This window comes from Girardinichthys multiradiatus, chromosome 19 (assembly GCF_021462225.1).
Source record: "Girardinichthys multiradiatus isolate DD_20200921_A chromosome 19, DD_fGirMul_XY1, whole genome shotgun sequence".
In the NCBI taxonomy this organism is placed as follows: domain Eukaryota; kingdom Metazoa; phylum Chordata; class Actinopteri; order Cyprinodontiformes; family Goodeidae; genus Girardinichthys; species Girardinichthys multiradiatus.
Window position 1 is genome coordinate 4,022,468 of NC_061811.1, and position 72,089 is coordinate 4,094,556.

The 72,089-nt window shown below is 41.6% G+C and overlaps 1 long non-coding RNA gene across 3 annotated transcripts; it reads right to left on the reverse strand.

The window, feature by feature from the left end:
* Nucleotides 1–27,305: 27,305 nt before the first annotated feature.
* On the reverse strand, nt 27,306–31,198 carry LOC124855431. 3 transcript variants are annotated; one of them, XR_007035081.1, is made up of 4 exons: nt 30,869–31,198; nt 30,665–30,761; nt 30,451–30,526; nt 27,306–27,551 (listed from the first exon to the last, which is right to left on the reverse strand). It is a non-coding gene; the product is annotated as an uncharacterized LOC124855431 (long non-coding RNA). The 3 variants fall into 3 exon arrangements; XR_007035082.1 differs by having other exon boundaries at nt 27,306–30,192; XR_007035080.1 differs by having other exon boundaries at nt 27,306–30,526.
* Between the last annotated feature and the right edge of the window lie 40,891 nt (nt 31,199–72,089).

Here is a 72,089-nt window from a genome sequence, read left to right on the forward strand (position 1 = left end):
CATTATCAGCAGCGGCCCAAGTACTGTTCAAATCCTTAGTATGCATCAAAGCAAGTATGCTTCAAGTACCCAGATGTGTTCTTGCTTTGATCGAGGATGCATCGATTCATCCTTGCCGCAGACTCGATGTGGGACAGTATTCCATAATTCATAGCAGGACACTACTTTCGACAACGGCCGGAGAGAAAGCTCATAACTGTAAGTGTTTTCACGTTGAAATCGCAGATACTTGGAGGTAAATCAATGAATATAATGCAGTTTGTGGTTGTAGATAATTGTGTATACGTTTTCACCTTTGCTGCATTTGTTGTTGTTCTCTTTTTGCAAAATGCAACAGACTCAGTGGAGACAACCAGACGTCCCTCTCCCCAAACACCTTCTCCAGCTCCTCCGGGGGGAGCCCAAGGCATTCCCAGACCAGCTGAGAGACATAGTCCCTTCAGCGTGTCCTGAGCTGTCCCCTGGGCCGGTGGGACGTGCCTGGAACACCTCCTGAGGAAGGCGTCCGGGAGGCACCCGCTATAGATGCCTGAGCCACCTCAACTGGCTCCTCTCGATGTACAGGAGCACCAGCTCTACTCCGAGCCCCTCCCGGATTGCCGAGCTCCTCACCCTATCTCTAAGGGAGTGCCAGCCTATGGAAGAAGCTCATTTCAGCCGCTTGTATCTCGGATCTCGTTCTTTCGGTCTTGACCCAAAGTTCATGTCCATAGGTAAGGGTAGGAACCTAGAGCGACCGGTAAATCGAGAGCTTAGCTTTTCGATTTCCCGCTCCATTCTTCCCTCACTCGTGAACAAGAGCCCAAGATACTTGAACTCCTCCACTAGAGGCAGGAACTCCCCTCCAACCTGAAGAGGACAAGCCACCCTTTTCTGGTCGAGAACCATGGCCTCGGACTTGGACGAGCTGATCTTCATCCTAGCCACTTCACACTTGGCTGCAAACAGCCCCAGCGCATGCTGTAGGTCTTCAGAATCAGAATCAGAATCAGAAAAGCTTTATTGCCAAGTACGTTTTTGGACATACAAGGAATTTGTTTTGGCGTAGTCGGTGCAATACAGTACAAATTAAACAGTATAAACATATCTACAATATAATATAAATATATGTGCACAGTTTTAAGTGAGTGAGAGTAAGTACAGAGCAGTATAAGATGCAAGAGCAATACAACAGTGCAGGTGATCATTGTGCAAGTATGGCAGTGCAAGTAAAGCAGGAGTCCATGCTGAACGTTAATGTAACGCATAGAGTTGCAGGTTACAGGTGTCCTGTCAGCAAAAACAGGGGGTGTGTGGGGGAAAGGGAGAGTGTCAGGGTGGTTTCCGGGCTTTCTTAACCAGGCTGGTGGCAGATGGGAAAAAACTGTTCTTGTGGCGTGAGGTTTTGGTCCGGATGGACCGCAGCCTCCTGCCAGAGGGGAGAGTCTCAAAGAGTCTGTGACCAGGGTGGGAGGGATCAGCCAGAATCTTCCCTGCCCGCTTCAGGGTCCTGGAGGTGTACAGTTCCTGGAGCGACAGTAGACTGCAGCCAGTCACCTTCTCTGCAGACCGAATGACACGCTGCAGCCTGCCCTTATCCTTGGCTGTAGCAGCGGCGTACCAGATGGTGATGGAGGAGGTGAGGATGGACTCAATGATGGCTGTGTAGAAGTGCACCATCATAGTCTTTGGCAGGTTGAATTTCTTCAGCTGCCGCAGGAAGAACATCCTCTGCTGGGCTTTCTTGATGAGGGAGCTGATGTTTGGCTCCCACTTGAGATCCTGGGAGATGATGGTTCCCAGGAAGCGGAGAGATTCCACAGTGTCAATTGTGGAGTCACAGAGGGTGATGGGGGCAGGTGGGGCTGGGTTCTGTCTGAAGTCCACAACCATCTCCACTGTCTTTAGAGCGTTGAGCTCAAGGTTGTTCTGGCTGCACCAGTCCAACAGATGGTCCACCTCCCATCTATACGCGGACTCGTCACCATCAGAGATGAGTCCGATCAGGGTGGTGTCGTCCGCAAACTTCAGATGCTTGACAGACTGGTGACTGGAGGTGCAGCTGTTGGTGTACAGGGAGAAGAGCAGAGGAGAGAGAACACAGCCTTGGGGGGAACCGGTGCTGATGGTCAGGGAGTCAGAGACGTGCTTCCCCAGCCTCACGCGCTGCTTCCTGTCAGACAGGAAGTCAGTGATCCACCTGCAGGTGGAGTCGGGCACACTCAGCTGGGAGAGCTTCTCCTGTAGCAGAACTGGGACGATGGTGTTGACGGCAGAGCTGAAATCCACAAACAGGAGCCTGGCATAGGTTCCTGTGGAGTCCAGGTGCCGGAGGAGGAAGTGAAGGGCTAGGTTGACTGAATCATCTACAGACCTGTTGGCTCTGTAGGCAAACTGCAGGGGGTCCAGGAGGGGGTCGGTGATGTCTTTTAGGTGTGAGAGCACAAGGCGCTCAAAGGACTTCATCACCACAGAGGTCAGGGCGACGGGTCTGAAGTCATTAAGCCCTGTGGTCCTTGGCTTCTTGGGAACAGGGACGATGGTGGAGGACTTGAAGCAGGCCGGCACATGACATGTCTCCAGTGAGGTGTTAAAAATGTCTGTGAAGACTGGAGACAGCTGATCAGCGCAGTGCTTCAGGCTGGCTGGTGAGACAGAATCCGGACCAGCAGCTTTCCGGGTGTTCTGTCTCCTGAAGAGTTTGTTGACGTCCCTCTCCTGGATGGAAAGAGCCGTCCTCGGCGTGGGTAGGGGGCTGGAGGGGGGGAACTTCAGGGTGGGGGTTGGAGGGGCCAAGGCCCCTCTTGAGGTTGGGGAGGTGGGGGTGGTGGATTGTGGCTGCAGCTGTTGGGGGGCGTCATGGGGGATAGTTGCAGGACTGTCCCTTTGTCTTTCAAAGCAGCAGTAGAACTCGTTCAGGTCATTGGCGAGGCGTCGGTCGTTGATGGAGTGGGGGGCTTTCGGCTTGTAGTTGGTGATGTGCTTGAGCCCTTTCCAGATAGACGCAGAGTCGTTGGCTGAGAACTGGTTTTGGAGCTTCTCAGAGTACAGTCGTTTGGCCTCTTTCACTGCCTTGCCAAACTTGTACTTTGCCTCTCTGTATATGTCTTTGTCCCCACTCCTGAAGGCCTCTTCCTTATCCAGTCTTAACCTTCTGAGTTTAGCTGTGAACCAGGGTTTGTCGTTGTAACTCACCCTGGTGCATGATGGTACACAGCTGTCCTCACAGAAGCTGATGTAGGAAGTCACAGCCTCTGTGTACTCGTCCAGACTGTTGGTAGTAGTCCTGAACACATCCCAGTCTGTACAGCCTAAACACGCCTGGAGATTCTCCACAGCCTCACTGCTCCACTTCCTTGTCGTCCTCACAACAGGTTTGCAGAGCTTTAGTTTCTGCCTGTATGCAGGAATCAGGTGGACCATGATGTGGTCGGATTGGACCAGTGCAGCACGTGGGACGGCGTGATAAGCGTCTCTGATGGTGGTGTAACAGTGATCCAGAATGTTGTCCTCTCTGGTCGGACATTTTATAAACTGTCTATATTTGGGGAGTTCGTGGGTGAGATTACCTTTGTTAAAGTCACCAACGACGATTACTAAGGAGTCCGGGTTGGTCTGCTCCACACTCAGTATCTGGTCGGCGAGCATGCGCTGTGCGACCTGCAGGTTAGCTTGCGGCGGGATGTAAACACCGACCAGGATGAACGAAGCGAACTCACGGGGGGAATAGAAAGGCTTACAGTTTACGATGAAGGATTCCAGGTCTGGAGAACAGTGCTGCTGAATCACTGTCACGTCGTTGCACCAACCACTGTTGAGGTAAAAACAGATTCCTCCACCTTTCGCTTTGCTGGAGAGTTCCGTGTCTCTGTCCGCTCTGTAGAGCTGGAATCCTGCCAGCTGCAGCGCAGAGTCCGGTATTAATCCACACAGCCACGTCTCCGTGAAGCACAAAACTGCCGATGAATAAAAGTCCCTGTTTTTCCCCAACAACAGTTGTAGTTCCTCCATTTTGTTGGGAAGTGAGCGCACGTTAGAGAGAAATATTCCAGGTAACGGTGTTCGTAGTCCACGCTGGCGAAGACGTACCAGCACCCCAGCCCGTTTCCCTCTCTTCCGGCGTTTCACCGCGTGAACAAAGGTGAGTGCACCTTTGACCAGAATGTCCAAAGATTCCAGAGCAGTAGGCAGAAAAGTTGGAAATAACTCCTCTGGTGTAGTAGCCCTGATGTTCATGAGTTCTTCTCTGGTGAGAGAGCTCCGGGTACCATCACAGAAGACCGTTTTAAAGCAAAAAACAAAACAAAACAATGCGCACCAACACGCCGAGGCGACCATCTGCGGCGCCATCTTGGATCTTTCTTGGCTAGACGGGGGCCAGCAGGACCACGTTATCTACAAAAAGAAGAGACGAAATCCACTGGTCCCTAAACCAGACCCCCTCCAGCTCTTGGCTTCACCTAAAAATCCTTTCCATAAAAGTTATGAACAGGACCGGTGACAAAGGGCACAGGTAACATGCACAGGTAACAGGTCCGACTTAGTGCTGGCAATACAGACCAAAACTCCTGCTCCGCTTGTACAGAGACCAGATGGCCACTAATAAAGCCCCCCCGACTCCGTACTCCTGGAGCACCCCCACAGGGCACCATAATGGACACAATCGAATGTCTTGTCATGGTCCACAGAACACATGTGAACCGGTTGGTCAAACTCCCATTAACCCTCGAGTATCCTGCAGAGAGTATAGAGCTGTCCCAGTGTTCCACGGCCGGGACAACCACCACGCTTCTCCTGAAGCTGAGGTTCGACTAACGGCCGGACTCTCCTCTCCAATACCCTAGTGTAGACCTTAGCAGGGAGGCTGAGGAGTGCGATTCCCCTATAGTTGGAACACACCCTCTGGTCACCCTTCTTATGAAGAGTTTTGAAGAGGCGTGTCAGCCATGACAGCCCCACAACATCCAGAGACTTGAGGTACTCAGGGCGGATCTCATTCACCCCCGAAGCCCTGCCACCGTGGAGCTTTTTAACCACCTCGGTGACTTCAGCCTAGGTGATGAAAGAGTCCAATCACGAGTCCCCAGCCTTGCTTCCACCGGCAGGATTAAGGAGATCCTCGAAGTACTCCTTCCATCGCCCGATAATGTCCCCGGTTGAGTTCAGCAGCTCCCCACCCTCACTGTAAACAGTGTTGGCGATGCACTGCTTCCCCCTCCTGAGGCGCTGGACAGTGTGCCAGAATCACTTCGAGGCCAACCGGTAGTCCTTCTCCATGGCCTCACCGAACTCCTCCCAGACCTGCGTTTTTGCCTCTGCCACAGCCCGGGCCGTGGCACGCTTGGCCTCACGGTACCCGTCAGCTGCCTCAAGAGTCCCACAAGCCAACCACAGCCAATAGGAGTCCTTCTTCATCTTGACAGCATATTACTGCTGGTGTCCACCACCGGGTTTGGGGATTACCACTGCGACAAGCACTGCAGACCTTACGGCCACAGCTACGGGCAGCAGCATCAACAATAGAGAACATGGTCCACTTGGACTCTATGTCTCCTGCCTCCCCCGGAATCTGGTCAAAGCTCTCCTGGAGGTGGGAGTTGAATACATCCCTGGCCAAGGGCTTCGCCTGACATTCCCAGCAGACCCTCACTATGCGTTTGGGCCTGCCATGTCTGTCCGGCTTTCTCCTCTTCCAGTGGATCCAACTCATAAGCAGGTGGTGATCAGTGGACAGCTCAGCAGGTCTGAAGACACAACAACAAAATCAATCATCAACCTCCTGCCTAGGGTGTCCTGGTGCCCAGTGCACTGATGAACACCCTTATGCTTAAACATGGTGTTCATTATGGACAATCCGTGACTAGCACAGAAGTCCAATAATGAAACACCTCTCGGATTCAGATCGGGGAGGCCATTCTTCCCAATCACGCCTCTCCAGGTGTCACTGTCATTTCCCATGTGGGCGTTGAAGTCCCCCTGCAGAATAATGAGGGTTAGGGTTAGGGTTAGGGCCAGCCCCCGGCCAAGAAGGCCGGGGGATGGCCCGACCCCAGGTCTGGCTCCAGAGTGGGCCCCTGGCTCCGCCGTACCCGGCAACGTCACATGCCTCAATTGTGTGGTCCTCATAAGTGTGTCTTGAACCGCTCTTTGTCTGACCCGTTACCCAGAGCCTGTTTGCCATGGGAGACCCTACCAGGGGCATTTAAGCCCCAGACAACATAGCTCCAGATACAACGATATTTCATAGGGGTCAAAATTAATAATTTACTTAAATGTACTGCACATATTGCCTTATTTTCACCCCTGATTAGATGAATCAGGGGATATTCTTGAGACCCAAGTCTTAGACCTTGAGTCCAAGTTGAGTTTTGACCCTTGAGTTCAGCTTCTTCATCACCACAACATAACTGAGCAACAGCCACATTGCTGAGGAAAGTTTCATGACCTAAGTACACATTTGAATTTTTTTCATACACCAAAAACATCTTTTATTGGCACTAACATTTTACCCCAGACATTAGCCTCGTAAATCTGGTTTAAATCAACATGTGCTTAGATTAGTGTCTATTTCCATTGAATTTTGAAAAGTAATTGTAAATCTCTACTAGTTTCTTTTCCACTCAGGCGTTTAGTACTTCGACCACAGAGCATATACTTATTACTCTTTTACGCTGACTTTACCAGTAGGAGTGTTTTATAAAGTCTGTTCAGAGCTGTCAGTCACAGCAAAGGACAAGTGCAAGGAGTCCTGAAGGTTAATGGCTGAGGAAATGCTGAGCGATTTAAACACCATATGGATAGGCTCATCATCTACAAGCTGTTCAAGGTTGAACCCATCCAGAACACTGTAGGATTGAGATAATAGCCTTCTTTGCCCAACTGTTGTTAAGCTACCAATCTCCCGTCAGCTGCAGGGGAACTGATAAGCACTAGGACCCAAAACCCTGCACAACTTTCTGCTTCTGTCTCTCCTTTTTCAATCTTTGACTCATTTTCTCTCATTCGTCATTCTGTCAGGTACACAATGCAGAGGTGTTGATGTCGCAGTGCGTGTTGATGTCTTTCTTTTCTTCTTTCCTTCACACCAACATCGTCCTCCTTTTCTTCACATTTCTCATCATTCCCGTTTCTCTTCCCTTTCACTCCACAGCCGTACACATCCACCGGAGAGTGGCTCGCCCTCAAAGCCATCTGTTTCCAGGCAGCCTGCAAGTGTTGCTGAAATATGTAAGGCCTAATTAATTCAACCAAATTGTTTTAGAATAGATTAATACAATAATGGCAGCTCATGAAAGGTTATTTCAAGTACACCACTCAGCTAATCTCATCAAAGGGTAGATTTTACTGCTCTGCACTCAGTGAACACCCACTGCCACATAGACCCTCATGTACAAGAAGGCACGGAAAGTTCTCTGTGTAGGAGATAATTAAAATTAAAATGGTAAACAAGGTTTCTCATTGGCACTTTGTTTGAATCCAGGAATAATGGACTCAAACCTATAGAGAGAATGAGCACTTTGAATTAATTGAACTTAATTACCCAGTAAGTTAGGCTGGTTTGTGACACAAATTTGTCTGGTGAGTAAATAAATATGTTGAAACTCCCCACCTCTGAGTTGGAATGATGATGCCACGACTGAGTGTCTTTTGATTTGGTTTCTTTTTAATTTAATGCACGCATGTTTGCAGCAACATCTCTAGCTACATTTGTTTTTGGCTCAATGCACTGTGATGGAGAAACATTTTTTGGATTTTTAGTAGAGATAAGGATGGCCTTTAATAATATATAAAGACAGTATGTTATTGAGGAGAAGCTGTCCCGGTGACCAGAGAAGGTGCACAGAATGTGGTGTGCTTGGTGATCAAGGGCCATTCAGGAAACAACTACACTGCTAACAGCATGGATTATTTATAGCTGCAACCACACATGTAAAGAAACAAGGAAGGGACTGCTGTGTTTTTGTTTTTGACCATCTCAATTGTTATCTCTGAATTAAGCTGGAAGACCTGGCAATGCTTGCAGCTAAAATCCCTTTGTCCAAAAGACACAATGGTGCATCTGCTGCAAAACCTATACCCTGATGCGGTGGTGATTATATGATTTTTAACCTAATGCTGGAATGGTAGTAGAGATTACCACAACCTATCAGGCAGTACAATAGTTGGGTTACCATGGAGAAAATCCCAATTCTTTCACCTGCAGTCACCAGTGTGTGTGTGTGTGTGTGTGTGTGTGTGCATAGTTGTGTTATGGACTGCTGTCTTTCAGAGTGTTACCCACTCACCGCTGGACATCCTAGCAATTCTAGCAGCTAACATTCATTTGTCCAAAAGACAAAATGGTGTGGTCTAAAGCAAAGCATATGAATTTCCTGATCATGTGGTGAATATTTGATTTAAATACCTATGCAGTAAAAGAAACAAGTGAAGTCCACCACCAACCACCAGCCAGTGCAACAGTACGTTACTATGGAGACTAAACGTGGACTAGTGGATGGACATTAAGCTGATCATTGAGTTAAAATGATTTCTTAGCTTACTCCTTCTGCATCGATATATTCCAGCTGCTGCTTACCTACCAAGTGCGGTTTGATCTCTTAAATCTAAAGAAAGACACTAATATCATCCGAATCAGAATCAGCTTTATTGTCTGAACAAAGAAGGACTTTGACTGCGATCTCACACACTCACAGCATACAGTACTATAATTATATAAAGACATCCAGGCAACAGAAACTTTGCTTTATTTCTTTGTATATTTTTGGTACGTAGGAAATGACAATAAATTATTTGGTAGTTATTATTGTGGGATTGCAGGTTTCTGAACCTGCATGATTCTTGTTTTTGACGTCCTCACTAATCCAGATCACACACAGCTCAGAAGATGAATCTGTGATTGTTTCTCGTTTGATAGTTGCTTTGCAGAACAGCTGGCGATGCTTTAAATTTGGTGACCTCCAGGAAGAAAACAATAGTTACTTGAAAGCAATTTGTAAATTATGACAGCATTCTCATTATACACAGTGTCACTTTGAGTCCTCAGTAATCACATTAGACAAGTGTTTCCTTATTATTTTGTTGCTGTTTGTCTGCAGGAAGAAGAAATCTGACCTTCTGAGTGAAACTGTTATCTGATCACTGAATATCATATCCTGCACCTCATCTATGTTCAGATATGGTTAATGTGAATTAAAATAATTCAGTCACGTTCATTACTGTTGCAATGCCCCATCTGACTTTCCCTCTGAATATAGAGGCTCCTCTGACTTTAATGTGAATCAAATGAAAAATGTTGAAAACAGTTTGTATGGCATTTTCAACAACTTATATCTCACTTTAATGCAAAAATCCTCAGATTTTATTCCAATGAGACTGTGCCCGTGTCATCACCCACCTGGTCTAACCTCTGCAGTGAATGGAGCAGATGAGCAGAAGTCTTTATTCTGCTGTTCATCAAGATTAATACCAACCCAGCGCCCTCCCCAGAGAAACCAACTAACAGACTCCCTCCTCCACTTCCAGAGCTGGCTTCTTTAGACAGCTTCGGTTCATTAGCACGAATATTATGGCTCAACCACTTGCAATTAGGAATGTGTTTAAGAGGGTGCCATGCACATCCAAACACATATACATTTACACCAGTGCGATCAGACTGCTACTGCACATTTACCCTTGCACCTACATTATATACACAAACACACAGTCACACTGTGTCAGGAGCATTTTCTTTTTTTTAAAGAGGAGGAATATGATAATGAACCTGGCTTGATAGAGTAATTAACTGGGCTAAATGGAAATCCCACGAGGTTCAGTGATAGTTAGCAGATGTTCTCTGAAATACATTAAAGACCAAACATCTTGTGAAGGGGGAAAGAGTGAGAGAGGGAGTAAAAGAGGGAAAATATTGCCACTGTAGAGAAGTTTTTTCAATGAAGGAAGGAATGTTGGGTTTAACATGTTTGGTGCAAGTCTTTTATTTGGAAACATTGCTTAAGTTGACAGGAAACATCATCAGCTGATCAGAGGGTTGTGGATAGAGAATAATAAAAAAGATAAATAACCTCAAGCTAATTTATAAATTGAAAATTTTTATGATGATGAAAACTCTTTCCTAATAAAAGATTGATTAATTTTTCATATGACTGTGATGTGGAAGTAGCTTGTTTTACATCTTCTTGTTTTATTGTCTCACATGTATTAACTAGTTAATACATGTGAGACAATAAATCTGGCAAAGGAAATGTTTTTGATTCAGTAAAGACGATAACATACAGTGACGATACGCTTTGTTGATAGCTTTTGTTTGTTATTGGCCAGTCTTAAAAAAACTGCACTACCTTAATTTCTCTGTTTCTTATTTGTTTATTGCATCACTTTGATTCGTTCATCATTGTGTAACCCTGTTAAATTAGATGAATGTGCAGTTTCTGTTTTCGCCATCGGCTGGCAGTCTGCTCAGTCGCAGTGGTAGTTGGCGCTCTTTTTTTGTGACTTTTTGACATCCTGATGCTGAACCAGCATGGAAGGAGTAGAAACGGAAGCTAATGATATATCCTTGACGACTTGGAAATACATTGAGTTGCGTTGGAACTTCAGTCTGAGTTTGAAAGTTGAAATCATCCAGGTGAGTCATAACCGCCATTTTGTGTGATTAGCATGAGTGGTCACTGGAAAACGGGTTTAAATGAATAAAGTGTGATATCTGTCTTGTTTAAAAAAACTGTTGGGATTCTTTCTAAACTTACCGTGAAAGTTGTTTAATGTACATTTGGATTGTGTAGACAATTTTTTTAGTGGCATCTTTCAGATCGGATTCCTGGATTTTAACGCTTCACCTTATCACCTTTGGTTGCCCTGGTGCACACCTGCAACAGCCCTGCAATGTTTTCCCTTGATGTCCTGGACATGACTGAATGCACTCAGGGGTATTATTTTGTTGGAATTAGAAGTTTTCTTTTAGTTTCCCTGAGATCTCAGGGGTATTTCGTTTTCTTCAACTTTATGTTGTCAAGTTATAAGCCTGATCTTGCTGATATTTGTAAAAATTATTTTGAATATTTGTGTAGCAATCAACAATTATATACTTTTCATTTAAGTTAATTTGCTGTTCAGTTCCTTATTGCATATCAATTTCATCATCACACAGGTCTATACATGCTTGAGAATGGCTGCAAGTACATCTGCAACAGCTTCTGTTGCTCCAGAAAAACGTCTATTTTTGATAAGATGGGGGTCTTTGGCTCTATCAAGGTGATGATAGCTTTGGACAATATTTGGAAGATAACAAATCTCTTGTTAAGGAGACATTGCATGACCAACTGCTGAGGATATAGTCAAGCTGAGTGAATGAGAATGCACAGTATGCAATGTGTTTGGAAGGGAAGGCTTGGCAGCAGAGCTGGTGGCTGATAACTACTTCACCACTGCTTTCTTCCACCAAAGTTCCTCCCCTAAAAAAGGATGGATTGTTTACAGCTACACACCCAGCATTTAAATCTGCAAGTAGAAGACTGCTGTGATCTTGAGCATCACCACAGCAACAGCTGAATACAGCTGGACATACAGGCGATTCTTGGGCAGCTAACATCTTTCTGTAAATACGGCGAAGCTGCACAGATGTGGCCTGTCTCCTCATGCTGTGGAGCATATCTCAGTGAAAAGCCGATGCAGTCATGGAAATTGTGGAGACTACCACCACTCACCGGCAAGTAAAACAGGTTACCATGGAAACTGAACGCTGACGGGACAAGGGCCCTTGTGAACCATAGTGTCACACAAATTGCTTAGGCAAGTTGCCCTGTTTCTTTGCTGTAAAGACATGTAACAGGTGCTGTTTGATCTTTACCCTGCATCATATCCTATCCTTTGAATGTGCTAGATAGGCCTGCAGGGGTGAAACAATAAGACAGTTTTCATTCTGGATGAATACTGTCAGAAACTGATGGAAGCAATAAGTTCACCATCCAATAACTAACATGTTGGAGCTCTTCTTTTACTTATTTATTTAATGACGTCAAAGGCTAAAGTGGCTCTGTTTGTGGGGAACATATTGCTGTTCTCAGATTATCTATGGTGTGCTGCTACATATATCATCTAGTTTTATATGCAAGGAAGCCATATTAGATTTTGAGGATAATGAGAAACCACTGATTTTTCCAACTGGGATTTCTGACTTCTATCTTTCAATTTTTATTCTTGAAAATTTCAAGTTTCAGTTGTCAGTGTAGCATGTTGAAAATCATATCAGTACTTGATTTTCAAAAATACTTTTGGAATAAACATGTTCTAGCGAGACTCTGGTCTTCAGCAACAATGATAGATTTTTTATGTGGCCACCCATCAATTCCCACCAATGATCTGCTAAATCATTGCTCTTTTGTTGTCATATTTTTCCTACAAATGAATTGACAATACAATTCCATAAAAATGAATTTATAAAGGCACCTTAAAAACAAGGCTGACCAAAGTACTACACTGAAAAACATAGAATTATAGAAAGACAGAGGCTAAGAAATAACCAAAAAAAGCACGCAAGATAAAACTGTGATAAAAAAGTAATAAAGGAATCCAAGAAATAAAAGCAGTAAAATCCCAGTCAAAATCTCCCTCAGTGTTGAAGGTCAGGGTGTAAGAGTATGATTTTAAGTGAGATTTAAAAACAGTGAGTATAAAAGCTTGTCTGATGTGTGCAGGTAAATAAATATAAAATAAATGTCCAATGTCCTTATCCCTGATTGGCTTAATCTATATCTTTGTTATATCTTTGTCACAGCAATATGAGTGGCACCCAAGGAGGCAGAGAACTAAGACTTCATGGCTAGCTAGCTTGCTAAGTACACTGAAAAGAGCCATCTGCTTCCCTGTCTGAACTTTAGAACAAAGACAGCAGACTGTCAAAGTTTCCCTCAAACAGAAAATGCACCCTTACAAGCATACGTACGCACGGGAAATATACATATACACCCTCAACCACACATGCAGACTCTCTTTGGACTTTTTTACCTCTGTTTTGCAGTCAAACGGACGTCCCGTTTTTACTGAATGGCTCATCTTAGTAATGGATGTAATTTAAAATATTTCCTCATTTTGCAAAAATAAGTAGCTTCATACTTTCCTGAACACCAAAATAAAAAGCCCAAATGAGGGATGTAATAAAAACTGTGTAAATAAGCATGTGCATTTATAAGTAGGGAGAAGCACCTGCTATTATGAGTTCGTTGCTGACTTTGTTCCAGTGAGTCCATGTGGTCAGTAGGTGCGAAGCAGCTGCAGGAAGTGAGGAAGTACAATAATGACTTCCCTCTTGCTCACTTGCCTCCACCCACTCATCAGTTACAGCTGGCCATGTGGCCCTGGATGTAGCAGCTTTATCACTGACATAATGTCCTCTGGACATGAAACCTATGACACTCTGAAAAGTCTAAAAGCCAAATGCACACCTACAACACATCACCTTGATTTATTCAGTCTGACTGCACACTCTCTCACTCACTCACTCACAGGGGCCGATTTCATACACATTTTCCTTGGCTGGGGTGAGCTTGAACTTCCAGCGACCTCACACCTTGATCTATTGACTGGTCAGTGCTCCATTAATGCCACCCTTGTTTCCCTCTCATCTTTTCTTCGTTATGTGAAAAACCTTTTAGTGCAACTTCTTTTGACATGCACAATGTGTTCCAGAAGAGCACACTTAAACAGGCTTATATGTTTACATTAAGTGTGACAAATACCTTGGCATGAACCCTAGCATGAAAGGAATAACTAGTAAGGAAAATAATTTTACAAAACATGGCCTTAAGAAATATTGCTCCCACCTCAACATTTGGCTATCTGTAACACCTTAGATGAAAACCAGACAGTTCTGACATGCAGCTGGGGTCATATCTATCTTCAACCAGTGCACTTGTAAGTGCCAAAAACATCTGGCTGCAGGTTTTGCAGCATTGCACTTGCTGTGCAGAGTTTCCCTCTGTGCTGATGTGGAAGCTGATATACAGCACTTCTCTCTGATGGTAAATTCTGTTTGCGTGTACTCTGTGATGACTTGTGGCTAAACACAGAGGGAAGTTCTAAATCATACAAGCAGATCTGGTGTTCTTTAAAACCTGACAGAGATCCAATTAAGATCGAAAGTCTGCCACTGAAGATTCTTATGTAGATTCTGTAGATTTAGATATCAGGAGCACAGAATATCAGGATATACTCTGTGTATCTTGTAAACAGTTCTAAAAGTTAGTGTGAAATGACCTTTGGCCTGCAGGTTTTAACTTATAGTTGCATTTAAGAAAGAATACATGTTTTCTGGATGAACCTTCTTCTCAGTTGAATTACTACATGAAAAACAAACATCTTTTTAGTGATGGCAGACAACAATCTTTGGCGACCCTAACCTGGATTAGGGAAACCAGGGCACTCTGCTTGAGCCAGGCTTGGGAGCAGAGCTTGTTGGTAAGGACCTGGGAGTTCAGCTTTGACTCTTGGGCTTGAATTAGGCCAGCCTTAAAAAGCAAGCAGAAGCCCACTCCACTTTGGGCCCACCACCTCCAGTGAGGGAGGTTATGGGTCGCAGAGGAAGGCAGGAGCCTGGGCTTGCCAGTTCCTGAAGACATGGCCCACCCAGACATAGACAGATCTGGTGTGTTAGGTTAAGTGATACTAGTTAGATGTATCTGGACTCATCTCCTCACACAGTTTAGTTTCTGGAACCCAGCTCCTGGAGAGGGTCCGGACTCTCTCATGCTTTGGAGATGCCCAAAGAGAGAGGCGTAGGGTGAGTGTGGGGGTACTTACAAACCCCTGGCTAAGTGTGCTGGAGTTTTCCCAAATTAGTGAGAAGGTACCTTCCAAGCAGGATTGAGCTGCAAGAGGGAAGGCTCTGACTGCTGTCTTTGCGTATGCCTCAAACAGCAGCTCAGATTACCCATTATTTGTTGCTCTGGAAGAAGTTTACACTTAGAGATTGTGTTGTGCTTCTGGAAGACTTCAAAGCCCATATGTGAAATGATGGGGTTACTTAGAGTAGTGTGATTGCCCTCAGCCTCAATTTGGGCTTTTTAGTTTGTTATTTCTATAAAGAGCATCCTGCTTAAGAATAAGGTGGATAATAAGTGTACTTGGTCCCAGGCCGCCTTGGGCCAACACATTCTGTCACCAGCTCGGGTAAAGAGAAGGAGAGAGCTATCAACTAATTCCTACCTGATGCGTTAAATCTGATGCTGGGGAATACTGTTGGACCAACTTGATTAACTCAAAAGCCTGGTGAAGAACCACATTTAGATCTTCCACTCACCTCTGGTTGTGGTTGTTCTTATGTTCAAGGGAAGGCTGGAAAATGTAATCCGAATAGGTCACGTTTATCTGTTGGTTGAAGGTAGATAGACGGCGGATATCAGAAGAGACCTGTTGCAAGTTGAAATTAAAGACAAAGGCCTTCAGGGCTTGGATGGCTCTGGAATCTCCTGAAAATGCTCACAAAATGTGTTTCAAGATGCTGAAGGCTCTGGACGTTGTGGAGTTGTTGAAGTTGACACGCAAAGAGAAGCAGAGAAGTTACATCATTGAGCTCCAACCACCCTGCAGGTTAGTAAATGCAAGAACAAGAGGCACATTTATTTAAACTGCTGAAGATTCTGTTGGCTAATTTGCTTTAACATAATCAAGATTTTATTCAAGAGGAACATTAAGGTGTAATTAGTGTCCGTTTTTGTCCTAGATAACTTCAACTTGCAGTATTTGGTCTTAATTAAATTTACGGTGGGTTTTCAACCACGCATTAACAGTTTAAAGGTAAAAAACTGTCAAGACATTGCAAATCCAGTTTGCGCTGTCTTGATGGTTATAAGAAGGTAAAATGTCACTGCAGTTAGAAATGTAGTCAAACTTTTCTTTTCTGTTAATGAAACTATTAAAATATGGAAATGAGAGCAGGTGTATTGGTAATTCTGCCTTCATAAAAACTGTTTATGTGAGCAAAGACAACAGGAGATAACAAAACAGATGCAAGGCAATAATCCTCACGCTAATTTGTGAATGACGTCATGACCTATATATATACAGTGGTGTGAAAAAATGTTTGCCCCTTTCCTGATTTCTTATTTGTTTGCATGTTTGTCACAATATGTGTTTCAGATCATCAAACAAATTAAAATATTTGTCAAAGACAACATATGTGGACAAAAAAATTCAGTTTTTAAACAGGTTTTTATTATTAAGGGAGAAAAAACTCTAACCCCTCATGGCCCTGTGTGAAAAAGTGATTGCACCCCCTTGTTACAACATAACTGTGGGTTATCACAACTGAATTCATTTTCTCTAGCCACACCCAGGCCTGATTACTGCCACATCTGTTCTCAATCAAGAAATCACTTAAATAGAACCTGCCTGACAAAGTGAAGTACACCAAAAGAGCTTCAAAAGCTACAGATCATATTTTAAGTTGTTTGATGATCTGAAACACTTAAGTGTGACAAACATGCAGTACAAGTAATCTTTTATGTTCATCCTGACATCAGTTCAAACCTTTTAAAATGTTTCCAAACAAGCCTAAAAAAGCGAGTTTGGTTTTGTTCCTCAGTTTCAGCTCCCTTTGACTCAGTGTTCCACTCATCCAGAACGAAGGTTGCCACAGTTAAATGCTTTGTTGCAATGATTTAAGGAAGACAGAGTTGCTTCATGGTGGTTAGCCATTACCAGACCAGATTAATCATACCAAGCGTTTAGATGACTCTTTGGATGCCTTCCTCCGCCTTCTTGTTTCCTCATGCCACTGGTCTTACTTCATCGCACACTTGTTGAGCTTTGTTGGTTGCACTGTGACACAGAGCCAGTGTTGTAAGAACCCCAGAGCTCCATCTGAACCACAGCTACAAGCTGAAAATAAATGTAGCACTGCTGCTTTTGTTTCACACATGAAGACACACCTAAACTACAGGATAAATACAATTTGCATAAACACAAACAGTGAGACTTTAGTGGGACTTTGTGACATAAACAAATGCAAAGTAATATATAATTGTGAAAGTGGAAAGAAAATCTTATTCATTAGAATTATTGATTAAAATATGTAGTTAATTTACAGTTATTTGTCAAATATTCATGATTGCAATGTATGTTAGATCTATTTATCTTCCAGGAAATATATATAATGTTAATATAATTTATACATTAATTTTGAAAATGGAAAATGCATTGGAAAAGAATGTAATATAGTTTAATTAGTTTTAAAAGTTGTTGCATGTTCTCTCTCTGTCCTGGTACTTCAGCTTCCTCCCACAGTTCAAAAACATGACTGTTCGCTTCATTGCTCTTAATTGCCATCAGGTATGAGTGTGTGTGTGTGCATGGTTGCCTATACTGTGTCTCTGCGTTGATCAGTGATGGACTGGCAACCTATCTAGGGTTTTACCTGCTTCTCACCCAATGACTGCAGGAGATAGGCACCCACCTGCCCCAAAGGATTTTCAATCTTAACTTTCTCAAAAAAAAGATGAAAAAAAACAAATGAAAAATTTGATCAAATTAAATGTTAACCTAAAAATAACCAAGAGCTTATTGTTTCCTGTGCTGTAGAAACTGACCTGGTTGAGTAAAAGATTAAAATACTCGCCTGTCTGTCAACAGATTTAGTTAAAATTGGCAGCTTTATTAAAGTACATCCTACATAGATTAATGTAATCAGATTCAGTTTTAAATGCATTTCACCACCACGATAACACCAAACAAATCTATAAAGATGGCTTTAGCCTGAAACTAAAATAAGCCAAAGTGTCTAATGGAGCCATCAGCCCACTCAGATTATCATCATCTGTTTGGGCTAGCTACCTCTGTGTTACACACTTCTGCTCTCTCTCTCTCTCACACACACACACACACACACACACACACACACACACACACACACACACACACACACACACACATCTCCCTCAGATTCCCAACTACAAGGAGAAAAAAAGTGTCAGGAGATGTTTAATTAAGACAACAGATCAATTAACAGCTCAATTAGCCTGGCTAATTAGGGGCTCAGTTGGAACAAACGCTCTCTCTCCTCTGCTCTCCCTTTCCTTCAGTGTCTCTCCCTCACGGTCATACACATGTACACATACACACTCCCAGTCTCACACCCTCTCCCAGGGTTTGAGCGCAGGACATGGTTGTCACTATAGAGCACATAATCCTACTTAATCGTCAGTCCAGAATTTGGCAGAAAGTTGCCTGGAAGCTAGGATAGGAACAGGAGTTCTCACTCCCTCCTATTTTATCTGTGAGTCCAGGACGATGGTGCTTTTAAAGGACTAATTGAAGTCACTGCAGCCTAGAGGGCTGGCTGTATTTTAGTTAACCTAATAGAAATGTGTAAGTAACAGGATTCATTACATCACTGAAATATGTTCACATATTTATTGTCATGAATGCATGTGAGCATTTAGGTGAATGGTTAGAGAAGATGCAGCTGTGTACGAAGTGTTTTATATGTTGCATTGAGGATGCTCCTCACATTTAAAACATTTTAATCTGCATGGCTACTTGGTACGCAGCTCCTGTGGGGGGCGCCTGCTGAAGATAAACAGAGGCCCTGTTTCTGCTGAATTATTTTTACTACAAACCTCCACAGATAGGTGTGGTCTACTTTCAGGAGGGTCAGACACATAAACACAGCTATTTGTTTATCTTTAGGGGGACTTGAAAACTTATCTTTACAAGTGTTCTCCATCCAGTCTGACTGAGTTTGAGCTGTTTTGCAGAAAATAATGGGCAAAAAATTTTATCTTTACACGAGCAAAGGTGGTAGACAAATAATTGAAGCAGTAACATCAGTGAAAGGTGGTTCTAGGAAAGACTGCCTAATGCTTCCACTTCAAAAGTATGCTCATATAATTGTTTTGTATTGGTCTGTCTCACATAATATCAGTTAAATACAGTAAGATTTTTGGTTGCAACTTAATGTGAAAAATGACTAAGTGGTATGGGCAGGGGGTTCAGTCATGCCAGGCACAGCTAAGATTATTCTAGCTTCAAGATTTTATTTCATGTTAAACAGAATTTAAATAATTATCTCATAAACGTACATATGGTACACATTTAATATTTGCCACTACCATGCCTAGTTCACAGACAACCCTAGAGGTTGTTAGATAGATGTCCTCCCCTGTTTTCCCTGGGTTCTGTGTTTGTGTGTGTGAGCAGGCATTTATGCATTTTCCCGTGTGTGTGTTTATGTGTGTGTTTGTGTGTGTCCTGAGCAGGGATCAGTTGCATGGACACCCCATACATCTCCGACGCAGCGGACAGGTCCGGGGTTCTGTTGCTGCTGCTCTGTCTGCTCTCATTATTGAGCAGGTCCAGGAGCGGGCCCAGGCTCGTACAGGAACACACACAAACAAGGTCCTGGTCGGACAATTAAATGCTACTGGAAACACTGGAAGAATCTGGCTAAGGCGAAAGAGACTGCTGAGAAACTGCCTTGTGTTGATACATCCTTAATTACCTTTAGGTTACTGCAGGACTCATATAAACATGCTCTCTGCAGTCACACAACCACACAGCCACAATGGGACACATTGTCCAAGTCTTGTGACAGGATGACTGACAGAACAACAGGCTGTTGGCACATGACTTCCTCTCTCTTTCTGCACACAAACACACTTCCCTATGTTCCAGTGTTAATAGGTTGTACTGTTCAACAGCATTGCAACTTCCTTCTGCTCTGATATGGTGACAATGTCGTTTATTTGGTCAGTTTCCTAAAGAAAAACTGTTCTGACATCTACACTGGCTTACATTATACAATAATAATATAACAAACACCACAGAAAAATTACAATTTTGAAGAGAAATCTAAATGAAATCAATATTTGGTGTCACCGCACTGTCTCCAAAATTAACATGCATTTTTATAGGCACACTTGCATCCTGTTTTGAGCAAAATCCACTAGATTGTCCTAGAATCCTAATGAACTAACCACAGATCTTCTATCTCTTGATGTTGAGATCAGGGCCCACACAATCACTTCCTTCGTAATGGCATTGGGTCAAATACTGAGGTTGTTGTCCTGCTGCGGAAACAATCCAGGGCAAATCTTTCCTCTTTCCTGGTGGTATTCCATGATAAGTATCCACCAACCCCGTTTGCAGGAAATGCTGACCCATGCTTGCAAGGTACCTCCACCAGGCTTCACTGAAGCCTTAAGATGCTTATTATTTGACACTTCTCAAGGTCTTCAGAGAGCGAACTGCCTACTGCAACAATGAAATATTTCAATATTTTGACTCATCAGACCAAATCAACCATGGATGTTTTTCTGCACTTACACAGCTCATATGTTTCTGTGCATCATTGAGTTGTTTGGACTTGGTTCTACATCAGAGGTATCGGGTTTTTGGCTGCAACTCTGCCATGAAAACCACTTTGGTAAATGGGTGGACTTGGGTAACCTTGGTTTCTGACAGTTATGAGCTGATGGCACTGCTGGACGTTTCCTGAATCAAAGGGCCATAACTGTGATATATTTTTCATCTGCCGCACCAAGTTTTCCTGGCTGATGCCTTTTTCTATGATCCTCTACGTTGGCTGTTTGTCTGACTTTCTTAAAAATAGCCTGAACAGCTCATCTTGAGACCTTGATCAGCTTTGAACTCTTTGTCTGGGACAGACTGCTGATGCTGTATGACTGTGTCTTGTTGTTGTGCTCTGTCTTGCCCTAGAGTCTCATCTGTGACATAAAACTTCCAAAATTATTTGCACTATTCTGTGTATCCCTGCTCTTGTGCACTCATTTTTTTCTCTCAAAGCAAAAGACAGAGTACTTTGACCTATTTTAAAAGATGTGTTGGATACTTTAAATATAGATAAAGACATAGAGAGACCAGAGGCATGGATGTTTTCTGCAGCAGCCGTTCCACAGAAGATTCCAGCAGAGGATAATTGGCCTGAAGCCGTTCCTCTGGCCTGCTGCTCTCTGAATAATGCATGGCGTTTTTAATGAAGGCCTTTTTTGTTGTCTTTTTTGTTCTAAGATGTAGGCTGAAATTAGCATACTCCTGTGTCTGCATCTTAATGAGTGTGTGACTAATGTTTTGTTCAGTGTGGTGCCCTGTTCTTAGTGATCTTAGCTCAAAGGTAAGATATGTACAGCTGTAACAAGAGTTCAACCACCCTGCCTGGTGATGTAGACATTGTGATATCATCAAAGGGTTCTGACAGTGGCAATGAAGAGAAGGCTGCTTTGTATTTTTATACAATAGGGTAGCAGTTTTTTTAGTACCAAATATGATTATATTTTCTCTTCTATAGCCATTGGTGGTAGCATAAAGAACATGGACATTTTAAGAATACGTACTTGAACATTTTAATGAGGCTTACAGTAAAACGTCTCAAAGCTCTCCTGGGTGCAGAGGGTGTCTTTTTGTATTGCAGACATATTGGAGTCTGAAGTGTTAGAGTCTGTACTTTTTAGGGGTGGGAGAACATTCCTTAGTCACTGGGGCATGTACAACACGTCCCTAATCCTACTTTAGAGCCTCTTTCATCTACCAGCTAAAGCTTTGTGAAGCACTGAGCTCCGTCGGTCCAGAGCTGGAGGTAAGGCAACTTCAACTGAACTGTTCAGTTTTTAAACTACTGACAATAGAAGTGTCTGTATTCTTGAATGTAGATCTATTAGTTCTTGAAAGCCACGGCATGCAGTGTTGGATAAGAATGAATAAAGACATTATGCTTACCGGCCACTTCATTAGGTACACCTAATCACAATCACCCAGTCTAGGCATCTAGATGTGGTGAAGATAAATAGCTAAAGTTCAAACTGAGCAACAGAAAGGGGAAGAAAGGGGATTTAACATGACTTTGAACGTAGCATGGTTGTTGGTGCCAAAGGGGCAGGTCTGAGTATTTCCAAAACTACGAAGGTTTTCACACACAACAATTTCTCAAGTTTCTAATGGCCTGGAAAGGAGATGGTTAGAAAGGACTGGTTAGACCTGATAGAAAGGGTACAGTAGTTAAAATAACAATGTATGAAGAGTATCAGCCCTGAATACTCAACTTGTGGTACCTTGAAGCAGATGGGCTACAGCAGCAGAAAACCACACCTGGTGCCGCTGAGGCTGTAAATTACACTGGCTTACTAAAGTGGGACGATAGCAGATGGGAAAACGTTCCCTGGTCCAATGAGGTTCGACTTCAACTGAGCCATTTATATGCGCCAGAATTTGATGTGGACAACATGAAAGCAATGGAAATTGAAAGATTCATAGGTGTGCAGCAAAAGTGTGATGCTATGATATCAACATGGATGAAAATCTTTGAGGAATGTTTCTAACATCTTGTTGAATTTATGCCACAAAGAGTTACTACAGTTCCAAAGGCAAAAATAGATCCCACCCTGTACTAATAAGGTGTACCTAATAAAGTGGCTACTGAGTGTAGAAGCCACATACTGTCTACAAACTGATTTTTGAAACTTAAAATATACATTTCTCGTTTTTCTTATTAAAAGAAAGAGAATTGTAAACAGTACCTGGGTGACATTCGACTGTTGGTTTTATATTCTAAGAGGTTGGTCAACATCTGCCCTCATTGATTCAGGAAATTAAGTCATCAGCCTTGAAAATGTTAGTGGCTTTTTGTTCCTTCCTTATCCACTGATTAACCACAAACCCAGAGGAACTAGACATTAAGAATATTGCAGATGACAACAACTGCACTGGCCTAAGAAACTGTACTTGGCTGTGTTTCTGTTTTCTCCAAACAGAGTTGCCTTGATAATTAACCTGTACATTAACTTCGCGGCTGATGGGAAGCGGCATGTGGATATGAGCTCAGTGAGTCATGGAGATTGATCCTGAATGTGATGGGATGGCAGAGGCAGGAAGCCTCACAGTTTGGCAGATGCTGCCATACCTGTCAATTCTTACATTCTGTTCAGTGTAGCAGGTTCAGAGAGAGTCTCATTTCCTGGGTTTGGCTCATGAAGCAGTCTGGCACAGGAACAAAACTGAAAGTGAAGTTACAAGATGTTGACACCGTGGGACTGCATAGCAGCAAACTTTCTGTCAGCTTGAGCACCTGACTGGTTCTCTGTGATGGACTGAAGTCACACCTGGGTTGCTGTTATTCCTGACAGCATGCAAAATTACCATATTTATTGAAAAGTATTGTGGAACAGTGAAATATGTCATCTTTATGTTGCAAATGTTATCAGTTTTGGTTGTTTGACTCATCAAACAGGTACATCTCAGTAAATTAGACAAATATATAAACGTTATTTTACTTCAGCAATTCAATTCAAAAAGTGAAATTCATACAATTTATGGATTATAGAAGACTGCTGACCTGACAGATGTCCAGGGTAAGCAGCCGAAGGTCATTGCTAAAGAAACTGGCTGTTCAGATTGCTGTGTCAAAGCATATTCATGGAAAGTTGGCACAGGGAAAAAGTCTTGAAGCAAAGCCGTTAGAGATATTAGAAAAGATTTATAAAGTGCAGCTAACGTCAGAGCTTCAAGAGCCACCAGACACACATATCTAGGATATGAGCTACAACTGTTACATTCCATGTGTCAAGCCTCTCCTGAACCAGAAACAATGTCAGAAGAGTTTTACCGAGGCAATGTAGAGAAAAGACTGCAATTTCCTCTTTTCAGATTGAAGTAAATTTTAAATTTCATTTGGGAATCAGAAGGTCAGAGTCTGAAGGAATAAAGGTACAGCATCCAAGCTGCTTGAGGTCCAGCGTGAAGCTTCCACAGTCAGTGATGATTTTGGGAGTCATATCATTTGCTGGCATTGGTCCACCTGTGTTTCATCAAGTGCAATGTCAGAACAGGAAATTTTAGAGTGCTTCGTGCCTCCCTCTGCTGACGAGCTTAATGGAAATGTTGATTTTCCAGCAGAAGTGGGTACTGGCCCAAGCTGCCAAAGGTACCAATACCTGCTTTACCCACCATGGTAACACCAGCAATCTAGCTGGACCTCAACCCCACAGAGAATATATGGGCTGTTGTACAGAGGAAGATGAGAGACACCAGAACCAACATTAAAGGCCAATATTAAAGCAACCTGGGCTTCCTGAACACCTCAGCAGAACCACAGGCTGATCACTTCCATACCATGCTGCATTAATGCAGAAATTCATGCAAAGGGAGCTCTGACCAAGTACTGAGTGCAAATACTGTACAGAATACGGACATACTGTTCAGCAGGACCAAATTTCTGTATTAAACGTTTAATCGGTCTGATGTGATGTTTTAATTTTGTGAGAAACTGAATTTGACTTTTTAATTAGCTGTAAGAAAGAATCATCAAAGAACTTCAACACTCTGTGGGAAATGACTCTACAAGTTTGACTGTTTGAACTGAATTATTGATATAAATTTACTTTTAATTTATTGAGCTGCACCTGTGTGTGATGATTGACAGTAGCTGTTACACTCTATGGAAAACCACCAACAGTTTTTAAATTGAGAGTTTTGAATGTTAGTCTGATTATTGTGATCATTTCTAACAGCTGATGGTGCGCCTGCTTTACTACCTTTAATGCTTGGAACAATCTCTTCCACTGAACCGTACTCCGGGTCAGCCTCTTACTGGGCACTGAGCTCCACATAATGGCAGCAGGCACTGGGCACTGAGCTGAGGCACAACAGCGGTAGACCAGCCCAGGCCGAAATCAGGCCTATTAGTTGTAATCATTGGTGCATGAGGATTTCAGCTGCTTCTTCTCACCTCAGAGGTAAACTGACTCAATGACTGACTGACTCCGAATCCTTAGGAGGTTTTGTTTTTCTCCAAGTTACCTTTGAGCAAAAACGCTGTTAATTTTTTATTTATTTTGCATTATGTTGATATCTTGTAATTCCTCAACAATTTCCTCTAAGGTGTTGTGAAAATTACAAGAATAATTGAAACTAAACTAAGAAGAGTCATTGTTTAAAGGTAGCACATAGAAAAATGGCCAAATAATTACAGTATCCACCGTGGATTCTTTTTAGCTGCACTGTATGCGTTACAAGCAGAAACCATCAAATCTATTGGCATCTCTGGGAATAGCTTGAGAAAACCTTTAAAATGAGTTTGTTTTTTTGAAGCAATATAATCACATACAATATTATTTTTTAAATAAAGTGTTTAATTTGAGTCAATTTGATTAAGCACTAACATACAGACCAGAGAGGACCAGAGAGAGGATTATTTGACCATTCCTATTTGCACAAACTTTCTAGATGGTCCAAAGTCCTGGGTCTTCTCTGATGTGCTCTTCTACTCAGCATAGCCCACAGGTTTTCTACAGGGTTTAGGTCTGCTGACTCAGATTGTTCTAGAAGAAGGTTGATTTAGTGTCTGTTGTAACATTTCTGTGTTTATTTATTTATTATGTGTTTATTATTCTGCTGAAGGACTCCATAAAAACCTATGTGTAGTTTTCTGGCAGAGATTTGTACGTATGATGTCCTGGTTCCACTAAGTAGTAACAATACAATGCATTCAAACAAATTTCTTAAATCCTTTGAAAGAGGGGGCTGCGCTGTGGCGCAGTTGATAGCACTGTTGCTTTGTAGCAAGAAGGTCCTGGGTTCAACTCCCAGCAGGGGATCTTTCTGCATGGAGTTTGCATGTTCTCCTTGTGCGTGGGTTCTCTCCGGGTACACCGGCTTCCTCTATGACCTGACTGTTAGGTTAATTGGTTTCTCTAAATTGCCCTTAGTTGTGAATGGGTGCATGCTTGGTTGTTTGTCCTGTGGGTGTCTGTGTTGCCCTGCGATGGACTGTCGACCTATCCAGGGTGTACCCTGCCCTCCGCCCATAGACTGCTGGAGATAGGCACCAGCTTTCTCACAACCCACTATGAAAGAAGCGGTAGAAAATGACTCACTGACTGAATCAGGAACAGGCCTACGTAAAGTAAAACATTATTCTTCAGCTACATTTCTATTGTAGGGATTTAAAGTGGTGCCAACAGCTGGGTATTGTTTATTTTGTAAAAATAATAATTTCTTAACACTGAATACATTCACAAAAAATTAAATATTGTGTTATTTTCAGATTTGTTCAGTATGAGATTACGCTGCTGCAGCAATAACAGATCTCTACTTTTTGTACATCTTTCCCAGTAGTGCTAGTGTATGTGGCAGATACTGTATAATTTAAATTACGCATAAACCTAAATTTTATATTTTTTCTTGTTTAAACTGAACAATATAGAGAATCTAAAGTCAGTGTTGTGATTATTAATCTGAGAATATTATTTAATATTTAATATTAATATTTTAATATTTTATCAAATAATATTTCAGTCTGTTAAGGGTTGTCCTGTGAATACCAGCCCAGTAAGGCGATGGTATTAGGACAAAATAGAAAGGTGTGAGATGAGCTCTGACATTATTGAACAATATAAACTCTGCACATATATGGAATGAATTCACACAATTTCTTAAAATACAAGAATTTATGAACAAAAATAAGTCAACGCAAAGTCAAACATATTTCAATCAACAAACTCTTTACTATGCTAAAACAATCCAACTAAACTACCAAGCAGAATTAAAGAATAACGAAGACTAATGGGCTATGTACAATATAAACAAGTTGATTAAAGATGATTAGAAATCATGACCAAAAGAGTGATGCAACATTACCATGCAATGTTTATGTTTGAGAACCAAGGATTATCTTGAAGAATCTGGAAATGAAGTTAAGTTAGACTTGGAACTAACTTAGACAATAATCAGCAAATGTTTAGACAACCATTCACAATGCAAGATCAGGTAAAATATTATTTTAATGAAATAATATTTTGAATAATGATCTGCTGAATGAAATTAACCTTCTGGATGGCTAATTCTCAACAGTGTCTCATTAGCTGTCTTTACTTATTGAAATAATATTTGAAGAAATATTATTAAGGGAATATTTTGGAAAGAGACAAATCTTTCTGGAGAAATGGGGCTTAATGATGTTTACTTAGTTATCAGATTTAGTGAAATAATGTTTAGGGACTATTATTCACTAGCTTGAAACTAATAACCTTTCTGTTAAATATTCTTTAGCACCAGAATCAAACACATACCTTTAAAATACCAGGGTTAATAAAAGGGTTAAAATGCATAAGCGCGGACGGCGCGTTATGATCAATCTTCTGTTTAAAATCACCCTTCAAGAAAGTTTGTCTTAACTTTAAAAACATACAAACAAAGAACACAACCTGTGTGCTGCAGATAGCCTGCTAGCACCAAGATAGCTGAGTTCAACACAAACAAAACCAAACTTCATAAAATGAAAAACGTTTAGATCATTTCAATCTAAATCTTTCTATTATTGTTCTGCCCAAAACACTTAATCTCATAAGCTGTGGTGAGGAATGTTGTCCAAGCGACGATGAAGTTTGAAGAAGGTATCCACAGTGAACAAAGGGTTAGCTTCCCGCTAGCCTCCAGCTGTGGAGGAAGAACGTCTCGTTACCATGGTGATGGGGTCTCTGCCGTGTGGAAGAGGGCGGATGTAGCAACAGCTGTGCTTTTATTTGGGTAATGGCATCACAGGAAGTCCGCAGTTATCCCATTTCCTGGCTGTGCTGGAAGAAGGTTAATGCACTTTATTTTGAAAGTTCCAGAAATGTCCGTACCGGAGTTTAATGTTGTATCCATGGCTGTGGGTCCCAACATAAGCAACCAGTTAACAGAGATCAACAGAACTCCCTGTGATTCCTATTCTAAAAGCCAAATCCATTTAATTCAAACTGATTTTTCCCAGGATTATTTCTCGTTAATTATTCAATCTCTTTATGTGGCAAAGTATAATAAAACATAAATCACTCGTATAATGATAATTTTATATGCTTTGCTTAATTTAAATTGCAAAAATGTAGGTCAATAGATTTCAAATAAAACAAGACCATAAATAAAATGTCATGTTTAATCCAAATCCACCAAAAGGTTTTTATGTCCCTTCGGGAGTTTAATGTCAGATTTATGCAAGATAGAAAAACTAGCGTACTCGTTGTTGCAATTTTGTTATAAAGAGTTTAAAGACTTTACTGTATTTGGTTACTGTAACAAGCATGCATTTTGATGTGGCATCTGATCCTTTTGCCTAATTTAATCACAATTAATTTTTAATAAGCACACCTCTTTCATATAAAGGCAGCGAGGAGGAGACCTCCAATCATCAGAGCTGCTTGGAACAACAGCAGTGTAAAATTAACTGTGAAGGCAGCTGCTCTTTCAGCTCAAACCCTTTTGTTGAGTGCTGAAAAACAATGAATTATTCTCTTTGCAGGCAGTATGTGGGTGTAGGGAGCAGGACAGAAGGCAGGACTACAATCCACAGCCCAGATCAAAAGGTAGGCAAAGTTTAAAATGAATCCACAAATGCAGATGAAGGATGAGCGAATATTTGTTTGCAAGATGTGTTGAATAAGGTAGTGCATGCGATCGCAACATGTGTGCCTGTGTTTGACAAAGGAAACAGCTGAAAAATAATATATGCATATAAGTGGATCACAGAATGTTTGGTTATTTAGTTTGCAACAGCTCAGATATATTAGAAAGTTTTAGTGGTTGGTTTTAATGGTTGAAGAAAAAATGTTATAGAAGTTAATTGTTATTTAGGTCTCCTGAGTTGATGCTCTGCAGAGGCGCATTTAGCGGCAGTAACAGCTAAAAGTCTTAAAGTGAAACATTGATTTCAAAGGTTTAACAAATAACAATCTGGAAAGTGTTGCATGCATATGTGTTCAGCTCCCCTGAATCAATACTCTGTAGAAACCATCATCTGCTGCAGTTATAGCTGCAATTTTTGGTGTATGTTTCTACCAGATTTGAATGTCTAGAGACTGAACTTTCTCTCCAGTCCTTTTTGCAGAACAGCTCGAGCTCACTCAGAGTGTCTGTGAACAGCTTTCATGACTTACCACAGATTCTGAATTAGATTAGGTCTGGGCTTTGACCGGGCCATTCTAACATGAATGTGCTTTGATCTAAAGCATTCTGTTGTAGCTCTTCCACATGTAAGCTATATCCCCTACATGAGTAATGACAAATAGGTCTTCTTATGGCTTCCTTTGAACATTGACTTTTTTCCTGCCACTCTTTCACAAAGACCAGACTTATAAAGTGCACAACTTATAGCTTAGATTCTCTCACCTGAGCTGTTAATCTTAGCAACTCCTCCAGAGTTACCATGGGCCACTTGGCTGCATCTCAGATGCTATCCTTGTCAGTTAAGGATGAAAGCAACGTGTAGCTATTATTTAGGGCCATCAGAATAAAAAGGGCTACATACAAATGCATTTCATACTTTTGAGATTTTATTCACAGAACACTTTAAAACCAAATATCCGTTTTCCTTCCAGTGTACTTATTTTATGAATTAATTAACATATTTTACGATGGAAACAACAATAATAATACTAAAATAAATAATAATAATGGTCCTGTTATGTGATAAAGCATGATTAGAAATTTCTTTTAAATCATAGGTGAGGTGTGGGTTATGATCAGAAAGCATTTTTACATTCAAAGTTTCCGAAAGTATGCTAAGTCAAAGAGGTACACTGTGGTGAACATGCCTTTGTTTTTGTTGCAAAAAACAACAACAGCAAAAAAACTAAATCAGTTTCAACATCAGATAAATCTAGAGTTATATAAAAATATAGTTTATGCGGTTTTCAGGCAGTCAAAGGCCAGAGAAGAGATTCTTGTGGAATGAATACTTTGAGTAAAATTGCCACAGTGTTGTGATATTTCCAAAGCATTTTAAAACAGCTGTGCCTTTGCTTTTTTAAGAAAGAATATCAACTATTATATATGCAGTTGCTAAGATAATGCATTGTAACACTTATAAAATACTATTTATTACATTTATTTAGTTTTTTTGAGTGGGTGAAAAAGGTAAAGTAGCTGTCTTTCAGCCAGCTTAATAGTAGTGTGCAGCAACAGTTGTGGGAGGAACAGTTGCATTGTTCTGGTCACTCTGGTACTCACTTTGGCAATTCATTAAGATGACTTTAATTAACAGGAGTAATGTGATGAAATGTGGAAGCAGTTAGAAACCTTAGTATACCTTGAAACTGATGACTGGTCTAATTGCGCTGCTCAAGGTGGAAGCAGGTTGGAGTAGCTCTGTTACTAAAAATTATGGAGAACCCTTAGCATCCTCTTCATGAGACTGTTGTACAACAACAGTGTCTTCAGTCAGAGGCTTCTTCAGATCATCTGTAAGACGGACCACTGCAGTATTTATAAAATAATTATTTTTGAAATGAATTGAATTTGAATTCCTGTTTCCAGATAATTGCAAATATTGTTAGACATCTCAAACCTTCACTGAAGAAAAAAGGGAAACAAAACACAAAGACCGACTGAAAAACCATCCCTTCCATCCAAACTGAAACTATATTTGGAGCTCATTTATGAACATATAATTCCCTGATGATATCCCGCCCCCAGCTTGTAACCCTTCGTGCCACTTACTGCATAACGCTGTCCCTCAGATCTTCTTCTCTCCTTCTCACCTTAGCTGTGATACCCATGAAGCTTCTGCCAACCTCTAAAGAAACATTTTGAAAAAAACAGAGTTATGCTGTTGGTGTGTTGTCTGCAGGGCATTCACCTGCCTGACAGACACACCGACAGAAGGAAAAAGGAAATAAGTGGTGAAAGACAAAGGAAAAGATCCAACATTTACCTAGCTCCTCAATGTTACCCATGACAATTTTTTTTGGCTTTCATCTGAAAGCAAATACGAGAGTTCAGCAGGTTCTGTAACTCACCCAGAAACGTCTCTGAGAACGGACGTAGAAGTTTATTATTAGCCAATAATTCGAGCAGCTGCAACGAGGCAGTCAGTCTATATGAAAAAATATGGGAAAATGATGCAGTGTGTGTTTACCATGATTTGGTTTGCAGGATGAATCCAATAAAGATGATGAAGAAGTCTCATCTCTGTACCTTCCTAGGCTGGGATGTGTGGCTGAGCTTTCAGTGGAGTGAGGGGAGACAGAGCACTGGGAGAGGGAAGTGATTACTGTCGTTAGGTCGACAGGAAATGTTGCATCTCTTTGACGTTTAGTAATGATCGCAGCAGCTGGGAACAATAAAACTCCAGCATTGCACAATTATTGGCCTGCCTTACTTACACTGGATAAAAGTAATAATGCATATTAGCCCCACATCCCCCTGTAAAGTCGCACCAGCTTTGGAGGAGAGGAATCAAATTAGATTTGCTGCACAGGAAGCTGAGTGGGCCGACGGTTAAGATTGACTGGAGGAAGACATCCTGCAGCGCTGCATGATTTGATCACTCTCACTCTCTTACTCACAGTATCAATCCATCCATCTTTTGTGTCTCCTGTTTCATTTCTCATGAGTATGTACCTTTGAGACAAAGAGGGAAGATTAAAATGATGCTCAGGTTGTCTTGACAGCAGCTCAGATTCAGGAAAGACGGGAATCAGCATTGGAAGATTTAGAAAAAATTATGAGTGACACAAAAAGAAAAGAAAAGTAATCTGTTTAACTGTCTGCCATGATGCAGATCATTGTTGAGGTTTTCCGACTTTGATGTTCTTGGTGTGAGCTGATGTTGGTCTGAAGAACATGAATGAGATTATTTAGAGAAACAAATGCAATCAATCTGATTTGTGTATTTGAACAATTAAAAGATGTTCACACTTGCTTTGGATACAAATAAAGCCCAGTCCCAGCTGCTGCAGCCTTCACTGATACTGGTCCTTTTATGCTTTATGTCCATTTAATGTGACTACAAAACATTATAAACATTTTAAATTTCGACATGATTTCTGTTTGACTTACAGTGCCTTGTTCATACCCCTGGACGTTTTTGACTTTTTGTCACATAACCAACAACATATATTTTATTTGGATTTTGTGTGCTTGGTAAAGCAAAATTTTAATTATATGATGAAGATGCGGTTTTAAAATTTTAAGAAAAATTTTCCAAAGTATGGAGTACATTTGTATCCAGCCCTGTGATTTAATACATTGTAGAACCACCTTTTGGTTGAATTAAAGCAGCAACTGTATTTTTACTGGTTATGTTTCTACCAGATTTGCGTCTGGCATTTATGTGAACGTATCTGAGCATCAATTTGTAAGTCTTACCAAATATTTTAATTTAGGTTTAGGTGATTCTAACCTGTGGATTTTTGTATTATGCATAGAAAATGTTTGTGTGTTTAGTTAGATTTAGGGCTGGACTTTGACTGGGCCATTCTAACACCTCAATCTGATTTGATCTAAGCCTTTCTATTGCAGTTCTGGCTGTATGTTTCGGGGGGTTGTCCTGCTGGAAGGTGAACCTTCACCCCAGTCTCAAGTCTTCTGCAGCCTCTAAGCAGTTTTTTCTTCCAGGATTTTCCTGGATTTAGATCCATCCATCTTCTCATCACGACGCTGAGGGGCAAAATGACAAATAAGCAGGTTATTGCATTAAATCTTTAGGCTGGGCTGCAGACCTGCTGCTAATGCAACGTCTGACATAGACAATAAATGATATAACCTAAATACAATACATTATTCCTTCCTTCTTAGTGGACCAATACTAGAAGACCAAGACACCACTACCGGTTCTTGGGCCGGTGGTTGGGGACTTCTGTAAACTTTAAATGGGACTTCTTGCTGCTTTCTTTGAGCATTGCTCTCTTGACTTTACTCTAAGAAAGCATGGAAACCTGAAAACCCATTTTTAATCATTTAAAATCATACACACAAATGTATTTCCGCAGGTAATTTGAATACTATTTTTGCTTGTAACAATAACCTGCTACTGCTTCAATTTAATTTATTTAGTCATTCACAAGTTTATATTTTTTGCATCTCTATCCATTAACTGGGTGCTACTATTTTGTGTATAGATATACACGAAATAGTATATAAAACATCATATCTGGATTCAGGGGAGGATGAAAGTTCTGAAGTATCGTTCTCCATATCCAATGGAGGCCTCAAGATGCCTTGACCTTTGTGCTCTGTGTGAATGTGTGTGGGCGTCTGCATGCATGTGTTTAAAGAGACCTGAATATTAATGATCGATTAAACTTGTCATGGCTGTGCAGGAATATCAAGTGGTGCATTTGAGATTCAAAGATATTCTGAATCTCCATATTTACCTCTAACCTCTCTTTACTCTTGGTGATTGAATCTTGAAATATCAATAAGGTTGAATGTTATATTCCAAAACATGTGTTTGTTCTTTCAAAACTTTCTGCCAGGTTATCAGTGGTGTGAACAAACTTCCCCTTCAGTTGCAGAATACATTGTTCAGAGATGGTCTGAGATTGCGTAAGAGCACTGAAACTGCTTTGAAAGACTTTTCAAAAGAACAAAGTAAATAAGACAGAAACAATCTGGTTTTTATTTTGTGAGTTTCCTATCAGTAACAAAAGAAACCTGCTGTTCTGTCAAACCCTCGAGTGAAATAAAGAAAAAAACAAAAAACTTCTCAGAAAGTCCTCTGACACCGGATGCTTACGTCTCGATATAGCAAGTGTGCGGTTGTGTGTCTTCTGGGTTACTTTTTCAGAGGGGCTTTGAAGGAAGCTATCAAAACCTCGCTCTTTTATCCCCTCTGGCCCCAGAACTTTCTACTCCTCCGCAGGTGGTTTCCCTTCCAGTCTCTGCACGCTCGCTCGAGCTTGCCCACACCTACTACAGCCGTACCTCAGGAAAAATGCTTCAGCGAGTTTTCCTGCTGGCCTCGAATGACTTTCAGAGGCCTCTTGAAAATAGGCCACACAATGTTAGATGTTTTTTCATCATTCTTCTCAACCACACACATAAACACAAATGGAGTTCCTCGTAAAAGTGTTGATAGCCCTTGACTATATTGATACATTGATTTATTTGTTTACAGATCTTTAAATCTGCAACATGAATTATGCACATTTATATTCATCCCCCCTGAGTCAATACTTTGTAAAACAACTTTTTGCTGGAACTCCAGCAGCAAGTCTTTCAGTTAATGTCTCTACGAGCTTTGCATATTTAGAGACTAAAAGTGTTGCCCATAGAGAGAACATCTGTGAACTTCAGGTTTCAAGCCTTGCCACGGATTCCCAGATTGCTTTAGGTCTGTACTTTGCCTAGGCCATTCCAAAACATGAATTTGCTTTGAATGAATATGTTTTAAACCATTCCATGAAGATGGTGACTTCTAATATTTTTCCTGTAGGCCAGAAAGGGTAATCGTGGGTTCATCTGACCAGAGCACTTTCGTTTGAAGTTACCTCTACATGAAGTGCAGCAAACTTTAAATGAAACTTGTTATGACCCTCTGTTTAACAGTAGCTTTCTTCTTGATACTCCTCAATAAAAGCTAGATTTTTCTAGAGTGCACCAATAACAGCTGTCCTGTATACAGACTCTTACGCCTGAGCTGTGGATCTCTGTAGCACCTCCAGAGCTACCATAGCCCTTTTGGCTACTTTATCTCCTTACCCGGTCTGACAGCTTAGGTGGGCCGCCATGTCTTGCCAGGTTTGCAGTTGTGGTCTCCCATGTTGGAATAAGTGTCTTGCTGTAAATTTATTTGTTTAAAAGTTCACTTTAATTTAGATTAGACTTATACTTGTACCATTAAACAGAGTAAAAAAAAATATCACGTTGAATGAAAAACATTTTGGTTTCATTGTTTTTCTATGTAAATATTAAAGTTCAATTCAGAAATAAAGATACAAATAATTTCCAGTTTTGATGGAAACTGGACCTTACCCATATGCTTAGGTTTATTCAGCTCATTTTTGGTAAACTGTGTTTGAGAACGGACTAATTGGTTTATTTAAAGAAATTCTACTTGTCTTCAGGTATCAAATGTAGTTTTGTTGGACTGAAACTTCATTGATAGGTTTTCGATCTGGGCTGTGGATTGTATCATTTTCTGGGTATATTTATTTTATGACAGTTGGCATCAGTATATCCCAATTAAGTGACTGGAGCCCAAACTGCAACCATAGATCCACTGATGGTAACATGGTTGGTAATTAGGAGTGCACTGTCCTTAGCAACGGTGTCTTTTGTCATAAAAACCATGTGGTCTTCTCATGGCCACCGTGATGTCAGCGCCTCATTCAGGCCCGGTGCAGAGATCTTACCTGTGTGTTTGTACAGTAAGTAGGGCATCTACAATCAGTTACAATGTCATTGGTTGGTCCATCGGTAAGTTCAGGGAAGTGGAAACTGGTTTGTTGTAGCACCACCTTTCAAGCTAATCACTTTCCCACTGAGTTAACAGATTGAGCTGGTTTGTTCAACATCTTCCCTCTTGAAGCAACAGGCAAAGACTTGCAAACAAGCTGCAAAGTCATCACAGCAGCTTGTTAATGACATTGGTCTCTTTCATTGGAAAATAGCTCAGGAGCAGCATAATGCCCACTGACTGAATATTAGGACTGCCTGATATGCAAAAAATATGCGAGAATGTTGGTAAATGTCACGAGAACAAGTGTCACCAAATATATTACCAGCATAGAGAGCCTTAAAGGGTTTGGTAATGATGCACGGTACTTAAAAAATCAGCTAATATGTACAGCAGTCCAAGTATTTCTCTGGGATACATTTGTCAGATATTGTGCAGCCCTATTAAACAGCATGCTCTGTTCACTGTACAGTACATATTCACACTGGTCCCCTGTTTCTGTTCTACTGTTTTAGTACTGAGAGGGTAATACAACTTTTTTCCATATGGTTGGAAGGACTTTGATAGTATTAAGAACGATAAATACCTCACACCCTTAGGTGTGCAGTTGGTCCATCCTCTTTCCATGTTGCGATGATGGGATGAACAGAAGTCTGTGAGATGCTCAAAGCTCGGGATGTTGTTGTAGAACCTAACCCTGTTTGACATTTTTCAACAACTTCCTCCCTGACCTGTCTGCTGTGTTCCTTGGCCTTCATGATGCTGTTTGTTCTCTAATGTTCTCCAACAAACCTCTGAGGTCAGAAACAGAACAGCAGCAGTAATACTAAGATTAAATTAATCACAGTTGGACTAATAAGGTGACTTCTGAAGGCAGTTGTTCCCACAGGATTTTATTTAGGGTTATTAAAATAAAGGCTGCTTAAGGAACTGCAATTTTCTGACTTTTGTTGAAAAAAAAAAGACAGCCGTATATTCTTCTTTTCAACTTCACAATCATATGTTCACAATCAACTATGTTGTACACTGAAATGTGTGGTTGTAACATGACAAAAAGTGAAAAAGTTGAAGGGATGTGAATACTTTTGCAAGGCTCTGAAGGTGAATGATAAAACAATTATGTCACTGGTAGGGTTGTAAGAGTGGTTATGAGTCAAGTCAAAGTTGGTGAGTCTGAATGCTTGCATGGAGAAACAATGTGGGAGGTGTTGGAAAATGAAGTTTTGCCGAAAATTCAATCCGGAAGACTCCCTCCTACCTCAGCCGGTCCAAGGGCTCCTCCATGCATCTCCGCCCATCCAATCAGCGTCAAGTCCACACCTTCTCGTCAGCCAATCAACTCCAAGGCTTCGCTTTAAAGATTCTCATTGGCAAGAATCTCTCGCTCTTCCGCTGAGCTTTGACCGACCTCCTCCCCATCTCCTCCTTCTGGACTCACAACAGCCCAATCCTTCAGGCCTCCAATCTACCACCAGTCGGATCCCGGGGGGAAGACATCTCTAATTTAATCCTAAAAATACTCATTCAAGTCCTCATCATTCGCAGAGTTCAGGTCTTCCCCCGTGGTCTGAGCGCCAAAGAAATGTATATAAAAATTAAAATCTAATAGCCTTTCTTTGTGTTTTCCATTTGTGAGTCTTACAGGATTTAAATCACTTTTATGTTTCTTACTTTGAGCTTTAGGTGCAAATATTGGACATGACAGTCAGATGGGTCAGATGGTTTCATATGGTGTGATGATGTTCAGATAGATTTTGTGGATTTGTGTGACTATAAGTTAAACCTGCCCATTACGATGGCTAAATGCCACCATCGTTTTCATGCCCAACGAAATGGGCCGAGGAAAATCTCCTTGCTTGGATTTCCATCACTGTTTAACGGACGTGCCAATCATTTCAGGTCGCTGTTTGTTAATCGTCTTATCAGTCTAATTGAGCAAGATGTGGCAAACTCCAGAAAATTCTCCTGTCTGTTTCTGTTTCGCTCACCCCTCTCTCTCAAAGTTTTTCCTCTCCCTGGCTGGGCAGCCGCAGGTTTCCAAACAAACTAGCCGAAACATGTTGTCTGTGAGTCCGTCTATCCAGCCCTCCCGCTGGGCAACAAAGCTGCCATCCACAATGTAAGCAGGTGGCGCTGGCATCCCGGGGAGAATGGGCAGAGCATGTGGGCGTCACACAGACGACGCCAATCCAAAATTCCCAGCTGACCTCCAAAAACCAAGGCTACGGCTGCGCTCGCCAATCTTCGGCAAACGCAAGTTTTGTTTCCATGTGTGTTTGCATGGATCTACCTCCTCATCTTCAGCTCTTGTTTTGCTTGCTGCGATCACGTTTTCAGTTCAAGAATGTCTTAGACTTTTTCTTTCTTTTTCCTGCACGTCTCTCTCACTGAGTGTGTTTGCTTTGTGGGGGTGCTGTTTAGCCGAGTGGGACCAGCATCAGGCCCCGGGCCAGCCGCCTTCAGTTGGATGTTAATGAACGGAACAGGAGTGGGCACATCTGATGAGGCTGGCCGTGCTGTCGACTGATTTTCATCTGGTGTGTGCGTGCCTGTTTGCGTGTGTCTGACAACAGGTGCAGGCCAGATCTCTGTGCACTGACAAAATACAGTCTCTGCTGTGCCAACACAGGTGATTTCCACCCAAGACACACAAACACACAGTCCAGTTTTCTTACATTTGTTCCTCTGTTCTGAAGCAGAGGATGCTTTAAAAACAAACTGCAGAGCCTTGCAAAAGCATTCGCACCCAATGAACCTTTTCATATTGTGTCACATTATTCTGATCAGACAGACCATGACAAGGCAGAGGAAAACTGAAAAGTGAAAGACAATCTTGCATGCATGCATGGTTTTTAAAATTTTTTACACCAAAAATCTGGATATTGTGTAATGCATATACATATGCATATATATAAACACATTTCACTGCAATTACAGTCGGATGTCTTCTTGACTTTACCAGTTTTGGGGTCCTTCTAATACACACATCATTATCGCTCAGTGTGTGTATCTTTGCTGCCTTGCAGGAAGGTGAACCTCCTCAACCCCAAACTGGTTTTCTTCCAGGACTCACCCACCACCATCCATCTTTCCATTAATTCTGATTAGGTTCTATGTCCCTGCAAAGGAAAAGGATCCCCACAGCATGATGCTGCCATCACCATGTTTTACCTTGGTTATAGTGCATTCAGGACAATACACAGTGTTAATTTCCCTCCACAAATATTATTTTGCATTTAGGCCAAAAGGTTCAGTGTTGGTCTCTGGACTTTAAACATATCATCTCATCACCTTGCCTGGCCTATCAGTTTAGGAGGACACCCAAGTCTTGGTAGGTCAGCAGTTGTTCCATCCGCTCTCCATATCCAAATGATGGATTGATCAGAGCTCTGTGAGATGTTTAGAGCTTGGGATATTGTTTTAGAACCTAACACTGCTTTAAACGTCTCCACAGCCTTCTTCCTAACCAGTCTGCTGTGTTCCTTGGTCTTCATGATGCTAGTTGTTTTCTAATGTTCTCTAACAAACCCCTGGGATCTTCACAATCCGTTATATTCATAAAGTAAACACAGGTGAAATTCGATTGACTAATTAAGTGACTTCTGAAGGCAGTTAGTTGAACTGGATTTTATTTAAAGTTGTTGGTAAAATGGGTGAATGCAAATGCATGCCTTTCTTTTTAATATTTAAAACAAAATTTTGAAATTCATGAATAATGTTCCTTGAACCTCATAATGACGCATTACTTTGTGTTGGTTTGTTACATTATATCCCAATAAAACACAATGAAGTTTGTGGCTGTAACATGAAAAATGCAAATACTTTTGCAAGTTCCTGTAAATGATGGTCTAACTGAGATTTTAAGTCTTTCCTATCTCTGATTATTCCAACATAGGTACAGTTTAAATTACTGCCGTTGAGCTGATGATGTAAAGCTGACAGACAAACATGGAAACACCTGTCACATCCAGCCGTTTATCAAACAACTCACGTATGAGCAACCTAAACACATTCAGAGGAAGGTCTTAGTGACAACATCCTGTTTCTCGCAGGCTGTCAACATGCCTGAAGCAGCAACAGTAAAAGCATTTCCATTTGTTAGAACAGTACCTGTGTAGGCCTTTCTTACACATCTTGATTTCAAATAAAACTGTCCAGCTCTGCAAAGCACCTGCTACAGGCGGACTACCTCCAAAGCCGCTCAGAACAATAGAACCTAATAGAACCCAATGTCCCATTCCTGTGCATTGTGTTTGGACAGAAGCAGAAGAGACGGGACTGGGATTCTCCGTGGAGTGAGACAATTTTTGCTCGTATCCAAAAATAACAAAGAACAAAGGCGGATAAATGAGTGAGTTTTTGAGCACAAGCTAGTGGGCTTTGGCAGCAGCGTCCAGGCAGGAGGGGAGGTGGGGGGGACGGGCAGAGCTAGCTAGCGGCCCGTCCACACATCTGTCCACACAGCACGGGGTACGTTCCAACGACACCCACAGAAACAGGCTTAACCTTCTCTTCCCCCACCACCTGTTCATTACTATGGGCCCCCCCACCGAGCCACCACCATTCTGCTCTTCTCCTCTCACCCGCTCCCTTGTTCCTATTCTCTCTGTCTGCCGCTACTTATCTCTTTGTTTTCCTGCCCTCCTTTCTTCTATCGGCTCTCTATTGTTCGTCTGTGTCTTTTATCTGTTTTTCACTTTTTAATTTCTCAAAATGCAGCTTTATCTCAGCTCACTGGCTCCTGCCAGAGAGCCTCTTAGTGGTGGTCAGGAATCGACATCGATCCATCGGTGTATGTTGTTTGTCGAACAGAGAGGGCTCATCATGCAGGAGGAGAGAGAAATGGCTGGTGTGTGTGGTGCGGGATGGAAAAGAGGCCTTTGATGAATTGTCTCTGAAAGTGCATCAGTCTACCCACATCTTCAAACCCCCCAATGGCTCTTGTCTGCCTTCAGACTAATTTTTCTCCACATTGTTGGTAATTTGAGCATTCTCGCCCATGGCATCTTTCATAGTTGGCCCATTTAAATTCCCTTTTGAAAATCTATTGGGAGGAAGGAAATGACAAGATTTAGCTTATTGAGGTGTGCCAGAACATCCTGGGAATGTGAAAGAGAAGAAAACCATCATCATTGTTCTACTATGTTACTGTAAAATCTCTTTAGCCTTCAGATGATGGCTAAAGAGGCTCAACTTCTCAAAGCTTCACCTAAAACCTAAACCGGATGCGGCAAAATTAAAACCAAAATCTAAAGCAGTTCACAGAGAGGTCGGGACATTTTTCTGTGGTGTGATTCCTGTAAAAACAAAACCAAAGAGAGGAAGGAGAGGAGACTAAATTGCACCCAGGCAGAAAAGATTAAATATTTAATAAGACCTGGAATTACATCTAAAGTGATGCAACCAGTCAGCCTTTTCCAAAACCACTATTAATTAATATCAAAAGATAAACTAGGCCTTGTACTAAATACCCAGAGAACATACACTCACCAGCCAATTCATTGGGGACACCTGCTCATCTGCTTGTTGACACAAATATTGAAGCAGCCAATCACCTGGCAGCAGCTCAATACATTAAGGAATCTAGATGTTGTGAAGATGCCTTCTGAGGATGATCTGAAAGAGATGAGCGACTCGACCAGTGGCAGCTGTTGGACAGTTACCAGAGGTCAGAGGAGAATGGAAAGACTGGTTCCACATGATAGGCAAAGTTTGAATAACTATTGATTACAACCAGGACACTATCTCTGGATGCAAATGGATCCAATGGTCAGAATTTGGCATAAACAACTCAAAGACAGGAACTATATGACTTATGCAGAACTGAATCAGGTGCACCTGTCCAAGGTGTTCCTCACTTCTTGCCCAAGGAGCGGTGCAGTAAAGCACCAGGTATAAAACGGCGAAGGGGGGAAAGGAGCATCACCTGGTCGGCAGCAGCTGCAGCAATTATCAAACCAAAAAAAATGGAGGAGTCAGTTTATTTGGGTGGGGACGCTTTGGCTATCGGATGGTGTCTGCACCTCTCAGCAACACAGCAAATCTGCATTGATACCCTAAATTTAACCTTGGATTAATCTATGAGCAATTAATACAGAAAGTGATTGGAATTCATCTAATATATTAGTTTAAATAAATGTAAAGGATGTTAGTTTTTCTTTTTCTTTTGATATTATTATTTTATTTCATGTTATTTTAACATTCTACAGTTGAATAAATATTTGGTCAGCTGGTATGAGTGAAGATCTCATGTTTAAAGCAACTGTTCTCATTTTCAAAAACATTAAATACTCATTTGAATAAACATGATTTCAGTGTTGAGCAAAATGTATTGTGATTAGAAGTTTTTGCATTATTAAACAGCTTGAATATAGAGTTGATACATGAAAATTAAATCTGGCCATCCCAGCCCGCGTTGCTGCTCTTCATGAGCCGAAGAGAAATAGTCTGGAAATCTTTGTGGTGTTCGACACGTGGTTTTTCTGCAGGCGTACAACAAGTGAACACCAACGAAGGACTAATGTGAATTAAAAACTCATAGAAAAAGACAAATAGCTGTGCTGTGCTGTTCTATAAACTGAGACACATGCATCTGAGAGTGGCATATTCAGAATAAGGAACATAGATTGTTGTGAGAGTAAATTTGATCCATTTAACTAATTTACTCTCAAACATCAAAACAAATCAAGAAAAAACGTATTTTATAGAAGCTGTGCTACATGTGAGTTTAATTACATTTAAAGCAAAGTGTTAATAAAGCTTTTATTAAAAAGGGATCCGGATGCACATTAATTAAACAAAAACTGAAGCTGAGATACTTTTCTGAGATTCCTGTGAAAACAAAACCAAAGAAATGAAGGAGAGGAAACCAAACTGCACCCAGAGGGTCTCATATGGTATCACAGTGAGTGCTACTTGGCATGGGCTCACTCCATCTCTGTACATAATGTGGTACATATTTCCATTCAGCCAATATTTTATTTTTAACTGTGAAAATGACACACACCACATTCCAGGCTGAATGCAATTATCATCCATGCAGATATGCAAAAATATTTTTCTAAAAGTATTATTTTAAAATTTTGCACAAGTTGGAGATTTTCATTTTTGTGCCAAGAGGGAGACTAACCAGAAATGAATTTAAGTCATTAACTGCAACTTATACAATAGGTTGTTCACACAACATATCAGGAAAAAAGCAGACTTTTATTCCAAACCTCAGATTTGTCTCCTTAGTTCTCTGCAGCTCAGGACCTCGAACCTTGTTGACTTGCGTTCTGCTCTCCTGGATTCTGAACACCTCCAGATCTTCTCTTTGGCTCTTTAATTGCTTTTGCACACTGGTCCTGATGATGATAAGGAGAACTTGGTGACAACATCTCAATTTCTCTCCCCAACTGAACGCTCCTAGTTTCAATTATCGCCGCCGCTTTGCTCGCCGCGCTCACTCTCTTGCCTCCAAATAAATTTCATTTCCCTTAAGCCTGCTGCTTTCTGTATCTGATGTCGTCTCACTCAGTTATCCATGCATGGTATTATCCAAAAGACAGGCCCTTACTGCTCAGTGAGAGGGAAAGGCTGCAGGCCCTTTTTTTACATACCAACTATCAGACAGCATATTAAGACTGAGTAGCTGGCTGTGGGGAATATGCCTGAAGAGTTTGGCACAAAATACAGGGATAAAATCTGAATGAGACGAGGGATTTTTGTTTGTTGCAAATTTCAACATAATCAGGACTTTTAATAAATAATACATTATTTGTATTTCTTTCATTGAGAATATTTTGTTACTTTATAATCGATAGAACAATGTCTAATTTTTTACTTTTTAATTTTCATTTATTGTTTTTTAATTTGAGATCTATTATTTATAATTTAAACAAAAAATCATTTCAGTCCAATCTTCAACAGTCCAACAGTCCTGTCCCCATATGCTCCCAATCATGGAACAAAACCTGCAAATTAACAGCAGTCAATTACTTAATTTTAAGAATAATAAAGAAAACAAAATATATCTAATTATCAACATAAATATATTTTAACTTCAACTAAATAAACAATAAATAAAAAAAACCATTAATGATCCCTATCATCTTGACCACCACAGGAGAAACACCAAGACATTAAAAACTGCCAGAAACTATTAAATCTATCACAAAATTGTCACCATGAACACACCATGCCCCCATTGAAACAGGGAGGTGGCAGCATCATGCTGTGGGGATACAGAAACAGGGAAGCTGTTCAGAGCTGATGGGAGGATAGATGGAGCAAAATTCAGGGCAATCCTGGAAGAAAACCTATTAGAGGTCACAGAAAACTGGAGACTGGGGTGGAGGTTCACCTCCTAGCAGCACAACCGCCCTAAACATACAGCCAGAGATACAGTGGGATGGTTAAGATCAAACCATTTTCACATGTTAGAATGGCCCAGTCAAAGTCCAGACCTAAATTAATGGTCAGTGATGGTCTCTATCCAATATGGCTGAGAATATTTTCCTTATAACCAGCATGATAAATACAGCGATCTGGTGAAGAAGCTTTAATTTCTTCAACCACAAACTCTGAAAACCTCCAGACATGATGAGAAATAAAGGCTTTGGGTACATCTGTCACATCCTTCAGTCATATTTAAGTCTAGGTTTGCTACAATGTACTCTTTGAACAATTTTAAACTGTCTCAATCTGAATTTTGTACAAGATGAACAAAACTTAATTTCTTGAAATAATCTGGACCAAATATGATCAGTAATGGTTAGACCCAATTTTATTTCCCATTCTGTCCTAATCTTAAGCAATGTGGGAAGGATCTTTGAAGCAAGGCGATTAAACAAGAAAGAAATATGTTGTTTTCATAAATAAATGGAAGAACTCCCCACAGGTAGGGGGTGGGGCAACTGTGAGTGATGATATTTACTTCATTTAATTGCAACCTTTGTTTCGTTATTGTCACCTGAAAATGGTTATTGAGTGATTTCCATGTTGCCTATTAAAGCAATGATAAAGAGCTAACAAGTTAGAGCAACTGAGCTCTGTGCAGGGCGAGAAGGAAAATGAGACAATTAAACAGAGTGATTTCATAATGTTTTATTGCCTCCCAAAAGCTCAAAGTAATATTCTTCTCTGCTTTTGAAAATTACAAAAGAGCCCTCTGAAGACTGTGGCAACAACACAAGTCAGTTTCAAGTCAATTTTCCCACAGAGAGGGAAGTCAGACCTGTGTAACAATTAACAGTGTGATGAGCACGCAACAATAAACACGTAAACCATTGAAGGCAGCAGAGATAAGGCTGTGTTTAAGCACCGTTTTATTGCGAAAGATTCCCACAGTTCTGCGTGTTCAAAGGACTCCATGAAACCACACACTCATAAACCTCTGCAGCTCTTCATCAAAGAATAAATATGTCATAGATCAGCTAAATAGTTCAATCCACACAGTAAAATAAAGGAAAAAGAACATTCCCACGAAATATGTTTTTACTTTTAAAAATTCAACCTCCAATTATATTCTAATTTTGATTTTGAAAAAAAAGAGCAGTAGATGGAAACGAGCCAGGAAATGAATCATAATAAAAATATAATGGGAAAGGCTACTGCATATTCAGAAGAAAAACTCTAAATAAGTGTGTTTATTGTATGCCTGTTTAAACAAGGAAGTTTAATGTTTTATTCTTCTGCCTCATGAACGGCTTATTTAAAAGCTTAATGAATCCAACATATAATTCCAGTCCTCAGTCCAAAAACTGGAAATTTAAATATTGGGATTAATTCATCTATTTGCCTTTTTAAGGGAGAGAAAATAAAATAGAATAAAGGTTCTGTAATTGTCATGAATATTAAGGTAGAGTTTTATAGCATTTCAGATTTTTCCAATATTAAACAATATTTTTACAACATTAAATTTTGTGTAAATACGTTTTATGGACTCAGGGAAGGTGTCTGAAGTGGGTGATATGGCTCTCAGCTCTGGGCGCCTTTATTTTAGGGGGCAGCACTAGTGGACAATTTTTCTATTGCTTATTAATATGCGTATTGTCATGAGGATTGGGTGAACCACTACTGGCTGATGACACTGGTTTGATTTTTCTATTTAGTGCTAAATTAAAGGGTTGTTTCACTGTTTTCAAAATAATCTAGAGAGGAATTTATTTATTTTTAAAATCTAAAATAACTTGGCTGATTAAATGTGAACCTAATGATCCTACACTGAACAGAGATTCTTTTAAATATTGTTTACGTTTTAGAAAACCTTTAATTTATGTATAAAAACACATAAAAGGAGAGGAGCCTGCCCAGGGGGGCCAATTTTGCAAGAACCGAAACTGGACTGAATTATGATGCTGTCTTGAACTTAAACCTCAATCAGCTTGGAGATAAAAAGGATTAAACTCTGTAATAATTACCTTGAGTGTGGTCAATAAAAGTGTTATCAGGGACGGTGGGAACTCAGATGTTTTCCTGGATTTATAATGTCCTTGATAACATCTCAGAGGTGTGGAGGGACATGGGCTGTAAAATCCACTGATGAACTCTTTCATGTTGTGGACTTTAAGCATTCCTTCGACCCCATCATGTGACTGTTTGCTCAGACTGGCTGATTCAAAAGCATGAACAGCACATTTTACTGCTTTCTACCTCAGACTGACAGCTATTTTCAGGACTTTGCAGAGTGAAGAGATAGAGATGTCTTACACAGTTTTAATGAAACTACAGATTTCATTGCTGAGTACATAATAGTGATTAATAGCATAACACAAGAAAACAAGAAAAGGGGATATTTGTTAGTTTTCATGTTGCAATCACAACACATGATTAGTTTTTAGGACATGTCCTAAAATGATGATCATCACAGTGCTTATCAGACTCAATAACCAGAGTCTCTGATGCATGGAGTACTGATAAACTGATCTTTTCTCGTCTGTATTAAAGAATAAACATTAAATGTCGCTATGATTTTACGCCAGATTTTACCACAGTGGAATTTCGGATCTCCCTTCACATGAGACAATAATTCTTTGAGTTTTTAGAAGTCGATATGATGCAGTTTGCATCACATGTTCATCAAGTGAGACTGTTATTTATTATTTACTATCAAATCCTTAATGCAGGGTGGATTTGGGCTTTTAATACTAGAACTTTTACCCCTCAATTTTTGTAGGCCTATGTGCTTTGCTGAGAGCTGAGCCACTACTGCCATGGTTTTCACACTGTAACTGTACTCAGGCTGCGATTTGTGGTTCTCAGAAGAGGGTCTGGCATTAATCATTTGCGAGGTAATTATGAACGAACAAATCTAACCAGGTCAAAGTATGCAGAGTTAATGAGCACAAAAATCCATAAAGATTAGTTATTCAACCACCCTGAAACATCTCGCAACAGAGATGCAGAAGCGAATATTTTAAACACTCCCAGGACAAACAAAAAAATGAACCAGGAACAAGATGCGAGATTCAAGATTCTTCAATTGTCACATGTGAAGGCTTTGCATCCATCCATCCATCCATCCATCCATCCATCCATACCCGCTTCTTACACACAGGGTCGCAGGGGAGCTGGTGCCCATCTCCAGCGCTCTACGGGCGAAAGGTGGGGCACACTCTGAACAGGTCACCAGTCCACCGGAGAGAACCCAGACATACATGGGGAGAACATGCAAGCTCCATGCAGAAAGATCCCCAGCTGGATCCAGAACCCTTCTTGTTGCAAGGCAACAGTGCTACCAACTGCCACCGCACAGCCCAAGAAGGCTTTCTAAAAACAGAAACACTTCGAATAGAATATAGCTGCAAGAGTGAATAAAGACTACATCAATAAATACTAAATCATTTAAATACCAATATATATATATATATATATATATATATATATAACAATTAAAACAAGTTATTCATTTCCTCTAGCTGATGTAACCATTTGATAGGGACAGACACACATTGACATAGACCAACTGAACAAAACAGCAGTCCCATGTTTGCGTCATAGTGCAATAGCAACAGCTAATTCGCAGCACTTGTATAAAATGATATAATTTAGTGATTTAAAAGTTCTGATCTATTTTTTTAACATGTCATGTCTGGCAGAGTAGCACTCACAATTGTTGCCTGAGGGCCATGAAAAAGCTCCACTTGATATTTATATAAAAAACTTTATTAGAAACTGCTTAGGGATTATTTCAATATACAATGGACACAGAAACTGAAATGAAAGGAAAGCAAGTTTGCACGCATAGAGGATGAAGTCAGCAAGTGGAGAAATTATCTATGCAAGAAACATTAGATCAGAGCGCAAAAACAAAGATTTGAGAGAGAACAGAGTATATTTGAAAGAAAGCAGACGTTTTGAGTGCAAGCAGAATTAAATCCTGCTCTCAAATTGAAAATATGTGCTCTTGATTTTTGGCAGTAAATTTCCCCCAATATAACACCCTTTAAGGTTTATACACCTGCAGAAAGAGAGAGAGAAAAAAGAAAAAGAAACCACAGAGACAAACAACAATTGGATTTATAAAAACAAAAACGTTACTAAAAAGTACACGGAACTAATTAGTACAAAATGTAGTGGCAACCGCAGCTTGATATAGAGTGTACCTGCATATCTGCATTTATAAACACCTTAATTCAAACACCTGTGGGTGTATGTGTGAGTGAGCTTGTGTATATAATGTTTCTCCATATAATATCACATAGCAGGCGTGAGGAGCCGCAGACCTGCCCCCCAGGACCAGAGAGGGAAACAGAGGAGATTGGGGCCACACACATTCAAAGGTCCCCCCCACCAAAAAAAAAAAAAAGAGCAGAGGAGAGCCCTGGGGGAACCAACCAGCAGCCACAGTGCAGAAGCTCCAAGGAGCTGCAGCGATTAGCCCACAGGCCCCACCGGCAGCCAGCTATGCTGGAGCATATCCAGCCATGGACCCAGAGACGCAAGACCCAAGGACACACCACCCCCCAGCAGAGTCGGGGGCCCAAGCCCCACCAAGCTTTGCAAATCTGGACTCTTGGGAAGTAACCCAGACCTGCACTGCCTCTGGCATCCTTCCTCAAAAATGTCCTCCAGCCTCAGCCAAGATTCTGCTGCCTTGAGTTCCTCGCTAGTTTTTAACCAGTCCTTACTTCAATCACTGCTGCATTCATTTTAGGATCCCTCGAGTCTCTGTATTGTGCCGCTCGTGTCCTTGTCACATTAAACTCCTCTTTTACACACCTAAACAGTGTCATTTTGCTCAAGATAGATCTGACCCACAAATAGAAGAACACTCAGAAGGACAACTGAATCAGTAATAGGTGTTTTATTTACAAGTAGTGACACAGGAACGTGAACGGTAGAATTGCCAACTGTATGGCAAGAGGGGGAAGAGAACTGGTGAATACAAGAATTATAATGTTGCGGAAATAACGAGAAGTAATTATGATTGACAGTTAAATGGCTTACTAAGTGAGTGTAGTCAGGTCGCCAGGGGAGTCGGGGCCCAGGTGAGCGTAGCGGGGAAAGCCAGATGGTTTTACTTGAGCTGGAGAGTGGGTTCTGGTGAGTTCAGGAGTTAATCCAATGTTCAGGTACTTGTGTGGGAGGGTGGACAGGTTACGCTTCTGCCTTGGTTCAGGAGACGGAGGAGAACAACAGGAAGCTGCCAGCTTAATACTTGGAAACAAAATCCAAACGAAATTCACCAAACATAGGTAATCTTGATTGTCCAGAAAACTTCTGGAACCAAAGCCAAAGTTCAACAAAGAATGATCAGTAAGCTCAGGTTTCTGCCTGCAAAGGAACATAAACAATATCAGCTTAGGAGCAAAGAACAAAGCATAGCATAGAGGTGGCTGAGCTGTTACCACAGAAGGAAAACACTCTGGCATCGAAGTGCTGGCAGCCTCCTGCTTAAATACTCCTCCACTGCAATCAGCAGATCAGTTGCACCTGTCACCCAGCACACCTGAGAAACTCCAGCACCATCTGAAAACTGAAAACAAAAGTGAGACAAAAACAAAACACACACACAGAAACAAAAACCCCGAAAAATAGAAGTTTCAAGAGGTTGCTTCTGTCATACAGTGCCATGCTACTGATGCTCTGGGGGAAGACCTGGCCACTGGCTAAAGTGGCTACCTATTCTCCTCTCCATTGACTCCACCATTGTCACCTCGTAAATCAACAGAGGCCACAGGATCTGAGGCAGAATGGGTTGTGGATAAATCCAGACCCTCTCTCTCCCAAGCGGGGTTGATTTGTCAGCCTTTGTAAGGCACTCTTCAAGGTCTTTGATGATCTTCTTGATGGAACTGGAGTCCTTGAGGTTAGTGTCAAATGCTGTTCCCAGGCTCTTAACTGGCTGCTTGCTAGGCTAGACGCTCTTCCTGGCCCATGTGGTGAGCTGTTCTAGACGTTGGAGGATCCATCTGGTTCCTGTCACTGAGTATGTTGTGACAATGATATCCTTTACACAAGACCTTGACTGGTTGCTGTCTTGGGCCAGATTTTGTCTTTGATCCCCTGCATTCCACCTCTGCAGATTTGGCAACCATATTTATTGCTAGGGCAAAAAGGATAATGGTATGGTACAACCTGTTATAATTCCATTTCTAGCTGTTGCCAGAGGATTCTGACCCTGAGGAGACTCTCAGCCTGAAATTGTTGTGATAATCCAGGATAAGGTTGCAGATGTTGCTAGGCATGTGTTGTTTTTGCAGCATTAGGTCCACTACGCCATGCAGTATTGGCCCATAGACATTTGTCAGATCCAGCAATTGTCTTTCATGCAACTCTCTCAGACACCGCAATAAGATCTAAAAAACAACTTTACTTCTACTCTCAGAAGTGGAATGGTGTGGAACTGCTCAATGCTTTTTGAGTTTTCCTCCTTTGAAATCCATATGCTTTCCACAACCCCCACTGTGTAACGACTCTCCCACTTTGCCAAATCACTCCCCAGATCTTCCAGAGGCACTGAAGGAGCCCTGGACAATTCTTGTATATGATATGTGACACACAGCTGGGCCCTGGTCCTAAGGCTGCTTTTGTTCCTTTGACCACTCCCTGGACCTGCTTTAGGCTTGGCTGTCTAAGATTGAAGTCAATCTAGGGGGGTGGTGGTTAATTAGAGTCTTCTGGGAGCCAAGTCGCTGGTCCCTTAGTGGATCACTTAGGGTCTCCGTGAGAAATGTATCTACCTCCTCTGGAGAACATGAAAGTTGGCCACTATGCTTGTCCCCTAACAGCTCAGGCAACTTACTTGCTGGGGGCCATCTAATCTTTATTTTCTTAGATTTGATGCAGACTTTGAGGGGCTGAAGAGCATTGAGGTCGAGGGCACTGTGAGCTTATTCCTGGCTTGGCTCCTTCTGCGTCTCATCAGTGCTAGTGCCGGTGCTCCTCGTTATCAGTTGGTCATTAACATGGTACATTACCGTTATATCCATCATGTCGGGGATCTTTTTTTTACCCCCTGTTGGGATCCCCTGGTGGTATTCTCGTTTTGGTCCAGCAGCTTGTTTGCTGGTAGCTTACAGAAGACTCAGGATGGGGTGCCAACCCACCCTGACCCATGCTGTCTCTTCGAGCTGCTAACAGTCTCTCTAGCTGTCACCAAAGAATGGCTCAAAGGACACTCAGAGAGAAAGAAGCTGTTACTTCAAAACCAACATAAAAAGCCAGATTATATTTTGTAAATTCAATCTGGGAAAACGTTTGTTGACTGTTTCTTGTGGTCTGATCAAACTAAAATGTAACTTTTTAATATTATGACCATTGTTGCATTTGGAGAGAAAATGGGGACGCTTGCAAGTCCCAGAACACCATGCCAGCTGTGCAGTAAGGGGGTGGTTGCATAATTCTGTGTGGGTGTTTTGCTGCAAGAGGGAGAAGAATATTTGATAAAATATGCATCATAAGGAACAACATAATGTGGCAATATTAAATTAACATCTAACGATATCAGCAAGGAAGTTAAAGATTGGGTATAAATAAATGAAATCATCATTTGAAAACTGCTTTTTTGGTTTACTCAAGCTCATTTTCTGATATTAAGATTGGTTTAATGGTTTATAAGATGTAAATGTGGCAAAAAAGAAAGAATAGAAGATATCTGGAAGGGGGCAAATACTTTTTCACAGCCATAGATAATAAGAAAGTAACAATCTTCAGCTTCCTTATTTCAGGACTAATTAAATTTTTCACATATACACTCTCACTAGTCGACACCGTCTTTTTTACAATGTTCATCCAAACACAACCGTTCATAAATTAGTAGCATCGTTGTGTTTTAATTATGCACGTGGCTTATTAGGCAGCTCACCCATTCACCTGAAGTCTTCCTCTCTCCACTCCCCCATGTTCTTTGCCATGGGACCTTTAAACTTACACCTGCACATCACAGAGCTCTGATAAAGCTGTTATCAGACCCGGGGAGGGGACGGCAAACAGGCGACAGAGGGTTCTGATATGTCAGCAGCAGAAATTAGCAAACTGCACACCCAACTGTGACACAGCCAGGGAAGAGAATAAACCCACCAGCTAACTCCTCTCTCCCTTCGTCTTTCCTTTAATTCTTCTCCACCTCTGCAAACCACTGAGAGACAGCAAACGAGAGGGAGAGCGTCAGCCGGTGAATTTTTACAGCTCTCCAAAATCATTATTGGCAATTAGCGTTCGTCAGGGAAGACAGCAGCTGCTTGTAATTACAGGTAGCCCCTCATTACTTCTCAGTGTAGGGAAGAGGAGGGAGGGAGAGAAAAAACATGTTCCAGAGCCAGTGTTTATATTTATTTCTATAATTCTTTACCCATGATGTTAATCCACATAATGTATACCTGCTTTGGCAGTGTTCTGCAGGTGCAACTTCTGAAGAGAAGAGGAAGAACTACACTCCTTGCAGTGCTTGAATGCAAACATTGTGTTGCTTGCATGAATCCCATGCATGCTTGTTTGCAGGCAACGGTAGAAGCTGCTGTCTGTAAGATCTTTGAGGTTAAGGTTGAGATGACCTGACATTAGGGCACACTCCTCTGCTGCCATGCCCTGAAGACAAGCACTGCATGGCACGGCGAGTGAAGCGGCGCACTCAGTGGGCCTCAGATGCTGATGTGGTGCAGCCATGAAATGTATTACACTAATGATTAAAGAGTGGATTAAATTAAAGCATATCCACCTTAATCATACCCTGACAATCTTGGCTCGCTCAGAAATGGTCACCACCAGATGGGCAAGAAACTCCCTCCAGGGAAAAGTAATTTAGAAAGGAGTCAGTCTGATGATATGAGAGGTTTTTCCTACCTATTTAACACACTGATTTTTATTTAAAGCTGGCAAAGGTTAAGCTGTTTTGCAGTTTATTTTCTCATCTCTAAACCCGCTCAATAAACAAGGTGTATCAAAAAATAAGACTAAAGAAAAACTGAATTCTTCTTAAATGTGTCTAACAAATGCAAACTAGTCTTTTAAATTTTCAGTTCTTTGAATAGTGTTTTGTCTAAATAAATTCAGTTTTCAATTCAGTTTATTTATATAGCGCCAATTCACAACACGTCGTCTCAAGGCTCTTCACAAAAGTCAGGTTCATACATTCCACTTAATCCTAATCATTGAACAGTGCAGTCAGATTCAGTTATTTATTCAAATTGGATAAAAAGTTTTTCTGTCTAAGGAAACCCAGCAGATTTCAAAGAAACAGTCAGCTGGAAAAGGTGCTTTGTTGAAAAAAAAAGAAATAAAGTATTTCTTTCTCCGTTTTAATTTATTCAAAAATAAAATTGAAGCAAAAAGAATAAAACATTTAGGTTGTTCCAGAAACGTAACACATTTAGACCAACACTTTCACAACATTATTGGCTGCATGGAGTAAATTTTCACCTTATCTTTAAAAAAAAACAAAAAACTGCTGTTTTCATATTATTTCCTAAAATTAAAGTTTTTACAAAATAATTATATTATTTATTGTTGCTTTGAAGTACTCAAAGATAAACTAAACAAGTAAATCTAAACACATTAAGATGTACAAAATGCTTATATTAAAGTATACCTGCTACACATGTTGTGTTAAAGGGTTACATCTTCATGTTACAGCCAACATTCACCTCAGCTTTAATACCCACTCGGTTTTATTGTTTTACAAGCATCTGGCAAATCAACACTGTTTAGCTCTTCATTCTGACACAACAGTCACATTAAAAGTTGTATTTTTGAACAGCCTACAGATTACTCGTGCATTTTCACCAGATGGTTTAAGGCTGACACTAATTTGACAGCATAACTGAAGTAGTTTGGTCTTCAATAAAGGAGGAGATGAGGTTGAGCTTCTGGCAGCTATAAAAGGAGATCAGTCAGAGGATGATGATGACATTGATGTAAACACATATCTAGACATCCATGAATTGTTGATTAATAGCACATGAAAACTTTATATCTACTGGGTGACTGCAAGGCTTGACGTCTTCCACTGTTGCTTACCCAGGGCAACAATTTAAACCAGGGGTGTCTTAGTCCAGCCATGGAGAGCTCCTATCCGGCAACTTCACATGTATCCCTTCTTCAACACACCTGGATCAAATGGCTCAATTCCCTCATCAGCATTCAGCCATTTAGCTCTGCAGAGGCCTGGTGATGAGCCATTCATTTGATTCAGGTGTGGAGAAGTGATGCATCTAAACGTTGCAGGATAGTACAGGGGTTGGACAATGAAACTGAAACACCTGTCATTTTAGTGTGGGAGGTTTCATGGCTAAATTGGACCAGCCTGGTAGCCAGTCTTCATTGATTGCACATTGCACCAGTAAGAGCAGAGTGTGAAGGTTCAATTAGCAGGGTAAGAACACAGTTTTGCTCAAAATATTGAAATGCACACAACATTAAGGGTGACATACCAGAGTTCAAAAGAGGACAAATTGTTGGTGCACATCTTGCTGGCGCATCTGTGACCAAGACAGCAAGTCTTTGTGATGTATCAAGAGCCACGGTATCCAGGGTAATGTCAGCATACCACCAAGAAGGACGAACCACATGCAACAGGATTAACTGTGGATGCAAGAGGAAGCTGTCTGAAAGGGATGTTCTGGTGCTAACCCAGATTGCATCCAAAAAACATAAAACCACGGCTGTCCAAATCACGGCAGAATTAAATGTGCACCTCAACTCTCCTGTTTCCACCAGAACTGTCCTTCGGGAGCTCCACAGGGTCAATATACACGGCCGGGCTGCTATAGTCAAACCTTTGGTCACTCATGCCAATGCCAAACGTCGGTTTCAATGATGCAAGGAGCGCAAATCTTGGGCTGTGGACAATGTGAAACATGTATTGTTCTCTGATGAGTCCACCTTTATTGTTTTCCCCACATCCGGGAGAATTACGGTGTGGCGAAGCCCCAAAGAAGCGTACCACCCAGACTGTTGCATGCCCAGAGTGAAGCATGGGGGTGCATCAGTGATGGTTTGGGCTGCCATATCATGGCATTCCCTTGGCCCAATACTTGTGCTAGATGGGCGTGTCACTGCCAAGGACTACCGAACCATTCTTGAGGACCATGTACATCCAATGGTTCAAACATTGTATCCTGAAGGTGGTGCCGTGTATCAGGATGACAATGCACCAATACACACAGCAAGACTGGTGAAAGATTGGTTTGATAAACATGAAAGTGAAGTTGAACATCTCCCATGGCCTGCACAGTCACCAGATCTAAATATTATTGAGCCACTTTAGGTTGTTTTGGAGGAGCGAGGAAATGTTTTCCTCCACCAGTATCACGTAGTGACCTGGCCACTATCCTGCAAGAAGAATGGCTTAAAATCCCTCTGACCCTGTGCAGGACTTGTATATGTCATTCCCAAGACGAATTGACGCTGTATTGGCCGCAAAAGGAGGCCCTACACCATACTAATAAATTATTGTGGTCTAAAACCAGGTGTTTCAGTTTCATTGTCCAACCACTGTAGTTCTCAAGGACTGGAGTTGGGCCTCCTGATTTATTCCAATTAATCAAGGGCACAAAACATTGTTGGTGGGTTTGTCATCTAATGGTGAAGAGCAGTACCCAAATGCAGGGAGGAGGCAGGAGGCACGCAGATGAAAAAAAAAAACAGGGAGGAATTCAAAATAATACTGTACATAACAAGAGGAACAGGAAAAACAGGCTGGTGGGTATAACATGATCCGACCAATAGCTGACTAACTGAGAGACATTTAAGCTGAGTTGATTACTGAACAAGGAGCAGGTGGTTCAATAGAAACAGGTTGCAGCTCTGAGGGAAGTAATTGAAGTTGAACTGAGGACGTGGGAGAAAATGGCTGATAGAATACACAGGGAACAAGGGAGCAGAACCTTTTTTAGTTGTGCATTAGAAAACAACAACATAAGTCTATTTACAAAAAATGGAAAAAAAAAACTACAAATAACAGCAGGGATGTAAACACTTACTGAGTCTGTTAGCAGCAGTAATGGTTATAAGTCTAACAGCTGCTGGAAGGATTGATCTGCAATAATGCTCCTTTGAGCACCTAGGATACAGTAGTCCTTTACTGAAGGAGCTCTCCTGCTGTAGATAAACTGCTGGTCCAGGATACTACACCATAGAAGGTGGCTGGTGCCACCGCAGAATCAAAAATGTCGTCAGGAATGCCCCATGCACTCTAAAAGATCTCAGCCTCCTTAGGAGGTAGGGTCTGCTCTGACTCTTTCTGTAAAGAGCATCAGTGTTGTGCTCCAGTCCAGTTTATTGTTCATGTGTGTTGGACCACTTGTTTGCTGAATATTGGACCATGTGCATGTTGTCGGACGTCACTATGCCTTTCCAACGGCATCGGCCATTTTGTATCCAGGACAGTCCGCTCCTACATTCCTGGTCGAACACTACCACTGATATGATGAGCGTCCCGGGTCTGACGTCACAAGACGCTATATAACAGGGTCTCCATTTTGAACACCCCGCTTTACAGCTGGAGACCGGGTTCGGTTACCAACATCTGAAGCATCACCTGGAGAAGAGTCCCGAGTGGATCTCATTTATTCTCTCTCGTTGGCCAACGAACAATTCATAACTGAGGTTTCTGGACTAAGAAGGCCAGAAATTTCACTTTGCCGATCGAAGATGTGAGTTTAACACGTAACTAAAAACATGAAGAGTTGACGAAGAGTTTTTCAGTGTAGAGGTTGAACAGGAATGGTGCCAGGAAAGTTCTCTGTTGGCACCATGTACTGCAGACCAGCATGTTAGAGACACAGCTCCACAGCCCCACATCCTCACATACTGCAGGTGGCTAGTGAGGTAGTCCAATGTCCAGTGGGCCAGGTGGTGGTCCACTTCTGACAGCTCCAGCCTGTCCCTCAGAAGTCCAGGCTGGATGGTATTTGAAGTCAGAGCTCTGTGCAGGAGGTGTATGATGGCATCAAAAAAAGAAAACAGAAACAAAGTTGTCCAGAGAGTGGTCAGCCCCATAATACGTACAAGGCGGGAAAACCGGAAAGCACAACATTTCTAAAAAAAATACATTTAAAAAAGAAAAGCTCAGCAAAGAGTTGGAGCTGCTGAAACAGGCTGCCTACTTGCATGGCGACGGAAGACTACTGGCTGAGGTGTACATACGAAAGTCTCTAGTATTCTCCATATATCTCAACTAATGAGTAGGGTTGCAGGACATAATTTTTCATTCCAAAGAAAACATCAAGGCCTGCATGAAATGTCCAAATTCCTTGAAGAAATAAAAAATGTTGTGGTCTGACAAAACCAAATTGGAACTGGAACCATTTGGAATTGGGCCACAGTTCCAAATGGTTTGAAAATGGTGACCGCAACGTCATGGTCTGGGGTTATATTTCATTTCTGGAGTGGAAGTTTATGTCAAGGTGGGTGATCTTATGAATATTTCCAAAAACCAGTCAGTTTTGACACAATCTTTCAAGTGTCTGTGGTAAAAGCTTGGAAACGATTTATCATGGTCATATTTTCTATCATAAAAACCTGGAATTTCAGGCCCACTGCACATATGGAACTGGTGCCTGTGCTGAACTCAGACATGTGGGGGTAAGGTTCAGGTGAGAGGATTTTCTCCTCAACAAGGGAGTCATGTTGGCTCCCTTGCACAGAAATCGTACATGTAGCAAACATGTAAGGTTTCTGTGCATGGCTAACACTAGGCTAGCTAGTGACTGCCAGAAATTAGCCTATTAGCCTCCATGTTGTTTGCTGTCAGAGAAAAGGAACAGTCCACGCTTATTATTCTCAGTTCTGTGAGACATTATGATTCAAATATTCCAATAGAAGCAAAAAGTTGTGAATCTTACACTACAAATGATCTGCATTAAAAGAATACAGAACCGTAAAAGAAAATAGCTCTATCTGCCGGCACAAAGTTCTGATCATGTTTGAGCCTATCCATAAAAACACAAATAATTTGTCAGTCAGAAAAAAAAAAAAAAAATCTCTTTAGACCTTGAGGACGTCTGTGAAGTTTTAGTCACTGCAAGAGTGCGGCATTTATTTTGTGCACACACGCAGGCTCCTGCTCAGTTACAATACTACAACCAGCATCCTGGCAGTGGAACCACTCGCGTTCACGGGGCATCTCTGGTTTCCACTGTAGACCGTCCAACGCAAATACAAAGAACAACTGTCACATTCAAACTGGAGCTGAAATGACTGGCTGCGTTTCGATTAATCTTGTCTGTCCCGGTCCCTCTTTTTCATTTGCTGCCATGAAAAAGTTGGAACTGTATGAGCACCCTGCACTAGAGAGAGAAGATCAAGTGTGGAAGGATTTAACAGATGGAATTGGTACTCTATGAAGCATTAATGCATGGATAATATAAATCCGCTCTGCAAGTTAAGATTTTATGCTGGAAAGGGTGAGATGCTCTCTCTTTAGGGTGCAAAGTAGTTGTTCAGGTAATTTAAGTGCGTAACACTTTGGTTTAAAAACGTCATGGCATCTTGTCTGGACAAACATTTCCAAATGATTTGTAGGAAGATTTTAAGTAAGATGATACATTTTGTCATCTTTATTACCATTGGAAGAAGCTGGTTTGTCCATTTTTACCCATTAGAATATTTTCTACAAAGAGTAACTATTTAAAAAAGTTACAGCTTTACAAATGCTAAAATTTCTTGTCACACCATTTCTGCTGTTTAAATTTTATTTTATGAGATGCCAGAGAAAGGTTTTTCTGCCTGTCCCACACATGTTGCTGCACACTGCTACTCAGCTATCTGAAGGAAGGGTTCTTCACTATTTCCTACTTAAAAAAACAAATTCAGCCATTCTCAAATAAGTTTCTGTAGATTGTTAAATGTATTGCATCACCTACCTTCATACACACATAGAATGTACAACAAACTTTACATTTGACACAGTGCAATCAGGTAAGAGCCCTTCTCCTGGAAACTTCCAAACCCAGACCTGTCTACAATATTTCCAGTCAGAGAACATCTCTCCACTGCGTGTTTGACACGTTTTGCATTGCACCTGAAGATGTAGGGCTTGGATGCAGCTGCTCGGTCATGGGAACCCATTCCAGGAAGGTCTCTAAGCACAATGTGTGGCGGTCAGTAGCTATCGACTCCGCAGAAAGTTGCAGAACTCTGCCTGCTAGTTGTTGTCGTTCCTGATCATCTCTAGTTTACCATCTGGACATGGTATAAAAAAGATATGATATAAAGAAGAAGAATGTTTGTAAAAGCATTCCTGCACGATTTTATACACCTCTGGCCATTGATCAAACACCTGAATGATTGATTTGGAGGTTTAACCCAGTACTTTTAGAAATATAGTATTTTCAGTCACTGTGTTCAATATAGACAATTATGGAGTGGAACCTTGTTGCTGTTTTGAAAAATACATTAAACTAAGAGCGGCAAGTTTGTTAAGTAGTCGACATCAGCTTGGTTTTTGCAGTGTTACTCTGAGTAGAATGTCAAAATGGTTTTTACTTTACTGTAGAAACCTCTAATAAATATTATTTTTTTTTCTTTGCTTAAGATTGTATAATTATTAATAAATAAATAAATTAATTAATACAAATTAATATGGTCTAATATTTTGTACCGTTGAGAATAATTTTTTACTTTTTGTTTTCTAAATGAAAACACATGGAACATCTAAAGCATTTTCTTTAGGCTTTATGCAAATACCATTATATTATGAAACTAGTCTTTTTACTAAAGATTATCAAACACTAACAATCTTCAACTGAAAAAGGCCGAGTTCACATGCAGACTACAAGTGCAAATTAATCAATTAGAATATCCTAAAAAAATATGAATATCAATAATTCAATTCAAAAAGCTAAAGTCATATTACATTCATTCATTTGTTATTGGTAGGTCTCCGGGACTGGACTTGGGCCCTTGTGATTTAAACCAGTTAACTAAGAGCAGAAAACGATGTTTTGTATTGTAATTTTCTGAGAAACTCATGTTTTGGTTTCCATTAGCTGTAAATCAGAATGATTAAAATTAACAGAACTAAACACAGAAATACATTACTGTGTGTGGAATAAATCTATATCATATAGGAGGTTCACATTTTGATGTGGAAATAAATAAACTGCTGTGGCTGATTTTCTAATTTCTTAAGATACATCTGTAGACATTATTATTATGGTTGTTGAACTATTTCATTAGCGGTAAGGAACATAGTAGCTTTTCTGTTTAAAATAAAAATGATAAAATCACATTATATGTTCAACTTGTCTTGGTATTTCTACTCAGTCTTACACCAGAACATGTCTAGCATGAAACACAGCTGAACTAAAAAAGGCTGTTATCATTGTCATTCTGTGCAATCTCTTACTTTATTCAGAAAGCTGAAATTAGGCAGTGATGGTTTATGTTAACTCTGCAAGCAGCAATTCAGAATTCAGAAAAAATTTAATTCTAAAACCAAACTTGCACTCTGATCCTGTGGCTGGATGTAAGCTACCATGGCAGCTTTGAGAAATGCTGTCGATTTGTTGTACTGATGCTCACAGAGCTGCAGCGCTGCATTTTAAACTGTTGAGTCAGATTTCATTTAGCAGCTCTTTCATCTGTTTTAACTCAGTGAGGCGAGGTATCCCGGTGTGTCGATGTGTGTGTTTGCAGATTTAATGGTGGAGACGTGTGTAAATTTGCGTGTGGGCCTGCCTGCGTTCCATGTTGTTTGTGCTCGTCATGTTTGCGTGTGCCCTGCTATGTGTGTCTGAATGCGTGCGTGCGCTCGGCTTCCAACCGAGAGCTATTATGTGGAGACAGCAGGTATAATATCTGCAAACCTTTGCTGCTGTGCTGGATAAGTAATGGCCTCAAGACGTCACCTTTATCTGCAGCCACACTCCTGCAGCTAGGCCTGCATATTCCCTGCCTCACTATTCCTCCATCATACACAGGTATGGATGGCTCTGCGAGTGTGTGTGTGCTGGTTTTCCCACCATGCCTCCTCCCAGCACAGAAGTGGTCATGAGGAAGGCAGATAGGGCTATGACTGACACATTCATTTCCTTAACTGCTGTGGATGCAGAGGCAGTGCAGATGCTTTCTGAAAGGCAAGAGCAATATATCCCGGTGAGAGTCGAGTGAGTAGCCACTGGGATCATCCTATCATGCTCTGCAAAACAGGGAGAGGACAGATGGGGAGGACAGATAGGATGAAAGAGAAAAGTAGGAGGAGGACAACATTTAAAAATGGAGGGGGAGTAAGTAGAAAGAAGCAGGATTAAAGCTAGAAAGACGTGCGAGACGGATAGCGAGAGAAAACTGAAACGAGACAGAGGGAGGGGAGGGAGATAGGTGAAACAAAGGAAGAGTAGGATAGGGAGTGAGTGAGCTTCGTAGTCTCGTGCTCCGTGGGAGGTTCAGCCCAATCATTTATAAAAGGTAAATGCTGTCAGGACGCAGGGCGTTTAAAGGCGCGGCGCTGCAGGTGTGATTTATGCTCTTGGTAAGGGGCTATAAATCACCCTGCCTTTGTTTCCACAGGCTGGTGCTGCTGCTGCATCAAGACACAACCATCCCTGCCTCATCTACACACACATCAAGCAGACACACACACAAACACACACACACACCTACACACACACACACACTGCCTCAGACAATCCGAAGGAAGCAGAGTGGTGGGCATGGATGGATGGATGGTAGGATGAAGGTTGAGGAGACGCAGGCTGGAGTCTATTAGTGGTATTTTTTAAGTCAGAGTTGTGAATGAGCTTGTGCACAGTTGCACTAGAAAAAGTGTGCATGGACACATGTGCACGTTTACACATGAATCCATGCAGAGCAAGGAGAATAGTCCCAATTTTCTTCTTTAAAGCTCAAATAAATCCTGTTGCTGAGTTTTTCCAGCCCGATCAGAACTTTTTAACTATATTTTAGTGGGTTTCACTCTTCAGTCTTAGGGACAGACTGAACACACTGACAATAAATAGTTGCCCTTTAGTGTGGCCCAAGGTATCAAGCTCTCCACCTTATTACTACAACTGATGCTTTATGTGAACTGTGTTCTTGACTTCTGCACCAGCATTCTTACATGCAAACAGTTGGTCTCTTGCAGAACAAATGCAGATAAAAATGTAGGAACATCAACTTTTACACCTTAATGAAATAATCATGATAAAATAATAATAATGATGAAATAATCATACCTGCACCTTTGCCTCTTGAAGAAAAGGCCTCAATTATGAACAGTATACCTAGCTTGCTGCTTAATCAACACTGCTGCTACAGATGGAAAAGCCATGAACAACATGAAAGGTTCTGAGATATATCAGTATTTATCCAGAACTCAACCCAATTCAGCTAATTGCAGATGTGGAGCCCGACAGAGCTTTAACACCAAACAGCACTAGGCTTGGGTTACTCTCTAGCCTCTTAGCTGCAGTACCATGCAGGATTGATGTGTTTTTCTAAAGCTTTTAGGGGTGTTTTTACACCACAATAGTTGGTGGATTCTTTTGGTTTGATTCACTTTAACTCTGCACCTGTGATAGCAGACCAAACTGCCTGGACAACGTTGTGCACAAACACCAGTTTGATAGGATAGCAGCAGCATTTGGATGTACAAATTTCAGAACCCAAAATAGAGGTTTGTATTTAAATTGTTGACCTTAATTGAACATTTTGATCATTAAAAGCTTTTAGTTATGCTTTAATCAATTCCATACTGTTCAACAATACCATCAGTCAGTGACACAGCGCCATCGGTGGTGAGGCACAACTATCTACTGCCTCACAGTGGTTTTCCTTCATGTATTTAAATTGGCAATGTGTAAATTCAACGATTTTACCCTAAAAATGCTGAAATCATACAAAAAAAAACAACAAATCTTTAGAACTGTCAAGTGGACAAATTGATTTTCTTTTATCATTGCTAGTATTTTATTTCTAATGATGACGGGTAAGGCGCTGCCTGAAATGAGTAGTGCCACACTTGTGTTGCTGTGCACTGCAGCTCAGCTGACGCAACGATAGCCACTATAACAGTTTATTAAATATGTGTTACTCTATAAGAACCAGAACCCCAAAAAGGTTTAATATTCTGCACAATAATTACCAAAAGTAGCTGATGATTATTGTTTAATTTTGGTTTCGCTATTAAGTATATTTATTAAAATCAAAATAACAATAAACAAGGTTTCAACATTATTAGAACTGCAATTATCAACATGTTTAGTTATTTTAGCAGCAGTGGGAATAAGTTTAGCTTAAATAAGAGCAGCTAAATCATTTTATGCATTTTCTTTTTACGTTTTTGTGTAAATGTTGTTAAACTGGTATTTATAGTTAAGGTTACCATACTGTGAGAGTCTAAGTAAACTGATTTAAATGTTCATGCCTTTAAATTAGGGTACTGATCACCAACAATTGTTTGTTTATAATCCTCTTCATTAATAATCCAAAAAAGATTATTCCTGAAATTATTAGAGGCAGGATTCTGTTCCCTAAGAGCCACAGTTGTGTTTTTATCCCCCAAAACCTAATCATTCTTTAAATTATTAGCACTTTTAACTAAAACATTGCAGTCAAGTCTCCATAGTACAGTATAAATTAGAATAGAAATCATTGTTTTTTGTATTAAAGTCAGTCATTCAAGGAGCCTTAGCAGCAAGGACATAGGCAGTATTGATATACGAGTGTGTGGGAGGGACTGGCACTCCAGCAAGGTCAGAAGTCCAACTTATGACCGTCACATTGTCAGCATTCTTAAGATGGCACAGATAAAGCCCTTTGTTCTCCAGAAAACACCCACCATTTTGGCATAGGTTTAAAATGGGTGAAAGTTCCTGAAGCCTGATCCAAATGGATGAATCTAATGGTAAATTCATGTCAGGATGTTTGTGAGGATCCCAGTGTAACCAGTGGCACTGTTTCAGGAGTCATGGCGAGGTGGGGATGTGAGTCACTGCATCGTGAGTTAGTGACCTCTTGAAATTTATTTGAATGACTCAGTCAAACAGCGCCCTCCAAACTTACTGGCACCCCTCGGTGATGACCTGTAAAGTATAAATTCATCTGTTATCACTCTGGTAGTTAAATCCAAGATTGATAAAGTCTCATAGTAAGAAATTTCCAAGTTAGGAGAAATGTTTTCAATAATTTGCCATGCCACACTTATTGGTGACTCTGCTGTTCCTTTGTAATTTCCTTTTGCCAGCAGTTCAAAAAAGCATTTCACATTTTTTACACATATCTACAATGGGTAACAGTGAAGTGTTGCTTTACAGCAAATGTGTGAGATTATTTTGTTGTTAACCATCATATACACTCACCGGCCACTTTATTAGGTACACTTTGCTAGTACCGGGTTGGACCCCCTTTTGCCTTCAGAACTGCCTTAATCCTTGGTGGCATAGATTCAACAAGGTACTGGAAACATTCCTCAGAGAGTTTGGACCATATTGACATGATAGCGTCACACAGATGCTGCAGATTTGTCGGCTGCACATCCATGATGTGAATCTCCCGTTCCACCACATCCCAAAGGTGCTCTATTAGATTGAGATCTGGTGACTGTGGAGGCCATTTGAGTCCAGTGAACTTATTGTCATGTTCAAGAAACCAGTTTGAGATGATTCGTGCTTTATGACATGGCACGTTATCCTGCTGGAAGTAACCAGCACTGTGGGTACACTGTGGTCATAAAGGGATACTCAGGTAGGCTGTGACGTTGACACGATGCTCAATTGGTACTAAGGGGCCCAAAGTGTGCCAAGAAAATATCCCCCACACCATTACACCACCACTACCAGCCTGAACCTTTGATATATGACAGGATGGATCCATGCTTTCATGTTGTTAACACCAAATTGCATTGTATTGCACTGACTACGCCAAAACAAATTCCTTGTATGTCCAAAAACGTACTTGGCAATAAAGCTTTTCTGATTCTGATTCTGAAATTCTGACCCTACCATCCGAATGTCGCAGCAGAAATCGAGACTCATCAGACCAGGCAACGTTTTTCCAATCTTCTATTGTCCAATTTTCGTGAGCCTGTGCGAATTGTAGCCTCAGTTTCCTGTTCTTAGCTGACAGGAGTGGCACCCGGTGTGGTCTTCTGCTGCTGTAGCCCATCTGCCTCAAGGTTCGACGTGTTGTGCATTCAGAGATGCTCTTCTGCATGTCTTGGTTGTAACAAGTGGTTATTTGAGTTACTGTTGCCTTTCTATCAGCTCGAACCAGTCTGGACATTCTCCTCTGACCTCTGGCATCAACAAGGCATTTGTGCCCACAGAACTGCTGATGACTGGATATTTTCTCTTTTTCGGACCATTCTTTGTAAACCCTAGTAATGGTAGTGCGTGAAAATCCCAGTAGATCAGCAGTTTCTGAAATACTCAGACCAGCCCGTCTGGCACAACAACCATGCCACGTTCAAAGTCACTTAAATCACCTTTCTTCCCCATTCTGATGCTCGGTTCGAACCGCAGCACATCGTCTCAACCATGTCTACATGCCTAAATGCATTGAGTTGCTGCCATGTGATTGGCTGATTAGAAATTTGCGTTAAGAGCAGTTGGACAGGTGTACCTAATAAAGTGGCTGGTGAGTGCATGTATAATTAAAAGATCTGTAGGAACAATTGATGTTTTCTTTTGTTTGCAAAGATTTCAACATGTCTTCTCTGCATATTTACTCCTACAGACTCTAAAACAGCTTTTGCAGCTAATTTTTCATATTAAACATGGGGAAAAATATATACTTTGAATGAACATAAATACTTTTACAATGCACTGTGGCAATGTGTTTTAAACAACCTGAGGTTGTTTTGCTTTTAGCTGTCTTATAGAATGGAATAGGATAGTCTTTATTGTCATTGTACTTGGGGGTACAACAAAAATGAAGGTTTGGTTGCTGTGATTTTGGTGCGTCCTGAAAAGAATAAATACAAAAAGGTGCAAAGTAGCTGGGAGCCTCGAGCCGCTGCGACTGTGCTCGCCATCATCTATACAGTACAGACCAAAAGTTTGGACACACCTTCTCATTCAAAGAGTTGTCTTTATTTTCATGACTATGAATATTGTAGCTTCACACTGAAGGCATCAAAACTATGAATTAACACATGTGGAATTATATACTGAACAAAAAAGTGTGAAACAACTGAAAATATGTCTTATATTCTAGGTTCTTCAAAGTAGCCACCTTTTGCTTTGATTACTGCTCCACACACTCTTGGCATTCTGTTGATGAGCTTCAAGAGGTCGTCACCTGAAATGGTTTTCCAACAGTCTTGAAGGAGTTCCTAGAGATGCTTAGCACTTGTTGGCCCTTTTGCCTTCACTCTGCGGTCCAGCTTACCCCAAACCATCTCGATTGGGTTCAGGTACGGTGACTGTGGAGGCCAGGTCATCTGGCGCAGCACCCCATCACTCTCCTTCTTGGTCCAATAGCCCTTACACAGCCTGGAGGTGTGTTTGGGGTCACTGTCCTGTTGGAAAGATAATTGATGGTCCAACTAAACGCAAACCGGATGGAATAGCATGCCATTGCAAGATGCTGTGGTAGCCATGCTAGTTCAGTATGCCTTCAATTTTGAATAAATCCCCAACAGTGTCACCAGCAAAGCACACCCACACCATCACACCTCCTCCTCCATGCTTCACGGTGGGAACCAGGCATGTACAGTCCATCCGTTCACCTCTTCTGCGCCGCACAAAGATCTCAAACTTGGACTCATCAGACCAAAGCAAAGATTTCCACTGGTCTAATGTCCATTCCTTGTGTTCTTTAGCCCAAACAAGTCTCTTCTGCTTGTTGCCTGCAGCGCAGAAGAGGTGAACGGATGGACTGTACATGCCTGGTTCCCACCGTGAAGCATGGAGGAGGAGGTGTGATGGTGTGGGGGTGCTTTGCTGGTGACACTGTTGGGGATTTATTCAAAATTGAAGGCATACTGAACTAGCATGGCTACCACAGCATCTTGCAATGGCATGCTATTCCATCCGGTTTGCGTTTAGTTGGACCATCAATTATTTGCAGGGCTCTGACAGTGCTCCTCCTGTTCCTCCTTGCACAAAGGTGGAGGTAGCGGTCCTGCTGCTGGGTTGTTGCCCTCCTACGGCCTCCTCCACGTCTTCTGGTGTACTGGCCTGTCTCCTGGTAGCGCCTCCAGGCTCTGGACACTACGCTGACAGACACAGCAAACCTTCTTGCCACAGCTCGCATTGATGTGCCATCCTGGATGAGCTGAACTACCTGAGCAACTTTTGTGGGTTGTAGAGACCGTCTCATGCTACCACGAGTGTGAAAGCACCACCAACATGGCAAAATGACCTCCAGCAGGCCACAAATGTGCATGTGTCTGCACAAACAATTAGAAACCGACTCCATGAGGATGGTATGAGGGCCCGACGTCCACAAATGGGGGTTGTGCTCACAGCCCAACACCGTGCAGGATACTTGGCATTTGCCAGAGAACACCAGGATGGGCAAATTTGCCACTGGTGTCCTGTGCTCTTCACAGATGAAAGCAGGTTCACACTGAGCACATGTGACAGACGTGACACAGTCTGGAGACACCGTGGAGAGCGATCTGCTGCCTGCAACATTCTTCAGCATGACCGGTTTGGCAGTGGGTTAGTAATGGTGTGGGGTGGCAGAGGTAGCCTGACTGCCATTAGGTACCGAGATGAGATCCTCAGACCCCTTGTGAGACCATATGTTGGTCCGGTTGGCCCTGGGTTCCTCCTAATGCAGGACAATGCTAGACCTCATGTGGCTGGAGTGTGTCAGCAGTTCCTGCAAGATGAAGACATTGAAGCTATGGACTGGCCCACCCGTTCCCCAGACCTGAATTTGATTGAGCACATCTGGGATATCATGTCTCGCTCCATCCACCAACGTCATGTTGCACCACAGACTGTCCAGGAGTTGGCGGATGCTTTAGTCCAGGTCTGGGAGGAGATCCCCCAGGAGACCCTCCGCCGTCAGGAGCATGCCCAGGCGTTGTACGGAGGTCATACAGGCATGTGGAGGCCACACACAATACTGAGCCTCATTTTGACTTGTTTTAAGGACATTACATCAAAGTTGGATCAGCCTGTAGTGTGTTTTTCCACTTTAATTTTGTGTGTGACTCAAAATCCAGGCCTCCATTGGTTAATAAATTTGATTTGATTTATTAGTATGATGTAGGGCCTCCTTTTGCGGCCAATACAGCGTCAGTTCGTCTTGGGAATGACATATACAAGTCCTGCACAGTGGTCAGAGGGATTTTAAGCCATTCTTCTTGCAGGATAGTGACCATTGTCACTACGTGATACTGGTGGAGGAAAACGTTTCCTGACTCATTTCTCCAAAACACCCCAAAGTGGCTCAATAATATTTAGATCTAGTGACTGTGCAGGCCATGGGAGATGTTCAACTTCACTTTCATGTTCATCAAACCAATCTTTCACCAGTTTTGCTGTGTGTATTGGTGCATTGTCATCCTGATACACGGCACCGCCTTCAGGATACAATGTTTGAACCATTGGATGCACATGGTCCTCAAGAATGGTTCGGTAGTCCTTGGCAGTGACACGCCCATCTAGCACAAGTATTGGGCCAAGGGAATGCCATGATATGGCAGCCCAAACCATCACTGATCCACCCCCATGCTTCACTCTGGACATGCAACAGTCTGGGTGGTACGCTTCTTTGGGGCTTCTCCACACCGTAACTCTCCCGGATGTGGGGAAAACAGTAAAGGTGGACTCATCAGAGAACAATACATGTTTCACATTGTCCACCGCCCAAGATTTGTGCTCCTTGCACCATTGAAACCGACGTTTGGCATTGGCATGAGTGACCAAAGGTTTGGCTATAGCAACCCGGCCGTGTATATTGACCCTGTGGAGCTCCTGACGGACAGTTCTGGTGGAAACAGGAGAGTTGAGGTGCACATTTAATTCTGCCGTGATTTGGGCAGCCATGGTTTTATGTTTTTTGGATCCAATCCGGGTTACCACCCGAACATCCCTTTCAGACAGCTTCCTCTTGCGTCCACAGTTAATCCTGTTGGATGTGGTTCGTCCTTCTTGGTGGTATGCTGACATTACCCTGGATACCGTGGCTCTTGATACATCACAAAGACTTGCTGTCTTGGTCACAGATGCGCCAGCAAGACGTGCACCAACAATTTGTCCTCTTTTGAACTCTGGTATGTCACCCATAATGTTGTGTGCATTTCAATATTTTGAGCAAAACTGTGCTCTTACCCTGCTATTTGAACCTTACACTCTGCTCTTACTGGTGCAATGTGCAATCAATAAAGACTGGCTACCAGGCTGGTCCAATTTAGCCATGAAACCTCCCACACTAAAATGACAGGTGTTTCAGTTTCATTGTCCAACCCCTGTAGATAGATAAAGAGAGAGAGAAAAATAAGTATTTGAGCACCTGCCAATCAGCACAAATTCTGGCCCTCAAAGACCTGTTAGTCCGCCTCTAAAAAGTCCACTTCTCCACTTATTATTCTAAATTAGAAGCACCGGTTTGAGGTTGTTAGATGCATAAAGACACCTGTTGGCCCATCTTCTCCAGAATTGTCCTAAACAAGCAAAAGGAAAGATGGAAAACCAAAAGAAGTATGTTAATCACTGGATGGATATTTATGAAAGTTAGAAAGATAGGAGTTTTTGAAACTGGACAGAAACTGACTGCAAAGAATGTTATTGTACCGCCACAGTGGCTGAGTTTTTAGCTCCAGTAAAAAGGTGGTCATTCTCACCCCTGAGCTTTATAAACTGGCCCATCTGCTCCTTTGTCCCTAAACAAGAAAAACAAACAAACAAAAAAACATCTTGCTTAATATCAGTGTAAACAAATCCTTTTTAAATTTTACTTATGTCTTAATTTGCAAAACATATAAAAATATTTCTATGCAAATGCCTAAAACAAGCTGTTTCAAACTTTTCACTTCTTTACTGAGATTTGCTTGCATTTGAAAGTGTATTTCTCTTCAGCTGTACCTGGAATCGCGAATTATAATGCTAGCTGAATTATAAATATACTTTTAAAAACACATATAGCAAATTTCTTCATCAAAAATGAATATTTAAAATCTTATTTATTCTCAATCACACTCTCCAGCGATACGGTAGTATTACATAAAATCGTCCATTTATTCAGGTTAACTTTATTATCACCTGTAATGTCAAATCGACTTACATGAACAAATGACACAATACATTAAAAATAATACTAACATAAACTATTAGAAATCACTTGTGTTTAATGTTCACTGTGATGACTGGCAGCAGGAGCTCAGTGCCGATAGTCCGGTGAGGCAAGCCGGCAGTTACTATCGGATCGGAAAACTCCGAAAACGTCGGAGCACGTTTGAAATTAAGCGATGTCTTGATAAATCAAGCAGATTTTTTACGTCTACACAGTTATATTCCCGCACTAAAAACATTGTAAAAGTTCATTTGTGTAACAGAAAGTGTAATGTTTCACAGTTTACTCACAGCTTTTCCCACTGTGGTCCGCCATGGCTGCCCCTGTTTGACCAATCCGCTTCGACCCGCAATGAATCATGGGAAAAGATGGGCCGCGAAGGATACTCACAACAACTCATCCTTCAAATCGGGCAAAAGAAGGACACTTTTGACAGACCTTCCGCGCTGCGCTGTGACGTAATCAGCCCGCAAGTACAGACTTGGAAGGATCCAGCCCCTGAATTGGGACACATCCTCGGCCTGCACATGGATCCTCCTCCTTCCTGTTTATTGACCAATAGTAGAGGAGCTGGAGAGAAGAAGGAAGCCCTACTCGTTTGCATAATGAAGGACAAATGCATATGATAAAGGAAAAAGAAAGACGAGGAAATGTCAGTCAGTCATTTCTACCGCTTATTCCATAGTGGGTCGCGAGGGAACTGGTGCCTATCTCCAGCAGTCTATGGGCAGGAGGCAGGGTACACACTGGACAACGAGGAAATGTAAAAAGAACCAAGGCATGTTTCTTGATGAAAATGCATGTCTAAGGATTAGGAAAAACAAAATATATATATATTTTTTTCTAATTTTATTTATAATTTTGTCAGGATCAGTCCTCCATAGATTTTATGTTATGTAAAGCACTTAGCGTTGCTGTTATTGTGAGTGAAAAGTGCTCCATAAATAATGACTGATGCAGATGGAGATAAGTCCCTTGTTGGATCAATGAAATAAAACTGCAGTAAAACAGTCATTTCACTGGTGCATCATGGTCATTTAGAACTTCTGAGACCTTAGGTTTGTCAGAGAAGTGTGTCAGAGATTGTATTATTTCAATTAACAGAAACTCAATGCTGTTTCAGCAAGCAGTATGCAACGCTCTTTGCTCAATATTGAATGCAAATGCATGAATAACCTCAGAGAAGGAGACTCTGGGAGTGCGAGGGGTGGGGGAACAGAAATGGAGCTGTAACACACTACGAACATGAACAAGCTGACCTGAATGGCTGCTGGTATTCTGATTTCCCTCAGGAGCTACTCTCTGGCCTATGCCTGTGTTTCAGATTCCAAGGGGAGGCCATTAATGCTCAGCTGCCGACCTGATCCATATGTATGGCTGGCTGTTCATTCTGTTCGGCTCCTGCATCTCTGCCTGCTTACCTGGCTGTTTGAAAGCGTGCTCCGGCCCACATTAGGTCCCTCAGAGATAGAAAAAGAAAAGAAGAGATGGTAAGGACAAAGGACAGGTAATATTGTTTTACAAGATGCTTCCATGTCTCAGAAGAACTGCCTACGTCCTAAAAAATGGAGGATCTCATAACCAGTTGGGTTATCAGTGCATGTATAAAGAAATGTGGAAAAACCTGTACCGTTGGCTCGAGGGTGGCTGCGGCTTGGCTTGACTCTGTCGTTTTTGCCTGGCTGGCCTAGATGTTGGTGGTTCTGTGTCTCGGGGGGGAGGCGTCTTTCCCTTGGGCACAGTGAGGAGCAGGGTGGTGCGTCATGGGGTCTGCTTCACTGCCTGGATGGTGCTGGTGGTTTTGGTGCTTTTGCCTATGGGGGGGTGCATGTGCCTATGCTGGCTCGGGGTTTGCATTCGGGTGTGCCTGCCATTTTGGGTCGGGTGTGGCTTGTTGACTGCCTTGGTGTTGCTGTGTTTTCTTGCTCCGCTGGCCTGGTTGTGGCTGCGGTGCCGGGCTGGGGGGCATTAGGGACTGGACGCTCTGTTGCCTCTGCCCCGTGTGTTCTGGGGTGGTTGGGCATGTTGGTCGTGTGCCTTCCTTTGTGTGGCATATTCTTGTTGTACATGGCCGGCTAGTCTGTTCTTTTTTTTGGAGTGGGGCCGCACTCTTGGTTGTCACTGCACGCTTCCTGCTGGCTCCTCTTCGTTGGGGGGTTGGTGGCTTTTTCAGAGGGGGGACTTTGTGTTGGGGCTGGGGATCAGGGTTTAAGGGTTTGGACGGTTCCGGGGGTGCATGGGGTGTTGGTCCTAGTTTTCAGGCAGGTTCTTGGGTCCTGGTGCCGGTCTCAAGCTTTGGGTCCGATGGATGTGCCTGTGACTCCCTTCTTTGTTGGAACTTGGC